We start from the raw sequence: 72089 nt of genomic DNA, 5'->3' as shown, positions 1-72089 counted from the left end.
TTCTCCACACTACATTCTGCCCCTTAAACACTGTGGGGCCTATTCACTAAAGGTTTGCGTCGCCTTTGAACCGCGCTAACCGGGAAAAATGGAGCAATCTGCGAGCGCCTAATTCACTAAACACGCGCAGATGGGGAAATCCGTCACTAAGTGCTCTGCCGAACAGATTGCGTCACGGTGCGCCGGTGTTATTTGCGCATATGTAAATTAGGTAATTTGCATACATTTGACGCAAAATATGCCCACCCCAATGCAAATGACTCAATGATATGCAACGTCTAATTCACTAACGCCAGCGCAAATAGCCACACCTCGTTTGCGTGACGCAAATAACGTTTTTGGAAAGCATGTATTAACTGCTGCAATCTCGATCATGACAGCATTGCGTGCCATTTGCAGCACAACGTCCACGGCAGATCACGAAGAGAAGGGAGAGAGAGAGAGAGAGAGAGAGAGAGAGAGAGAGTGAGGGGGAAATATTTCCATGTTAGTTTAGGACACATAACGTAACCCGGGCTGATCGGCAATGGTGGAGAGGCATTTTACGATCATTTTTACGTGCCAGATACATACTGTACACCCACGCCAACCTCTGAAAATATATTTTTAAAATACGATCGCACCAATAATTTGTACTTTATGAATGAATGACGTCGTCGTCGTCCTCTCTGCTCTGTACAGCTTAATGGCGCTCTAAACGCTGACTCTCGATCCAACCTCGCTTTCTGATAATGTCATCTTTCTCGCAACTGTAACTATAACAACCATGTTCTTGGCACAAATCCGTTGCCATGTGTGGTAAATCAGGTGCAAATTTGCTCCAAGCTGTCAGTTTTGTGGGCGTGTTTGCGCCGGTATATGATTAGAGCAATATCCTTAGTGAATAGGTTGGTAACTGGGCGCAGACTGCGGGTGCAGTGGTGGTGCAATATTTCGCGCTATTACCTAACGCAGCGCATTCTTAGTGAATATGCCCCTGTGTGTTTTAGCTCCAGTGCATTTCTATTGGGTAGTTTTGACGTGGACGTTTCTACTGCGTGTTGACTGAAATTCCCTTTGTAGAGGCTTTCCAAATAAGGAGCCGTCGTTAATCGAGCATTAAAAAAATTTGTGCCGTTAAAGGCACTTTAAAGCCTGGTTCACACGGCAGGAGAATTGGCCCGATTTTAGCCCCGAATTTCCCCTCCCGACAATCGTAAGGACGCGCCGAGACGCAAGCGATAATCTTCACAGATAATCCTCCCGTGTGTATTGTCACCACACACGGCGCCTCCCGATATCGGCGATCGGAAGGAGCCCCGACTTGAAATCGGGCATGTTGGATTTTTTGGCCCGATTTCGCTCCGCGCAGCAGATTGACAGTGACGTGCAGCCAATCAGAAAGCGAGCCAGCGAGGAAGCCGGTGGGGAATCTAAAATCAAAACAGTCGTGACGCATGAATGTCCGTTCCGTGCTCGCGCTATTACACTCTTTTTTAGTTTTTTAATTATTTGTATTATTATTATTTATTTTTTTTATACACGTACACACATTCTCCACAAATAAACGTGGTCTCCGGGTGGGACGCCAGCCCGCGTCGCCAGCACCGAGCCGAGGGCAAGCGATGTCTCGCAAGTGCCCATTTACACTCCTTTAAACAAGACCTTTTCTTTTTATGCCGCTTTTTCGGCTGAAAACCAGGATCCACTCATGGTGACGACTCGGAAGCCACGTTTAATATCGAGAGGTTTTGCAAGACTTCCCATCACATTCTTGAATGAACTCGGCTCGTGTGGAGTGTGTTGATTGTGCAGTGTGGCCGCACACCACACACGGTATGTTCAAAACTGGAACTCCCGTGATTTTTTCTCTTCACGTGTGGTGTCTGTCAAAGATTGGAAATCGGCCGACAATTTTAAAATCTTGCCCTGTGAACTAGGCTTTAGTTAACGAGATAATAACGCGATCATTTTGACACCATTAATATATAATCACATTTTAGCATTTGAATATTAATTATGATTCCGATTCCAGTCAGTGGGTTAGTGAGATCATAACTGGTCTCAACAAATTACACCATGTAATCAATACAGCTTTGCATCTGTCTTGTTTGATGACTATTTGAGTCATCAATATTTAAAAGTCCTCTTCATTTTTTATTTTTTATTTTTACATTGTTTTGTTTCAGTTTGTTGGGGTTGGGATTTTGTTTAATTTTTGGGTGTTTGTTATCTTTTGTCCGGTTTGTCTCCCCTAGTCTCGTTATCGTTAGCCTTGTCCACCTGCGTGTCTTCCCTTCCCAGTATGTGTGGCCTAATTAGTGCCCTCTGCCTGCTGTGTGTCCCAGGTGTGTCTTGTATGTGGTTCGTTAGTGTTGGTATAAGGGAGTGGTGTTTGTTTCACGCGTTTGTGGGAGCATTGTTGTACTTTTGTCTTGTCCTGGTGTGAGATGCTGAGCTTTGTTAGCAACGTTTGCTATCGGGTCAAGTTTCTCCCTCATGTCTAGTCGTTTTTCTGCATTCAGTCAAGTTTTTCTACGCTTAGTCAAGTTTATACACGTTTAGTCAAGTTTATCCACATCAGCTCAAGTTCTCCACATCAACTCCTCTCCATATCTTCTTAAGTCTCTCACACCATGCCACGTCAAGTGTTCCCCTCTCACATCATGCCTCTCGTCTGCTCACGTCCCATCCAGTTATTTAGTTATTGGAAATAAAGCGCCATATCTTGTCCTGCCCGTTTGTCTTCCTGTCACGTTTCTCCGCCTTTGGGTCCCATCACACCCCCATCGTAACCAGTGTTATATATTACATAATGAGGTAATAACGAGTTACTCAATATATTTTTGTAATATTACAGTTACTGACCCTCGTAACGCGTTACAAGATCGTGACCAGAAGGGGGGACATCACCATAAATTTAAACCCAATCTATTACAATATCTACATTTTACAACACAAGCTGCTAATTAAAGCAGCCAAACTTGTATAGCTGCCAATGGCAGTGAATGAGACAACTCATTCACTGCCATTGGCAGCTATACAAGTTAAAATGTATTTTAACTGGCCTGGCAGATGTCTATAACATGTAATGTTTTATTTTGCGGAGACAATCAATAATGCCATTGATTGATTACACAAATTAAGACAATACAGTCGATAACCGATTTTGCTAAATGCAAAATATCGTCCCATCTCGATCCAGCCCATCAGATCGGTGTAAGTCTACATTATTCACGTTTGGCGATTCAAATTCAAATATGAAATATTCTAATTCAATTTCTGGTTGGTACAAATTTCAGCCCATAAGACTCAAGAGGAGAGAGGAGAAATATGCTGAACACCAGACTAAATAAATCACTCAATTAGCAAATGCAACTTTGGATAATATGAGGCATTTGTTGGGGTGTGCATAAATGGGGATTTGGAGAATGCTCACACGTTGTGCAAGCCATCTATAATCTGTTCAGCACGCTTGCCATGAAACGAGTGATGTGAGACTTGCAATGTGCTGGACAGGCGAAGCCTAATGGATAACATGAGCATGCCCGTCCCTTCCCCATATAGTCATCATTCCCTTTCAGAGGCAAATCAATCCCTCCGAGCGGTAAACAACATAACGATTTGGTTCATCACGGATGATCATCTCATATACAGTAAAATATTTTTGGCAAGCTGTTCTCTTTATTTCATTTTAGACTCCAATGACCTTCGTTAATTCATTGTGACGAGAGTCAGTTGTTTGTGGCTTTTGTTCTCATCGTCTGTTTAACTAAAACAGTGTGTCATTTGGCAAGCGTATGTGTGTGTCTATACATGACCTTGATGATACTAGGGCAAAGCTGAAAACAATCATCTGTATTCTCCTGGGTTGAACGAAAGAAATCAGTTTTGATTGTGGTGACTATATAATTTCTATATATATATATATTTATTTATTTTTTGTCCCAAGAGCTGCCCGCCTTTTCTCTTGCGCTATTGTTCTTTTGATCTGGCTTTGGTTGAAATCTCATTCCATCTGGATGAGCTCACTCTCGCCCCACAAATAAAGGCATTTTTCAACTAAAATATACACAGTGTTGTACACATGTGTTGAACCCAATCGTTTCATTGCAAGCATACTAACTGTAAAAGTGTGAAAGTGCATTTATATGCCTACACATTTGTAACTGAGAACAACAATACATATAAGTTGGTTATTGTATTTATTTATTTGGGTTCCTATTTATGTGGTTCACTTGCCGGACTTCCGGAAAGCCAGTGTGGGTTTAGTTCCAACTTAGTGACTGTAAGTGTGCATATGACTCAACAGGAATGCATTTCAGCTCACAAAGACCCTGAACAGACTAAGCGCTATAGAAAATGATAGTAGCACATTAGCTTCTAGCGTTGTGGTTTTTTGGGGTCCACATTTTAATCTGATTCCATGTCGGTCGCATCATCGAAGGAAGGTTCCATTGATTTTAGCGTTGTCGGATTAGGGTTAGGGTTAGGGCTGTATGTTTGACAACATACAGCCCAGACTGTGATCAAAACCTTCCCACACAAGTGTCTTGTGGCTTTTGGGGTTCTGCAATACATCATGAAGGCCGCCCCGCTCATTTTGTCTGAATCAAGTCACGTCTGGATGGTTTCTGTCCCATGTTCCTCGCTGTTGAAAATACTGACACGGTGATAAGTGTTTCCCTAACTGGGAACGCTCTAATTTGGGACTATGCTTCTGCCACTTGCTCCAATTAGAAACCATTAAATTCATGTCCACATCCAAGTTGACGTGATGATCAGGATATTAAAATACCAAGAAAAGGCCATTTACAGGACAGGCCAAAAGTTTGGACACACCTTCCCATGCAATGCATTTTCTCACTGAAATATATATATATATATATATACATATATATTAGAGGTGGGAATCTTGGGGCACCTCACGATTCGATTGCGATTACGATTCAGAGGCTACGATTCGATTATAAAACGATTATTGATTTCCCCCCCATGCAGCAGAAAAAAACCAATGTATTTTGGTGCTTTTAATGTTTCGTACATTAGTTACAAAAATAGTACAAAAGTCCTCTCAGGCCTACATAAACTACTATTTCAGTATCAAGTTAACAGTTCAAAACAGTAAATAAAATACTCAAGTCCTCATTCTGTAACAACAGCTTTTAAGTATATTCAGTCTTCAACAGAATAAAACATAGCATTGAGCAAAAATATATTATTTTTATCCACTCAAAAGTGCATTGAGGTATAAATGAAAGACAATGTGAACTACTACTTCAATACAAATGCCTAAAAAAAAAAAGTGCTTTCCTGCTTTTTAAGTTGTGTAAAGATGAACATGTAAACATTAAAGTTTCTCAGAGGTACAAAAAAAAAACTCAAGTGCTTTTCTGCTTTTTAACTTGTGTAAACATGAACGTGTAAACATTAATGGGATCGTTCGGCTTTTTTAACATGAATCTCGATTTGATCCTCACCTCCCGTGTGTGCGATCAGCACTGACTTCTTTCTGACAGCGTTCGGTGACACCAGTTCTGGTTCGACGTTGGACGAGAAGAAAATAAAAAAGAAAATAGTCCAGCAAGCTGGCTGGGGTCTCGGAAATAAAGCGTTTTTCTTCTAAAAACTTTTTGTTTTCAAAAGCGTGATACATTTCCACCACAATACTCTTTTCTGAATAAAGTCAGACGCCATTACCGCCAGCCACTACTTTTCTGTTCGTTCGTTCGTATCACTGCGCGGCGCCCTGTAGAACGCTAACCGACGCACTGCAGCCAGCTAGCTGATACTTCCGCCTCAAGTTGTTTGCCTTTTCGGAGCAGGTCTGATGTCATGAAGAGGTGGGTTGGTCAGCTCAGCCATGCTTGTTGTTGTTTTGAATCTCGAGGCATGAGTTGTGGATGTGTACTCTCGGTCCGTCCCAAAAAGCGTCCCGAAGACCGCGCGCGCTACTGCGTTTCAGTTCCGCGTACTTTTCGCTCGTTTCGCTTCCCTTGGCATATTTATATAATCGGAATTTGGACGTTTGTGAATCGTTCTCGATTGTTCCACGGCCGAATCGTGAATAATCTAAGAATCGGAAATTTTGCACACCTCTAATATATATATATATATAAGTACTGCTGAAATTTAAACCGTCAAGTATACATTGATACTATACAAAACTATGAATGAAGGACTTCCGGGAATATGGCGGTGAGGGGAGATGTGTAGTTGGTAGTTGGTAGCTCTCCAAGTCAGCAATATAAAACTCGAATTAAAGAACAAAACTCGTACTGAAAATGACATAAAATTTGCAATGAATAAAGCTGGCGCGCGGAAAAGCCGAAAGAAAGGCGTGAAGGGGGCGGAACAGCGAAAGTGAACTTGAAGAAGACATGAGCGACGTGGGAGAGGGCCACTTCCCGGAGACAATGGTGGAAGGGCTAGCTGGCCTGACTACCTCCATTGAACTACTTCGTGGTGACCTGGCAAAGTTCAAGTGCGAGCTGAAACAAGAAATAACCTCACTGCGAATGGACATGGACAAATATTCAACGATAACAAAAAGACGATGAGTGAGCACGGGGTGAATTTGGCGGAAGCTCAAACCCGGATAGCGGAGCGAGAAGATAGCAACGCGGAGGCTAACGCCACCATGGAAAAGTTACTGGACCGGACCCGGGCGATGCAGGACAAGCTAACAGACCTCGAAGGAACGAGAAGGAACAAAGGGCGAATCTTTGGCATCCCCGAAGACAGTGAAGGAGGTTCGGTGATTGAGTGCTTGAACCGTTTTTTGCAGGACGAGCTTGGACTGCCTGAAGGGGCTAATTTACAAATGCAATGGGCACATCGTACACCACCGTTCAAACTACAAGGAGATCGTCCCCGGGCGATAGTAGTTAACTTTCTTCAAGTTCGAAACAAAAGAAATATTACCGAAGAAGGCATGGGCAAAAAAGATCACCGTAAAGGAGAAAGTAATTCAGTTTGATCACGACTACCCCACTGAAATTGTGCAGAAACGACATTTGTATCTACACATCAAGAAAGCTCTCAAGGAACAGGGAATCCGTTTTCAAACACCATTCACCAGAATGCGGATACATTGGAGTGATGGCATCAAAAGCTACGACAGCGCTGCAGAGGCTTTTTTTTTCCCCTCTGGTCTCTTGAGATCTCCTTAATTTGTTGGAATTTAGAGGTTTCTGGGATTGGCGTAAGACTCTGGTTCTGTAACCACGCAGGAGGTGTTTTGTTGGTGCTGGATTCCAATTTGATGGACTGGATGTACTGGTTTCTGCGGATCTCACTGCCTCATCTAACCTTCCCTCCTTCCTCTCTTTAGTTTTTCCTCTGGTCTCTTGAGATCTCTTTATTTTGTTGAAATTTAGAGGCTTCTGGTGTTGGCGTAAGACTTTGATTTTGTAACCTTGGGGAAGACAGGAAGTGTTTGGTTGGTGCTGGATTTTACTTTGATTTATCTTTCTTTTCTTTTTATCTTTTCTGACCTTTTCTCTGGTCTCCTGACCGTTTGAACCTCACAACTCTGGCGAGATTCTAAGTATCTGGTTAAGGTGAAGGGTAATGGGATTTTTATTAGGTTTTAGGTGAATTAATGAGTATAAATTTACACATATTTACGCGAAATGAGTATGAAGAAATATCGCCAAAACGCATTGCATAAAGAAAAAGTGAAAGAAATTGTCATGTTTAGGTTTTGTGGGGTTGGGATTTTGTTTTCTTTTGGTTATTTGTCATGTATTCCTTGTCTCGTCCCTTGTCCCGTTATGTCTAACCACGTCCACCTGAGTGTGTCTTCCCTTCCCAGTGTGTTGACCAATCAGTTCCCCAAGCCTCTTGTATCTTGCCCAGGTGTCTGTTGTTTTCTCGTTACCATGTGTATTTAGTTACCCTGCTTTCTTTCAGTTCTTGTTGAGTCATTGTTGCTGTTACTGTCTAGTCATCCCATGTTGCCTTCCATGCCATGTCTTGTTTCCCTCCTGTTTTTGTTGCTTTAGTCTATTTTTTGGCTCTTGTTAATTTTATTTTCACAGAGTACCTCGTTTGCCTTTTTGTTAATTAAACCCCTTTTTTACTTGCATCCCTGGCTTGCCCTGTTTTTCTTTCCCCCTGTATTTGGGTCCTGCCTCCAACACCCTCCAAACGTGACAGAAATGAGTATAAGGAAATATCGCCAAAACGCATTGCATAAAGAAAAAGTGAAAGAAATGAGTATAAAGAAATATCGCCAAAACACATTGCACAGACAAAATGTCAAACTCAGAAGTACACACAAATACCATAATAATCCTGATCACAAGAAAAATATAAAAGCAGCCAACAAATTGCGGATACAAAAAATTAAAGACAAGTTAGCACAGTTTGATTTCGTTATGGAGAATTTTCTTGATAAAGTATACGGGCCAGAATTTGTGTGTAGTGTCTGCCATAGATTGATGTTTAAACGGCAAGTTTCACACTGTAAAAGGGCTCATTATAAAAAGATGAGTAGAGCAATAGAGTTAATAGTAGAGAAATGTATAACCGAAGAATATTTACATAAATGTAGTGAGGATTGTGTAGTACCATGCAAAGTGTTAGATTCAGCTAGAGGGCAGCTATGGATTTGCTTCACGTGCTATAGCAAGAATGAGGGCGAAATACGTCCTGAATGAGTAATTAACAATTTGACAGTTCAGTCAATTCCACCCGAATTGTCATGTTTGAATAGCTTGGAACAACATTTGATTGCTTTACATATACAGTAAAACTTCCGCTGACGAACGCTTAAGCTCACGAACTTTTCGCCTCAAGAACATTAAATTCGCGAGCATATAGTCTCTGCTGACGAATTAGTTTTCGGCGGACGAACCAAACCACACGGTCTAACAGCACCACGGTGGCGGCCACGAGAAGCTGACGCACGCTCACGGCGTCTCAGTTCGTCACCCCCTTTCTTTGAGTGCGGACGTGGTTTGTGTTTGATAGACATTTTGGACCATATTGAGTGTACTTTTGCTATTATGGGACCGAAAAAGACCCCACCACAGGCTAGTGTTAAGCCTAATGCTACGTTCTCACCAAAAGCGGGGGACGGCGATTCGGCGGCGCGTTTGCATTGTAGTCAATGGAGTTCGCGCCACTAAAAAAAGCGAAAGTGCTATCACGTACCTCAAAAAAGGAGAAAATTGACACGACGAGGTAAGGTAGGACTCAGACGCAGGCGTAAGGTAAGCCACCAAGGCAGCAGGTTTATTTCCGGCCAACAGGTGTCTCCTCTCAAGCTGAGAGGAGAACAGGGAAGCAAAAAAGTGGAGAACAAAAAACTAGTGATGTGCTTCTCGGGTCGAATCCCTGAAGCGTGTGCCGAGTAATGTAGATGAGTGGTTCATGAACGGCGATTCAATGCGTGTGTCGATGACGTACGTGATGACGTTTGAAGCCCCGCGAAGCGGGTGTACCACGTGACTGATTCAGGAAATGATTCGCTAGGTTTGAGTGTAGTTCGAAATAAAAGCGGCAAAGAAACGCTATGGATTCCCCTTCACTTTTTGTGTTTTCGGGTCCCTTACTGCGGTACTTCTTTGCATTTTGCATTCGATTTGACCGACGACGACGAGCTTCTTTTTTTGCGATGGAGTTCAAGGAACCAGCAAGAAAGAGAAGAAAATATCCCCAGAGTTGAAAATCCCCTTCAGTACTGGGAATCACAGAAATATGCGCTTCCAAGTTTATACAAACTTGCTGTCTCATATCTATGCACCCCTGCTTCATCAGTACCATGTGAAAGAGTTTTTTCAAAAGCAGGTGAAATTCTATGCACAAAAAGAAACCGCCTGAGTCCAAAAACTTTGGAAAAAATATTGTTTTTAAATAAAAATGAATAAGCACTTTATTTTACCTCATTTTTTCACATTTTCACTTGTTGCATAAGCACAAACATAGACAAAGTAACACAGAACAATTCATGTTAAAACACTCTTCAAATATATATTCTTTTGTATTTAGAGCATGATTTAGACAACACCATTTTATTGCATGCACCAAGCATGTTATACATTTTTCTGTCCACATGATGGCGTAGTCGAGGAAATGAATCATCTTGAAGCCCCTACGTGTGTGTGACGCATTTCACTGCAGGGCTTCATTGCTTTACGGGGCTTCATTTTGCCATCACTACAAAAAACGCTCCACTAGGGAGGAAAAAACAGGCAAAAGGTACTGGGGACAACGAAAAGCGCTCCGCTAGGGAGGAAAAAGGGCACAAGGCAAAAGGGGTAACAAAAGGCGCTCCACTGGGGAGGAAAAAGCACAAAAACAAGGCAAAACCACTTGGCAACATGAACGAGGACATAAGGACTGTGGGACGCTTCCATGCACTGACTGTGACACTTCGGCACTGAGGGGAGAATGCAGGTGGCTTTTATTGCTGTAGGTGATTGGTGGCAGGTGGTGATAATCAAGGGCGGGGACCGGTAATTATGGAGCGGCAGGAAGGGCAAGTGACCTGGGGTGAGATAAGAGTTAGATTTTCAAGGTAAGACAGGAAACAGGGATACAACAATAAAAGCATGAACCGCCACGCCGGTGGCGGCGTGACAAAAATAGTGCCACGGCTGTTTAGTCCCAGGAAAAAAGTGAAAGTAGTTGGCGGTGCTCACTTTTTGTTGACTCGCTAAAGTGCTCCACTTCCTTGTTCACCAAGGGACACGCCTCCTCCGCTCCGGTGCGCACGAAAGCGCGAATGAGCGGCAACCGTTCCATAAACACTCTACGCGGTGAAACGCTCGCGAATGAAGCGTTCCAGTTCGCCTTTTCGGATTTGGTGAGAACGTAGCATAAGAAAACATTAAAGAAAATTACGATCGAGCAGAAGAGGGAGATCATTGAAAAACACGAACGAGGTGTGCGTTTGTGTGACTTAGTGTCCCAGTACCAGTACGCTAAGTCTACCATTGCTACCATCCTTAAGGACTACCATCACAAAGGTAAATAAAACGACTTTATTATACAGTACAGTTTATTTATTTAATTACAATACAATAGCACATTTATTATACATAAAATAAGGTATATTTTTGTGTAGTTTTAAGGCTTATTTAGTAGAAAATTATGTTTGATAGGGACCTGGGAACGGATTATTCTCATTTTAATGGTTTCTTATGGGAAATAAATGTTCGGAAGACGAACTTTTCGCCTTACACACACTTTCTGGGAACCAATTATGTTCGTGAGCTGAGGTATCACTGTACCATTTATGAAAATGCTAGCTTTACCTAAAGATGGGCAAAATGGAGTACATGGACCAGTGACATGTGTTCCAGCAAATATTGTGCAAACAAACAACTTACTGCCTCGTTCTAATATGGAAGGGTCTGTAAAACTGAAGCATAAGATAACATATAAAGGTCATTATGAATATCAATTTGTTGACACGATGCGCATACGACAGGCGTTAAGGTATTTAAAACAAACAAATGTGCATTATAAAGATATACATTTTAATGAAGCCTGGATAAATTAGTTTTGTAGGAAACAGGATGAGGTTGTCGAAAATGTCAATAATACTCGCGTGCAAGTGGCGAAAAATCTGCTGATGTTGAAGATGAGCTTTTGCATGATCGACAGCAACATTGTATGTTCCAAGACACCTATCTAATGCCTGTTGATATTGACCAGGAAGCGCTCGATCAGTACTTTGACAATGTATTGAATTTGGCAACAGCAGAAGGAAATAATCCTGTTAAACTGCTTTCTGACCATACAAATGAAGCCAAATGCTTCCCAGTGCTATTTTTTTTTTATAACATTGTTTATTAATTTTTCAGTGAATACAATAACAACGGAAACATTTTAAAGGTGTACAAGGTTCACCTTTTCTTAAAAAAGAAAGAACCCCCCCAAAAAAACTATAAAGTAGCCATCACAGTAATATAACAGATAAATAAATTTAAAAAAAAAAAAAAAAACACGCACAAAGGGAAAAACAAAACAAAAACAACAATCAAACATTAACACCAACAGGCAGATCAGTTAAGTCTGATTGTTTTTGTGCTGAAGCGCTTGAAACAAGCATTAGCAAATATATAGTAACATAGCATTAGCACAAGCGCTAATGCTAAAGTGACATGAGGTTTTCTCTTTTCTTTGTTTTCTTAATTTTATTATGTTGTACGGTGACTGAGTGACTTGAAAGGCGTTTAAAAATTAAACAAATTATTATTGTGCCTTGGCTCAATATCAGTTGGTATCAGGGTTATTATAGTTCTGGAATTTTTCATTTTAGTTAGTATTGTTTTAGAGTATTTTTTTTTTTTTTTTATTTAGTTAGTTTTAATTAGTTTTCAGGGTGATTCTGTTAGTTTTTAATAGTTTTAATTATTTAATAAACGCTTCGTTTTAGATTAGTTTGAGTTTTTTTGTTTTTGTTTTTTTAAGGTTTTTTTATGTGTATTACTTGTGCGCAATATTTAAAAAAACGCCATGGGATCGACGTCATCTGAAGGTGCTTTTCTAATGTCTGCTGCTAGATGATGTCACCTCTTTGTGACACATGTTCAAAAGTCCTTTTTCCAGTTAATATCAAAATAAATCTACTTAAAATCACATTTAATATCATCCCGAAAGGCTCATGCATTAAATTAAATTACCAAAGACTAAAACAAAGGACATTTTTACTATAATATAGTAAACAAAAATTTGTAAACATAAAATGTAGTTTCAATTACTTTTTTTTTTTTTCATTAATTAAATTGTTTGGTTTGAGTTGTTTCGTTAGTTTTAGTTACTAAAATAACCTTTGTTGGTATACGAACTGCATAACATATCTAATCGGTTTTGGCATGTTAAACAAATGATGAAAAATGTAAACATGATTTTTCTTTGATTTACCAGCACCACCTGTGATTCTTGAAGGGAAAACTAGAGGCATCTGTTTGAGGTTTTATGTTTTTGTTGTTCAAGTGGATGACACAGCCAGTGTTTTTTTTTTCTACATCTTTTATAGTGGAGGCCATTATGTGGGGATGTGTGGGACAAATTGAGATCATATTGCAGTGGCAGACTTTTGGCATTGCCGTGAAAAACATTCAACTCATTAAAGAGGCAAGCATGAATTTACCACAAACTATCAAGCAGTAAAATAAAACATTTTTGCTGGATGTGGATCAGTCATACTTATTATACAAAAAGGGAAGGAAAAGCCTGGCAGAGGACTTGTTGACAAGTGCAGAAGAGGTCCTCGTGACCTGGGAAGCCGTTCAAACATTTATTAGGGTGAATTGTCTTACTCACGAGAACGAAGACAACTATTTGGAAAGTCCATTCCTGACACTATAGTGCAGGAATGCTCAAGCAGCTTTCCAGCTTTATTCAATATCCCTGATATGCAGCTTGAGGTCCAAGTACTAGTAATTGTCCTCACTAGGACAACTATAGGCTACATGTTACTTGTGAGGTCAAATTTAGTTGAAATCTGCATGTTACTAGTGGAAAGAATTCTAGTAGATAGCATCTAGGTGTGAACTAACTGTGACAGTTTTGCCTCACAAGTATAACATGTAGTGTGCAGAAATGTCATACGCACAAAAACACAATTGTTCTCCAAGTATGCCAAATTGTCTGTTACATTGCACTATAAGTGTGGTAAATTGTCTCCTTCTAGTGGTACATGTAAGAATCACTGAATTAAATGTTCAAACTTTGCTAACTTTGCTATACAATAGCATTTGTGAGGACAAAAAAAATGCACTATAGCGCTTCAAACATCTTTCCATATGCGATATTGCTGCAATCACATAATTCTACACACTAGCATGTTTGGGTATTACTTGTACTGGTCACCTGAGAGCAAATATGAGAGTGCGTTAGCTTTGTTGTGTTACTCAAAGCAAAGCTTGTGTGCGTATGTACGAATATTTTGTCCCTGGTGTGGCTTTCTCCCGTGAGACGTGTGGCCCCGTGAAGTCGAAAGAGCCCCACGTAAGAACCTCGAGCTTCCGGCTGTTGGTGGCGGGGGTAGACACCTGCACGCTGGAGACGGCGCAGCTGCGCGGCCTCTCGTCCTGCGGCTTCAACGCCACTAATCCCATCACCATCATCACTCACGGGTGGTCGGTAAGGTCACGCCGCCGGCCGGCTCGCTGTGAAGCGTGACGGGGAACGACTCACTGCCGCTACACCTGCGAAGTTTAATGAGGCTCGTTCAAAAAAGATCACAATGCTAGCATTTAACGGCTAGCTTTGTTGTCGTACTTGTAGTTCTGAGAGTCTGTGTGACTGTCATTTAATGAGAAGTTCGGCAAATAGATGGTTGGCAAATAGATGGTTGGCTTTAGAAACAAGGCGAAGTTCAGTTCTGCACGACTGTAAATAACAATCAACAGGCACATAGGAGGAAGGTGCTCAAGCCAAAAAAAAAAAAAAAAAAGGGCACACGATTATTATTAAAGAATGAGTTTTTAGGCTGAACAATTAATACGGCAAGCTTTTTGTAATATATTTTTTTCCCATGAAATATCGGCATGTGCTGGTGTAGGATATGTGCAATGGTAAACCAGTTGAGAGAGGACGCGCGCACTGCGTCGCATCTTCCTCCGTTGCTCTGTCATAACATTGTTTTTTCTTAATTGGTGCCGCCACCTCAAACAGAAATTTGAGGAGGCTGCGGACGCGCTGAGCCCGTTCATCTTTGCTGCTGTTGACAGATTCTCCTTATGTGCGTTGGAGCAGATGAATTTAATTCCCTCCAGCTGAGCGCGAGTGGCCCGCCGATTCAAGCTGTTTTGGTGCCTCTCGATTAAAAAAAAAAAATCCATGAAATGACAGCGAGGATCACATTAAAGCATCTGTCAAGCTCAGCATTTAATTAGCAACATGTGCCTTTCCTTCCTGCGCTCGGACCGGCCGTCAGAAGCGACCTGCCTCCAGGCAACGCAGTCACGTGACGACTTGAAAGCGGACGTGACAACGTGAACGTGTGACAGGTGTCAGCCTTGCACAACAGTTATGTTCAACTACTTGCATCTTAACGTTGTTATGAAAGCCATTCATAGCTTATCAGTGCCCAAGCCAGCTGCGATCACTACTTTCAGATGTGCGCTGCTTTGAGTTATGAATTTATAATTCGTTCCATCACTCATGCACAATTCAAAACAAGTCAACTTTTCTTTCTCAGTTAAAATAAATGACCAATTTATTCCTTCAAGCCTGTCCCACTTTAAAAAAAAAAAAAAAAAAAAAGTCAGGCTACTGTTTTATAACGTATAGCCTATACATTTCCCCCATCTATCAATGAGACAGAGATTATCAGGAAGTCTTTATGAACAAATTAAATCAATAAAAAATAAAGGTCTGTTTCTTTTTAATATTGTAAAAACATCTACTCGTAACTGAGTCAAGACAGAAGAAATAGAAAGCTTGTAACTTTAAAAAAAAAAAAAAAAAAGGGTCGCTCCAGTCTGTATTCTATTCTAAATCAAAATTGTCTTACTCATTTACACCATTGGAGTACTGTAGTCAGCCAAAATGTCTATTTTGGAAAAACTAAGAATAGCACATAAAATTGTGTCCTTGTTAAAAAAAAAAAAAAAAAAAAAAACTAAAATAAAAACGTACAAGTATTGAATTGATAATAAAAACGATTTGACTTTGAATCCAGTGCAGAACAAGGAATATAACGTTGCCATTTTCATGTGATATAGTTGTCCTTAATTGGCAACGATATAGAGACAAAATACATAATTGTATGTCAAGAGTAGTATATACGATATATGATGTGCATGCGCTTTTGCAAACAATATACTCCCGTTTGAAAATCTGCACTATGTTTCTTCATCAAATGAGATGCTGTTACACCTTCCTGATTACCACTGAAAAACATTTGGGGGTACTGGTGTTGCTAAAGTTCCACTGGGAGGACTCAACTCAGGATTTTTTAATAATCAGAAATCAGGATAGGCCTATAACTCAAATGCACTATATCACAGGGGAACTTAAAATAAGCTCTAAAGTTAAATTCTAACGCATGTCTCACAATTCTATAGTATTTTTTATTGACGGTGCAGACTAGAGGTAACTAATATGACAACAATTCGTAACAATAATTCATTGTGGGATTTCAGCGCCACCTAGTGGATTATCTGGCCTCATCTGTTTTAAACATTTCTACTATCATGCCTGTGTGATGCTGAGCCTTTTTGTGGCATGACAAATGACGGACACTGGACAGCATGTGGAAATGTCACAAGTAGTGTTTGTGCACTGACAAGAGCCAGTACAGCAGCACAATGAGACACCTCAACCTGCTCGACGGACTTCTCTTTTGGCTCGCGACATATTAGGATGAGGCCCTGCAGTTCAAAGATCGGGAAGGTCTTTTCCAGGGATTCTATCTACATGCATGAAATAAATGTCAAAGGCCAACAATAACGTGAATCAAACCAAAGACGTATCTTTTCATTTTAGTACACGTATTCCATTTGTATTTTTATTTTATTTTTGGGTGGGAGGGATGTAGTCACGTAGCTAAAATAGTGCTCACTTATACACTTCATCTATCATGAGGTCCATCTCCCCCACTACATTAACATTTTGTTTACATCAGTATGGCACATTTGCAACATGCAGCTATCTAGCTATGCTACCCAGCAAATGTGTCATCCCTACCATTAGTCCGCTGGTAAGGTGGTTTAGAGTGCCTTGTCTTTGGCCTTGAGTGTGGAAACTTGAAGGGGGAAAAAAAGTGTTTGTGCACTTAACAGCCTTTTTACTTCAGTTTTGCTAATAACTTTGTTTGATAAAACACTTGGGCTTATTACTCAACAGTATTTTCACTTTGGTCACGAAGTATTGAGGTGGGACTTGGTTTAAGTTTTGAGAACCGCTGCAGCAAGCCCTTAATGTTATGTTTAGGCTATCTTGTTGAGTTTGTTTTCTGTTGAAGTTGCCATGGTGCCAGAGGGGCGGTGTCTACCACGGCGCACCTGCTGCTGTCACTTTGTAATCAGCAGGGGTTTAAAAGCCGGGTGTCGGTAGACAGGAGACGTCGGGCTATTCTGCATTGCTCCCTTGCTTGCTGCCAACGCGACCACTCGTTCCTCGCCTTGCTACGTTTTGTTTTATGACGTATTCTCCGGTCCGCAGCGGTTTTGTCCACGCGCGCGTCCTTAGTTGCTCTTCGGCTCTTTTAGTTACTTTTAGACGCCTAGTAGTTTTCCTCCTTTATCTTGCTCGCGGCGGTTTAGTCCTTCTGCGCACTCTCCGTTGTTTGGTACTCATGCTGTATAGTTTTATTATTTTGCTACTTTGTACGTTGTTGCTTCCTTGGAACTTTTTCCATGCGCCCTTTGTTAAATTAAAGTATCGTTATTTGTCTCGGATTATCTGCTCTGGGATCCTTATTCGCACGCACACATATATCTTTAACACTTAAAAACTTACATAAAATCATGAAATTGCTCCCTTGTCAAAAACTTTTTTTTTTTTAACTATATCTTTCATGTTAGGTATAGAATGAGACCCCATTCCATCCAGTAAATGTTTATTTTAAAGCAGTTTTCATGGGTTACAATTACATTTTTAAACGCCACCCTCAAAAGGGTTAATGCATTTCAAGTAGTTCAAAGGAAAAACAAAACATTGCGCATCGCATTGAGTTTACAGTACAAAAAACATCAGGCAGGTAGTGCAGCAATTGTCACCACTTTGGATTGTTTTTCGCTCAGACAAACTCCAGTGTAGAAACACATTAACAAAATGCTTGAAATATTTTCACATACAATTGGCTTAAGCATGGTACCTATAAAAATCCAGCATCATAAAATGTCAATTTTCCCCACACGCATCGAGTCTGTATCCATTTGATGGAAAAAATAAAAAGGCACTTTTTCTGCATAGTAACAATCCACACACAAACTGCAGTGCACTGACAACAATTGCTAACTGGCACTTGCACTTCCTCCATCCAGCATGATAGATTAAACAAACTTAAATGTCTCATGTGTGGTCTCTCATAGGCACATTTTTGCACAACTGGGGTAACCAGAACAAAGATGAGTGATAAATGGAAGCAGTCACATTCTTAAGGCTTCATAAATTTGCACTCGGGTGCGTTTGCAATCTTTGCATGTGGAGAAGTAAAAAAACAAAAGGTTTCGATTTGGAATTGCTTGCCAATATTGCGACGCAAGATGAATGATTTGGAGAGTGTTTTAAGTCAGGCATGACAAATGTAGGTTTGTACACAAGTCTAAAAGCATTGGAGAGTACTGGTGCAATTTTCTTCATTTTTGCTGTGGACTAAAAATACCAAACATCTCAGATTTTATTTCTGGGTATGGGATACATAACGTTACAGTAGTGTGGCATGAGTACCACTAATGGTGCGCAGGGCTCCAATAGATCACAGCTCAGTTGTATTTAACTTTATAGTACTTGTACATTTGAATTGCATCTATAAAAATTGCTTTACAATATTATTGAACTTGTGTGTAATACATTTAAAATGTAGCCGCGAGGGGGCACAAGCCAGTGTCTTCTTGTGCTGGTCCCAAGCCCGGATAAATACAGAGGGTTGTGTCAGGAAGGGCATCCGACGTAAAACTTTGGCCAAACCAAACATGCAAATCAAATGACTTCCATACCGGATCGGTCGTGGCCCGGGTTAACAACGACCGCCATCGGTGCTGTTGACCTACAGGGTGCTGGTGGAAATTGGACGACTGTTGGTCGAAGGAGAGGAGGAAGGTGTGTTCGTAGGAAGAAAGAGAAGAGGAACACCACGAGTCTAGGACTTAGTTAGAGTAGGGACTTTGAATGTTGGAAGTATGACAGGAAAGGGGAGGGAGCTGGTTGACATGATGCAGAGGAGGAAGGTGGACATACTGTGTGTTCAGGAGACCAGGTGGAAAGGGAGCAAAGCTAGAAGTTTAGGAGCTGGTTTCAAATTCCTTATATGTGAGATGCTAATATTCAAAGTGTTAGTAACTTACAATATTACTTTTTTCTTTTCTTTTTTTTTTTTAACCTGAAAGGTGGGCGGGCTAGGGCAGTCCTGTACAAAGTGGTTATACAATAGTTTAATTGCACATCCACCACAGTACGTGGCAGTGGCGCACTCCTTTATTTTTTTTCAGGCAAATTGATGCACTTTTTTTTCTTCTCTGTGACAGAAGAAAAAAAATGTTTTTTGTGCTTAGTTGATCAATATTTATTTTTTGTTTTCTTTAATGTTAATAAGGACACAATGTAACTCAATTTTATAGACGAATGATACTATTTATAGTCACCGCAGTGTGTTGGGTGGCATAAAATGTGTTCTTCCTAAGAGGGGCGCAACAGAAAATAGAGGACTGCACTTGGGGTAGAGCCTTTAGAGGAGTTCTAAAACGCTAAAACAAAAACTCACTTGTTTAAGAGTGTGTTCTAGTTCTATAGTGTTGACATTATTTCTCCTGATGTATTTTTATGTTCTGTTCTGTTTTTAACACCGTGAATCACTTTGTATCTGAAGTGCTACAAAAATAAAGCTTAATTACTATAAAGTCAATCACAAGGAAGGGGAACTATTAATATAGCAAAACATTTCTTTGCTTTCCTCTTTGGCCCTTAATTCAATACATAGTGATGGGATTTTTTTTTTCAGCTTTCCTGACCAAAAAGCTGCAAAAATTAATAGTTTGAATCTATTTCACTGATGCATTATGGGTAAGGTCACTTTTTTTGGCTACAAAACTGTATTCAAAATTAGCGGAAAGCAATGAAGGACGCTGTGAAAAACTTAATAAACAATTCCAAATCTATTAGAACCCTGGTCATATGTAAATATCTGGAGATTAGACGTGAAATCTCACTTTCAGTGTCAAACCAAAATATTTCAGTCGACAGCAAAAATAGAAATAGAGAAAAAAAGTTGGCCTCATTGTTCCAATACTGGACAGGAGGGGCGTATAGAAAAATGTGTACAATCCATGGGAAGAATATAAAAATGAGACGTTTGAATAGTGTGATTGGCAGCAACGACGTCTCAGGGTTGATTGGCAGAAAAATGCTGCGTTTTACTTGCAGTCCGACTGCGGTCTCATCGTGGGAAGAAAAAAAAAGTACAGTTGGAAGGATAGTTGAAGAGAGGCCAATGAAAGTCAAGCTTCCTATTTCTCTCTGGTTAAAAACAGTCACATTAAGTGCACATAGGATATGAAGGTCTTTTCCATAGGAATTCTATGGTAAGCTGGCTATCACAGCACACAGGGCTCCAGTGAACTTGTTTGGCGTTGCATCACGCCAAACGCTTGTATTTGGTTGCACCTCTTCTTAAGGCTTACAGGAAAGGTAGGAACTCATTGGGAGTGAAGTGCTTCCTGTGTAAGCACTAGAAAAAAAATCTCAGGGCCTCAGCTGACCCATTTGGTAGTCCTCTTGTCTGCCATGGCGATAATGCTGCGGCGCGTACCTTTGTTCGCGGGCCCGCTGCTGCCTTCTCCTCAAGGTACCTACAAGGTAACAATGGCACAGTTCAGTTACACTTGCTTTATCAGTGGCTAAACGGTTTCCAGCAAATCCACTTATATTTATACAGAACCACATAAAGTAAAACTAGTAAGCTTCTTTCACACGTTAAAATTGATTACTGTTACTGTTAAAGTCTGACTAGCCACAGGGAAGATTAAGATGAGATTTGCGCGTTTCTTGGCCACCAGGGGGCAGTATAATACATATAATGCACATACAGCATAAAGACTAATTTTATTTGATGGTTAGTTACCCATTTTTGTAATGTAAAATAGGTACCTTGGCGCAATTCATGTTTTTTTTTTCATCTGATTTGATATGTATTCTCCTAAATAAAAGCTGAAGTTATTAAATGAGTCGTATATGATGATGCAGATAGTGTTTGTACAGGTATGAATGTGCAATATAGCAATTTAAGCGAGCTGTAATTTCTCCATTGCAAGATCTCTATCAGACATAGGTTGGCATTAGATTCTTAAGGTATGATAAACATGAGGGGAAAAAAGCGTGACATTATAGCATTAAAATTACTCCTGTAAAATGACCCTTTTCCAAATATTTGTTAAAAAAAAATAAAATCAATTGACCACAATCTATTTAATATAGAATATTTGGTGCATTAGAAACATGTATCATGTAAACTAAAATTTTAACCTTCTGTTTTTTTCTTTTTAGGACAATGCACATTAATCAGAGCAAAAAGGAATCTGCAATGTCGCTTATGTCTGGCTCACTCCCACTTCGTCCATGAAACTGGTCTCTGCTCAATGAAAAGGGGGGAAAAAAATAATTGGAGACAATTACCTTCAAAGAGGCGGCGGCTTACTCAGTGACAACCAGTATTAGCGGTTATTAAAAACTTGACTTTATAAAACCATGGTCAATCGTCAAACTGGTAATCAGCCAATTCACCAGAGATCTTGCATTGGAGAGATACAGACTCGGTACGCTAGTCTCGCTGTCAATTCTAGCACATGAAACATACCTTGTGCTGGTTGCCAGTTTAAGTTCCTAGTGAGTGTATCGGATGTTCGCACATCCAATAAACAAGCAATGAAATCCATGAAATGGTACGAAAATAGCACCAAAGAAAGATAGTCGTAAGCTGACTGGCATGGTTGTGCTGGCTAGCATTAGCGCTACTTGGCAACCATTAGCGCTACCGTTTACAGTTTTCAAAAGCCGTTATACGCCAGGTGTGAGCGGCGAGATGCACAGAGAGGGGACGAATCAGCCCGACGGACTCCCGATGAGGTATGTCAACAAATGCGCAATAACCTTTTATGGAGTCTTGGGGGGAACTATTGTGTCAATATTAATCATCCAACAATAAGTCAATAGATAATACCTGGCAGTGGCTTTGGAGGAGGCAGTTTGGGGTTGCTGCTGGGGGTGTGGACGCTGCAGACCTTGATGAAGCCGGCCATTAACAAAATCAGAGCGATCCCCATCAAAAGCACGGCCCACCAGTGATCCTGCAAGACAGCCACAATATGGAAGGAACACTAAAACATAGAGTATGATACATTTAGAGATGTGTCATGATCATCATATCCTAGACACTCACCACGATCCACTCCGCAATGGACTCATAGATTTCTGCATTGAATATGGCTTTCTTGAGCCTGGACAGAGGCCCGTCGGCATCCACCAGACGACACTTCCTGAACACGTCGCAGTAGCCCTTGAAGTCATTGCACGGTGAGCCGGGCTGCAGATTGGTGATCTTTCTGTTGAAGAATTTGGCCCATTTCTCCGAGCCCGAGCTTCTACAGGTGCTTGGGTTCACTGAGGGCAGAAAGAGGATTTGTTTCCTGAATATCCACATCTTTAAAGCTTTCACATCTAAAGACCGTTTTGCTATCGACTCACTTTTCTCCATGCAGCACACATGACACAGTTCATTCGCCTCATCCTTTTGGTCCTCGATAACACACGTGCATTCTTCGAGATCGTATTTCTCACAAATGGAACCCGAACACACCTGCTCCAAATAAGTGGTGAGAAGAAGGCTAACTTAAATCAATGAAGTCAATTATGAAGTGAAATTGAAGGTCACATACCCCACTGATGCACACTTGTGTGTCCTCATGGCAAGCAGTGTAGTTGTCCTTTGGTTGGGAAGCGGGACACTGAGCAGAGGTTCCGCTGCACATGCCATGAAGAGCACACTCGGACTCCATCCTGCACTTTGCAATTGTGTTCTTATAAGAGCATTCCTCAGTGCAGCATGGGCCTTGGCTTGGACTGCAGGGAAATATTTTTAGACAGACACGGATTTGCATTTGTTCTCGTAGCCAAAGTACAATTTAGGTACGCAAACCCTTATCCACTACCAGCTGTGTAGACGAGTTGATAGCTTTAGCTCCTTTAGTAGTCTTCCGGGTCATATTTTGGATTTTTCATTAGTTAGTTTTTACTTGATTTTTTTTTTTTTTTAATTCAGTTGAGCTCTAAATTAGTTTTGAGAACAAGTTTGTGATTTTTGTATTAGTTTTTATTTTTTCATAAATGCTTCATTTTAGTTTAGTTTTTGTTAGTTTTATTTTTGTGCATGGAAAGTACAATTCTCAAAGAAAAATTTTTATATATATATATAACTGTACTCTGAAAGCTCATTTGTACGGAAGCGTATTGCATTCACTTGAAAAATAAATCTCCTGTTTTTCTGAATATTTTTTTTCTGTCATAAAAAAATTATTCCAAAAGACATGAAAAAAATTATTACGAAAAACAGGAAAAAAATATTACTCCGAAAAAATGAGGGGAAAAAAATAATTCAGAAAAACAGAAAAAAAAATTATTCCAAAAAACAAAAACAAAAATAATTCAGAAAAACAGAGCACCGCCTACTGTTTTCGGAGTAATTTTTTTTGGGATCTCTGAACTCCAAGTGATTTGTTTCAGACCACTGACCTGTATTTATGACTGGATAGCCGAAAGCCCATACACGCCAGTGCAAGCCTTTAAAGTCACAGGGCGGCCATCTTAGTGACCACCCCGGCACAAACCCCCCACCCCGCCTCTGGCCTTTTACTAACTGCCAACGAGCTGCATATGTCTGATCTGTACGTACAGTCTTCCCTCGCTATAACGCGGTTACCTTTCGCGGTCTCGCTGTATCTCGTTTTTTTTTTAAGTGCAATTTTGCATATTTTTTTACAGTAATATACCCATTTTAGAATATTTATGAAGGTTTGAACATTGTCAATGTTTGAACAAGAGAAAAATGTGAGAACATGTAAATGTCTCAATGAGAAAAGTGTATAAATTGTGCGGTCGGGGATTTTAGAGCCTTAAAACATTTATAAGAGTTGTAAAACATAAAGCTAACTACTTCGCGGATTTCATTTATTGCGGGTATTTTTTGGAACCTAACCCCAGCGGAAAACGAGGGAACACTGTATTCCGTATAGTTTATACAGCAGTCTGCTTGCGACGTGGGAGTAACAAGATGGCCGACCTATGACTTCAACGGCTTGCACTGGCGTGTATGGGCTATCGGCTATCCAGTCATATATACAGGTCTGCACCAAGTCATTTGGAGTTCAGAGGACCCAAAAAAAAGTTACTCTGAAAAACAGAAGTTGGTGCTGTTTTTTTTTTAAATTTTTGTTTTTGTTTTTTTTAATAATCACTTGGCGCACTTGGTGGTAACCGTGCGTGATCACAACTGACCTGCAGATCTTTCCAGGTTGGAGTTTACACTTTTTGCCCTCATCTTCATTGGCGTTATAGCAGCACGGGTCTGTACACTGATCACTGTAGCCACAGTCACACTCTTCTCCCTCTTCCACAATTCCGTTGCCACAGATCGGTTCTCCGGACACTGCACATCCAGACACAACAAAATGAAAAGCAAATCCCAACAAATGGTTGACAAAAATTATTTACCACAGCGGGCCAATTAACTCATTCACTGCCATGGACATCAATAGTCCTAAATTCGGTTCAATGGCATGAATGTGAAATGCTTTTCCAATGGGTAGGCGTGGAAGAGTTCAGGTTTGTAAACGTCTGACCACTTTTGAGTAGATTAGAGGGTGATGACCTGCTTCCATCGACGAGAAACTCAAACATGTTGGAAGTCGGACCTCACACTCAAATAAGAGTATGTACATGCATTGTATAAACAGTACATGTCACCGCATGAATGACGAACACCATTTAAAAAGGTGAATCAACTTTGCTCACGCGTATTTCACAGTTGACATCAGAAGCCATTCTACAGTTGTTTTATGAGATGGCTTTTCACAAAAAGCTTGTTTTTCCACTTATAAGTCAATGACAAACAAGTGTTGGTGAAACCAGCCTACAGTGCGTTGCAAACACATTACAAACACTAATAAAAAAAATAAAATAAAATAAACTGAATTTTATTAGATCAAAACAGTCCAAGTTGAAAGTAAAATGAGAAATGGATAGAAAAGTATTTGTGCTAGATTTTTTCTATTTCACTTGATTGAATTTGATGGTGCTCCTGAAGGACTTAGCAACCTTGTCCCTGACTTGTTTAAAGAGTTTCTTGGTCTTCATGGTAGTGTTGGGTTATTGGTGTCAATTGCTTGTAGTTGTTGCAGTCTCCGAGGTCTTTCAGGTGCATATATACCCAACGCTCATGTGATTTACTGCATACAGGTGGACTTCATTTCAATAATACTTCCATTTCAAAAATCTACCTTCGAAAGTAATTGCTTGCACCAGTGCCTATTAGAGGCTTCATAACAATGGTGGTAAACACATCCAGCCATTCATTTTCTTGACCGCTTATTCCGCACAAGGGTAGCGGGGGGTGCTGGAGCCGATCTCAGCTGGCTCTGGGACACCCTGGACTGGTTGCCAGACAATCGCAGGGTCAATACAAATACACAAGTATTTTTATTTTTTTTCAATGAAAAGGAGTTCTGTCCCCTTTTTACAGGAGATATTTACATTTCACATTTAAATTTCCCTTTTAGTGTATATTCAAATAAATCTAACAGGAGAAGAGTGACAAAATCTTACATTTTCTACCCCTTTTTACAGAAAATATTTACATTTCACATTTCCTTTTGAGCAACTCTATTTGAATAAACCATTCACTTAAAAGTTGATTCATCTGCTTTTGCAATGCACTCTCTTTGGGTAGTTTGGGCCCTTACATCATAATATTCTGTTGGTCTTGGAAGAGGAGTCAAAATGTTCTAAAACGGTATGTTCTGAAGACGGCTGGTAGTGAATGAGTTACGAGGTCAGAGTGTAGCTCAGCAAACACAAAACAAGGAATGGCGTAAATATGTCTACAATGCAATTGATGAGCAGCATTAGTACTGGATTTACCAACAAAACAGTCATCCTTTTTCGTTCTCAAAACGGCACTCATATTTCCAATGCTGCACGACGAAAACTTGTTATTGTTGATCTTGTCTCCTGAGGTGGCTCGTGCATACATTATATAATTGCCCATCTCCTTTAGGGCTTGATTGGAAGACGCTCCGGGGGTGCACTGGAGCCCAGAGTCATGCTGCCAATATACACATATCATGTTGTTGGTTACAAATGCCAAAAGATTAATGTCACAAGTGCCAGCGGCTTGAGTGTTTGGTGTGTTTGCGCTTACAGGAGAGCCAAAGCTGTGTCCGACCTCATGGGCGAAGGTGACGTGCGACACCTTGGGAGGCACGTGCGAGGCGTAGTTCTGCACGGTGACAATGCCAGTGTTCAGGGACTTCAACTTCCCATCAGCGTACAGTCTGTTTTTCTCACAGATGCCTCCTGAGCTTCCTGTGTTCAGAGCAACAAGGACTGATTATGTTACTGCACACAGAGGCCAGTTTCCAGTGATGGTTAGCATTAGCACATCAAATTCTCCAGCAGCAGGTCAAAAAAACATTCTAGATGAGAATATGAAACAGATTTTTAACAAGCATAAACCCATAGTGGTAGCTAGATATGAGGTAACTTCCTATCATCCAGACTGCCTGTATGTGACCAACCTGAGGGTGCGGCGACCCAAGCCAAGCCGAGGACGCCGTCGTCAAAGTCCCTGTCAGTGAAGACGTAGGCCAGGCAGTAGTCATCGTGGTTCTGTTCAGAGTTGATCTCCAAAAACTTCTCCACTCCGATGTTATCAAAACGAAAAGGATTGTCTCTCTGGTCATTTGTGGTGTTTATCTGAGAGGTCAGGTCGTCAATCAGGACAGAAATGATTCTTATGCAAAGACAAACTTGGTCTACATGAACAATCATCACAAATCGTGTTGCACAGGGTACATTTTCAGTATCGGAGTACTTTATACAGGTATAGAAGTCAACACAAAATTACTATTAGTCCCGAGACTCACCCTGATCCTTTTAACCATGAAGCCGATATTTCGGATGCCATTGAAGTCTGTGATTTGGTAAATGGAGTTTATTGCCTGAACATGGCTGGAGATCTGTGAGGTTTAGATTAATTGTCAAAAAAAAAAAATAGGGCATTATAAAGACAACACAATTATTACCCTCTTGTCTATGTGATAATACCTGTGCAATGACAGCTTCTCGAGAGCCATAGTAGTTGTAGAAAAGGTGGTCGGTCTGAATAAAGAGCTGGCAGGTGTTTTTATCTTCCGCTGTTGCTCTCTTTCTTCTTAAAACTACAGGGCCGTAATCTCTGTTGTCTACCACATCACTATTTGCACTCTTAACAAATGAACATCGGAGACAAAAATAATGAATACACGAGTGGTCGTGTGAGGCTGCTTGGATAAGATTAATTTAATCATGTGTGAGATGAGGGCCCTTACTTTGACAGGTGGGCCTACTGCAGATGCCTGGTACTTCCTCATCCTTTCAAACACGGAGTGATCAGCACAGCCTCCTTCAGAGCCATATTTATGAGGATATGCTGGCAAATCGGCAGAAAACATGGTCATGAATGGTGCACTGTGTGTGAAGTCCATCAGCACAAATCTGAAATCTTAAAGCTTTTAACCACGTGTTTTTCTGCTCATCTAAGATATAGCTTAGTCACTGTGGATGTGGTATACTGTGCCTCTGTACAAATACAGGACAGTACTCGTAATGTGGTCTAATACATCAACATTTCCTGGGTAGGAGCCACGTTTGCTGCCAATGTGTTTTTGAACACAATTTCATTAAAATAAAAATAAATTAAAAAAGATATAATTGCAATTATCAAGTATTAATACTCCTTATCTGCAAGTACTGAAATGACAGCGCGCCCGATCTATAAGTTTATTTTTTGATTGCTTGTATACAAATTGTTGTCTTTCAAGTGCCCAAAACAAAATAAAGATATAGCTAGATGGCTACTTACAAAAATGTCTGCAAGCAAGCTTGAGTTCAGAATTTGCCCGATTCTAACAGTGCGGCTAATTTATATAATACAGACTCAAAACTCAGTTCCATTAAGCTAAGAAAAATAAATAAATAGGCTTTCAGAACTGGAGCATGGGCGCATCCTTGCTGTGCGTGGATGTTGTCACTAAGCCATGACACATTTCCAGGAATCCAAAATAGTTATTTGGCCTGACTGCGATTTGGAAGTCCAATAGTGCCTTGATTTACGTTTAAGTTGTATCATGATCACGCCCATAATGCAAAACACTCGTATTTCAAATCATATATCCCCAATGAAATGAATGGAAATGGCATTAATCTGTTCGAGCACTCTATAAAACGGCGTCAAAAATGTATTTGATTTCTAAAAGAAAACATACAGTACTAACATAACTAAACAGGAAAGAAACAGTTTTTCATCATGACTTCATGTATTCACATTATAATACATGCAAATATATATACAAAAAATTGCTCAGTAAACTGCTGTAATATTGTCCGTTTCTCTTACAGTATAAAGAATATATGCTTCCAATTGTTATATTATGTTTACATGTGTTGTTGCACCGTCTAAGCTAATTTTGTGAGCCTATCTATGGTGTTTTGCAGTTTGTGTTAGCCTTAAGCTAAATTCAGACAGTTACGTAGCTTTTGGTTAACTAACGTGAAATGCTTGTTATTTTATATTTAGTTTGCACAAGCAGGGAAAGCTCAAATCTTTTGCTTAGCATGAAAAAAAAAGGGGGGGGTGGCTCACATCTTTATCATACGTCAGCCAGGTGACTCGTCGCTCAAGGTATTACTGTACATTCACAGTCTGTGTACATTCCTGCGTTTACGCCTGTACATGGCAGATTATTCATCGGTTAGCTATCAGGCTGCCCTGAGGCAGGGTGGGGCCCGTCACTCTTTGCACTCTCTGCTCACTGCAGTCCATTGGGTCTTTTGTAGCTATTAGAATGATTTTCATTCGAGTGAGTATTTCGTCATATTCACTTATTTCTTGTTTGACCTCTACTTTATTTTTCTTTGTATAGCTTGTAACATGGTTTGATTATTTATTTATGTGTATATAGGGAATCCTAAAAATAATCTCCTAGGGTTGCTTTTAGCATCAACAGTCAACACAGGGGCATATATAGTACTTACTTATGTCATCCTCATGATAAATGATTGAGTGAAATTTTGCATTCTTCCCCTTCAAGTATCTTTCTGAGGGTTCAACGTAATATATTCCCTGCTGGGTTTTAATAAAGCCTTCGAATCGTCCGTTGATCACTGATCCATGGCTCAGTGTTCCATTTTCACCTGAAACACGAGGGATAACAAATGAAAAAGAGTTCAAATAATGTGGGTGACATGTTCACAAATTTTCTTATTTGCCCTGTGGTTTATTATTTAGCAAATGACAGCAGCAGATAGGATCACTTCATGCTGCCTCAATCTCAATGTTACTAAACCACAAAATTGTCTCTACATTCTTCACAAAATGTAAACTGATCCTCACCCTAAAAGGCAACGATTTTGAAATATAAACCTCACGTCTTGTTTTTTTAATGGCGCTGTTGTCGTTTTAATTTCAAGAGGAGGGATTCAGGAATTTATGCCTTACTGCATGCTGTCTCAAGCACGCGCATTTTTTGGGTTGTTTTAACCTGTCAATTGTCAAGTTTTTTTTGTTTTTTTTTGCAGTGTGCTTCGCATTTAGGCAAAAGGCAACGATTAATATTATATCGATCATCTCAGATAACATGAAGATAAATATTGTAAGGGAAGACCCTGAACAAGGAGAGAATGTATCTGTCTCATTCTGTTCCGTCCTGTCTCAGACAAAAAAAAACCTGATAAACAGGATATTGTGTTCATTTGAACGTAGCAGAAGACACACAGCAGGGGGGCACTCAAAATGGGAAGCCATCGAGAACAAAAAGAAGTATGTGCTTGCATGTTTTGTTGTGGAAAAAAAATGAAAATAGACCTACCCAACAGTTTGCCGCTGTAGATATGCGACATGTCAATTGGTCCCTCCTCTCCTGACACATCCACGACAACATCCGGAGAAAACATTGAGGTGTCCCTCGTCATGTGCAGGTTGAAATGCCTAAAAGTGGAATACAAGTAGTATGTGTCATTAGAACAAATAACAATATTATATAGACAGTAAACATCCACCATTTTCAATAGGGACCAAGCCCTGCCATGAGTAGCCAAAATCCACCAACTACATATGCCCCTCTAAAATGGGTTTAAACATGTCGAATGGCACAAGATGGCGGCAAAGCACTTCTAAGTGGAGAGGATCATAAAACACCTACACCATCTACCATGTATGCAATAACATGAACTTGTGTTACATAAACAACTATATTTCGTAGTGTAATTATCCAACACGAACAAGCCAACTTTAAATGACGCTCATCGATAGTATTGACAATTCCAAGCTTAAGTCTAAATGAAAATGGCGGTCAACTCACAGTAAAAGAAAGCTAACAAACTGCCTCGTTTTTATGTTAGTCACAGGCAAACGCAGTACAATACTCCATTTGTTAACATCATGTAAATGAAGCATTGTGTTTGCATTGTGAAATATAAGAAATGCCCGCATGTTCAGAATTGTCAATTAGCTAGCTTATTAGCACCAACTGACTTCACATCACACATGGGCAAAGAAAGCGCTTTACACAAATTGTATTAATAGCATTAAAACTGTAAGAGACAATTCTTTGAACATTATCAACATGATGACAATTTTCTGGTTTTGGTCTAAACTGAAACAAAATTACATATGCTTTTAAAACAAACCTAGCATTACCTTATTAAAGTCTGCTTAGCTTGATTCTAACAATGCAAAAACGCCATTGACAGGCTCGCAATTAAAATCGATAGTTGCGTTTTTTCAAACATGTTTGAACCAAAATATAACAACAGTCACATATTCTTTATCCTCTACAGAAAAATGACTAAGAATACATAATCTAATTGACTCACTAAAGGAAGAAATACTACTTTGTCGTTTGTGTCTGCACGACTGCTCGATGTGTGTGTGTGTGGAGTATCTCGTGAGAATAACCACATGCACATAGTCAGAGTTCAGTTTTCATAATCCTCTCTTTCAAATCACATCCCACCAGATCACATGAAGTTGCACATGAGCTACGGACTTGCTCAAACCTGAGGCACTGCAAATGACTGCTCACTATACTTCCTTACTAAACACTAACATAGCAAATAACGTTGATATCAATACTATGATTTCAATTAGTACATCTGTGTCTACTAATGGTATATATACCGCAGCTTTCGAGGTTTGTGTCACTAGAAAGAGAAGTGAGAAAGCAGTAGAAACTAAACCTAAAACTGCAAGTACAGAATGACTAACAAAGCACTCCTTCTGAAATTCATTTCATATAATAGGTATTAGCATGAGGGATTTCACATCCTGTTACTAAATTAAATTTTGATGGCATGCTGCCCAATCCTGGAAGGTTCACATGCTTAAGAACTGAACAAGGGAATTTGAACAAAGACATGTTAAGAATTTAGAGCGTGAGAGAAACTTTCTTCATATTAGAGTGAGATCTACGTCATTGAAAAACTTCACATTCTGATCAAGTCCTCAGACTGATCAACTCACAGACTCTTTTAATACTAAGATGAAAAGTGTGTTTGAACTTATATTGTAAAAATGTGCATGCGCACTAGCAGCTGACTGATCAAATTATTCAGACATAGCACACAAGCCGAAACCACATCATCACCTGACAGTCAGACTGCTCAGAAAGCAGAGCGATCCAGAAAGCCTCTGAACATGTTTCCACATAAATGAGAGTGTTAAACCTGCCCTCAGATCTGAAATTATTGGATCAGCGAGGGCCATTCTTTCATTTGTGGATATATCAAAAGACTTAAACGCTTAATAGAACACTACAAGCAGTCAAACATACAAACACAAAGAACTCTCAAGGAGAAGACACAGTGACTAGAACTGGACTCAGAGCTTCTGATGTCACTCACCAGCCCACTAATGACAGATAACATTACGATTTAACAAATTAATAATGTGGTACAGCCCCCCCCCCCCCCCCAATATTCATGTGAGTGGGCATCACAAGGTTTTTCTGTTTTGTTACAAACAACCCCCTGTGGTGGTATGAACATACAATCTCAGACTGCTTTTGTTTCTGCCTACTTCAAAAATGACATAATCGGAAGAAGCTACACAGAACGATCCTGAGATTATCTCATACAAGCAGCGTCAGCTATGCGCACCAACATTTGTTTGCACCAACTGTGACAGGAAGGAGAAGAAGTGAACAGGAAATTCATCTGTTTTGGGGAAGTAGATAACCTCCTATGGACTGGGTGAAGGGGAAAGTAGAGGGTATTTGCTCAATGCTGCAAAGGGCAAAGTATCCAGAGAATTACCTTTATATACCTCACTATGCATGAAGAGTGGTCATAAAAAGTCTACACACCCCTGTTCAAATGCCAGGTTTTGTTGATATATCACAACTTTTAACAACTGTTCTGCCAACCTGTGAAGTTCAGGCACATCAGCACAGACCTCCACCACTGCATAATGACAATGATTCTCCCATTCCATAAAAATAGATGTGAATTATTATATTAATTGATTAATAGATCATTAATGTTCCCCATAGATGACCAAGGACATTTTGTAGAATGGCCATCCATAGTGTCTATTGTTTTTATCTTGTGAAAAAAATAAACAAGGCAAGCCAGTTTGACCACATCTTTGTGTTATCTTACGGCAACGTAAATTACCAGTAACAAATAACTTAACTGGCTTCTTTATTATATAATTACCTGGTCAGCATCAGCAATTGAGGCTATTTAACATAAATCTGATATATCAAAATATTTGTAATTAGGGGTGTTAAAAAAAATCAATTCGGCAATATATCACGATACTACAGCCCGCAATTCTCGAATCGATTCAATAGGCAGCCGAATCGATTTTTAAACATCCATTTTTGATGGAAAAATATTCAACAAAACATCTTACTTAGGGTTAGGATTCACACCTTAAGCATGGAAGAATGTTATATTAATGGAGCATTAAGCCTTAATATTTTATTTCAATGCTGTTCAAACAGGAAACAGATTACAACCTGTTTGTTAAATACAGTGGCTCACAGTTATAAGACTGAAGTTTCAGATAAATAATACCTTTTCATACAAATCTTACAGTGTACATGCACAAGTTTACTGAATAGTAGGGGTGTGAATTGACCAGTACCTGACGATTCGATCCGTATCCCGATTCATAGGTCACGATTCGATTCGATACCGATTAATCCCGATACGAATTTACAAGTCGATTGTTGCGATATTTTTACTCAAATTTAGAAAATACCATTCAGTAAACTTTAACATGTACACTGTAAGATTTGTATGGAAATGTATTATTATCTTATAACTGTGAGCCACTGTATGTAACAAACAGGTTTAACAACATTTTTCATGTTTGAACAGCATTGAAATAAAATATTAAGGCTAAATGTTCCATTAATATAACATTCTTCCATGCTTAAGGTGTGAAAGTTAGACGTTTTGTTGAATATTTTTCCATCAAAAATGGATGTTAAAAAATCGATTCGGCTGCCTATTGAATCGATTCGAGAATTGCGTGCTGTAGTATCGCGATATATTGCCGAATCGATTTTTTTTAACACCCCTACTGAATAGTATTTTCTAAATTTGAATAAAAAAATCGCAACAATCGATTTTACAAATTTGTATTGGGATTAATCGGTATCGAATCGAATCGTGACCTATGAATTGTGATACGAATCGAATCGTCAGGCACTAGGGAATTCACACCCCTATTTGTAATAGTCCAACACAAAAATACCAAGACTGAGTAATCCTAATTTGGATCAACACCAACACTTTTGTCTTGCTGTATTTAATTTGGACACTAGCTAAGTAGATAGATAAATAAATACTATTCAGAAAGCCACACAATGTGTGTGGGCCTGAGAGAAAATTCGATGGATGTGTGCATGTTCTCCAACTGACCTGCCGTGGGAATGGAAGTTCAGGTGCAGGATTTCGTCTTGAGGTAGGAGCGCCCTCTTGGCTCTCTGGTGCCTATTGTGTAGGGCCTCGGTGTCGTAGGATAAACCCTCATAATGGCCAATGAATTTGTTCAAGGGTATTCGCAACAGAGCTGCAACAAAACGCAAAAGGTGATGTAGACACACTGAAAGAACACAAAAAATAAACAAATCCATTCTGTGCTCCCTTACAGGAGCATCATCCGTGATCGCATGATTCTGTTAAATTCAGTACGCTAATAATTATTCCATGTTTATGTAAAATATATTATTACGGAGTACTATTTTCTTCATTAAAGTATCCATTATTTTCCTTATTGGTTTATTTAGGGAGGTTTCAGCAGTTTAATGGCATTTCAATAAATGATTTAAGATATGAGTACTCTTGAGTTACAAGAATGGTCACAGATCGAATTAAACTCATATCTCAAGGCACCACTGTATTTCAGAAACTACTGGTATAAATTAAACAACCATCTCTAGGAGAGACAGGAATAGGTGTTAAAAATTCAAGGATCTAGCGGACAACAACGCTGGACAAAAATACAGTCACACGATACATCAACAAGTAAGGCATACATCAACAGTGAAATGACCTGTGATTTTACCGGACAGAAATTTAGAAAATATATATATATATATATATTAAAAAAAAGAAAAAGAAAATCCCTCATCTGAGGCACTCAAACACTACTTGTCTGAACACCTTCTGTGTTACTTGACAAAATCATCACCACCCAAAGTATATCACATTTTGTTAACAACTGATAACTAACATGACAACATGTATGATTAAAAGACAAAAATAACTATAGTACTACTCCAAGAAGAAGCCACTGTGCTTATGTCTGTTGGAGGATAACATAGTATTAGTTGCCAGCTAGTACAATCACTCAGTGGTCATGCATGCTTAACAGGCTTGTTGAGTTTACACACATGCCCCCAGACTTAATCCTATTGGCATTCATATTGACTAGTTCATTGTTCTTTGTTCTGTCTTCTAGCACAACATAGTGGTCTATTTAAACCTCAAACAAGGATCACATGATATACAGCACATCAAAGTTTAAGGATTTTGGTTACGATTGTCAACAGCTGGTTATTGTCATCGTTAAGGCTTCAGCGATTCAATATTTGTTTTTATTCCGATTTGTCTACCAATTATTATCCAAACAATATTTTGCATATTAGACAACAAAATGAGTGAGTGGGGTGCAGGTATTAATATTGCCCATTTGGGTTAACCATCTTCACATTTCACAGCATATAATAATATGGATGCACCTTTTGAGAAGTTTCTCTTGAGAAATGAAACAGGAGTAACCATATCAACATTAATCCTAAAGGCCAAGAGACTCCACCTTGCCATGTTGGTTGACTGAAAGGCTTCCATGTATGTAGCCAGGCCCTGACAGGCAGAGGCTGTTACAGGCTCGAAGCAACTTGTCAAAAAAAAAAAAAAAAAGACTTTCATACAACCGATTCCTCTGCCTTTCCTGAAGTAGATAGAATAAGAAGCTGTAGGCGATGGGTTTACTGTTCATAACTACTACATATCTGTGACGGGATTAATAAAATGGGATTTCAAACAAAACTGTGGGACTCCAATAAACACTGTACTGATCTTGAGCAATGACTCATCTTGCTTGCTCATTTTACTGAGAAAGCAGCACTTCAACTTTTGCATTTAAAAGGCTTAGGGTTAGGTCACAGGGAATAAATATATTAAATGTAATGGTAATACTTCCAGGGAACACAACATTCAAGTTGAAGAATCACAGCAGTAGAAGTTTGAAGTTAAAGGTGCTTCGTGGAGTTTGTACCTTTTATTTACGCATGACTGCCACTCTCTGGCCTAAGGTGTAACTGCAACCACTGTGTCAAGCTCGTGCATGGTGCACGTGCGAATATGTGCGCTCAAATAAACTTAATTTTTTCAGTTTTCCTAGGTTTCCCCAAGAGACCGTGGAGCCCACTGAAGGCGCAGTCACAGTTAAAAAGTCAGTTCTTTGTACTCATCTGGGCATTGATGAAGCACGCATGATGAAAAACTTTTTTTGTTGTTTTTTTTTAAATCATTTTAATAATTAAACACTTATTTCACAACACATTTTTGACGAGCCAAAAATATGTCGTTAACACCTATACATACTTTTTAAGGAGGAAAATCCTTGTAATACTGTCATAAAGAAACACAGTGTCAGTAAAAATCTGAGCATTACGTCCATCCATCCATTTTCTTGACCGCTTATTTCTCACAAGGGTCGCAGGGGGTGCTCGCGCCTATCTCAGCTGGCTCTGGGCAGTGGGCGGGGGACACCCTGGACCGGTTGCCAGCCAATCGCAGGACACACAGAGACAAACAACCATCCACACTCACGAGCACACCTAGGAACAATTCGGAGCACCCAGTTAACCTGCCATGCATGTCTTTGGAATGTGGGAGGAGACCGGGGTACCCGGAGAAGACCCACGCGAGCACGGGGAGAACATGCAAACTCCACCCAGGAAGGCCGGAGCCTGGAGTCGAACCGGAGACCTCAGAACTGGGAGGCGGACATGCTAACCACTCCTCCACCGTGCCGCCCTGAGCATTACGTACTGTTTTTTTTAATTATTTGTTTTAACGTTTGCATTGACTCGTATGCACAGTTAAACCTAGTGAACGAAGTACAGTACCTATTTAGAGGAGTATGCTGACATTAGGCCACATTTACAGTAAGCACATGTCAAAAGCGTTTCTAGCTGTGATTACCGCCACAACAATATTTGTTTGAGTGATTTATTTGCATGAGAAACAGTCGCTATGAGGCGGGTTTTCATACATTCGTAATTAGCCTCCTAGTATGACAAACCATATGGGCATTTAATCCATATCTTATTCAATTTAAGGTCCATGTACTAGTACGCTGTTGGTGTTCACTAGTGAGACAATTCAACATAATAGATCGATTAGCTGGTATTAAAACTGTCTTTTCTAGTAATGTTTTTCCACTACAAAGTGATACTTTTGCTGTAAATGAACTATAAAATGTCATTTGAGCATTAAGTTGATATCCTTCATCCATTTTCTGAAGGGCTTAGCCTCACTTAGGGTCACGGGTGTGCTGTAGCCTATCCCAGCTATCATTGGGGAAGAGGTGGGGTATACCCTGAATTGATCACAAGCCAATTGGGGGAAAATGCGCAAACGACAAACAAACTGTTGGAGCTTTGATATTAATGCTAGTACACTTTTTGTTCTCACTAGTATGACAGCTACATGTGTCTAGTGAAGCAAAACTGTACACAAATTGACATGTGCTCTAATAGAACTACTACATGTGATACTGTAACTAAGACACATTTATACTAGTACACAGAATTGTCGTACTTATGAGGACAAACCACGTACTGGTACAGGTACATGTACTAAGATGGATAACACATTGAATAAATGTTTTCCATAATTCTATTGCCTTTTTGTGTGTTTGGGGAGGGTTGTAGGATATCAACAAAGCGTAGTTACAAATAAATGCTTATATATTTTCCCATAGTCTATTAAAAGACAAGAAAGACAGTTCTGAACAACCCGAGAATTTGTTGCAAAACTTACCTGCGGTGTGGTGAATTAAGCAAAACGTGAGAAGCAATTTCATCGATATCATACTGAACATCCCTTTAGGTAAAAACAAAAACAAACCAAAATAAGGTAGACAATTTTAAATAAAAAAAACTTTTAGGCGAGGTTGGTAGGAGTTTGGCTGATTTTTTAGTTGTGTCGAAATAGTGGCGCTTCCTCGTTCTGCGGCTCCTCCTCAGCCTGGTTAACACCTCTGCGTTCCTCCGGCAGGCGACGTCACGCGTGCGACTGCCGTCTCCCTTCCCTCAGTTCTAATCTACCACACATCGATCGTCAAATTAAAGCACGCCGTACGTACAGGAAAGAAAGACGCCGAAACATTGAGCGACATGCGATGAAACACGTCACAACGTTTAACGCCCAAAACGGTTTTTGTTTGAGGCGTGACATAACAAACACGCACCGAAGCTGTGTACATACGTATATCGGGGTTTGTTTACATGAATGTGTACGTGTACTTCCGCAAATCCTGATTTCCGGGATTGACAACTTTGGAAGGTGGAGGTGGACGGCCTAAGGCGAATAAATTCAAATTGCAATTAATTATTGATTTATTGGTTGTATTTATTACTACTACTATTACAATTATCAAATTGATATTCATTTAAAGTTATAATTACATAGTGACCTTCAAGAAAGTGCTGGGGTAGGAAGTTTATTTTTTCCTTCTCGATTTTGCTCCGGTATAATGCACAAAACTTAAACGTGCAATTTTCCAATATTTTTTTCTGTTAAAAAACCCCAAAAGAAAACAAAACAACTTTGATCTAATAACGTCCGAACAGTGAGATAAAGCTAACCAATGTTGCTGTACACTCAGATTAGTACATAAAAATAATGCAGGAAATACTGACTCCCAGCGTCTCTAAGCATTTACTGCATCGAAATCAGGACGTTGATTTAAAATTCACGTTTTTTCGCTGTTCTACTTGTGTGCCAAATTGTAGTAGGTACAGTTCAGAGCACTAAAAGAACAACAACTTTGTTGTTTTTTGTTTTTTATAATGACCTGCAAAAGTAACTTTTTGAATAAACTGTACTTGTCAAGGTAGTTTTATTGTAACTTTTTTTTTTTTTAAACTTATTTTTGTTTAATTTAAACATGCATAAATTATGCATACTTCTCAGCTAGGCTACATTCTGCTACCTTGTTGTTGTTTTGTTTTTGTTTTTTTTAATCTGCAGAAATGTATTACCGCCTCCATGTGTAATCTATTTTGGTTGTCAAAGACTTGTGTCACATGAGTCTTTAACAACCAACTGCATTTGACCAAATGATGCCAGCGAGTCATATATGACCGCACAGTCTCCATGCTCCGATACCACAAGAATTAAGATTTCAAAGTAACTCGATCCTTGAAATGAAGCGTGGCAGAAATCTAACTCCAGCTCATCCTTGACATGAGTGGGAATTTGCTTTATGAATATGGAGAGATGGACTATGAAAAAGAACAGCTACTGTATGTCATACCCTGTCAGTGTGTTTGTCTAAATATGTCCACATTTCAACCTACAAGAACTCCACATTAACTTGAGAAAACACATTGAGTTTTCTATGTATTTGCCTAGTGAGCCTATTGTGTACAAATGTAAACAAACTTATAATTTAAGTTAATTTAGGACCATTTCTTGTAGCTGCATTTGTCTTAATTTTTCATTTTATAAAGATTTAATTTATTGTTTTAGTAAAAGTGATATAATTATTATATATTGATATTTTTTGCCAATATCTTAAAAGGGATCGTTCGGATTTTTTAACATGAATGTCAATTTCATCCTCACCTCCCGTGTGTGCGATCAGCACTGACTTACCCCAGACAGCGTTCTGTGACACGCGTTCTGGTTCGGCGTTGGACGAGAGGAAAATAGTCCAGCAAGCTGGCTGGGGTCTCGGAAATAAAGCGTTTTTCTTCTAAAAACTATTTGTTTTCAAAAGCGTGATACATTTCCATCACAATACTCTTTCCTGAATAAAGTCAGACGCCATTACCGCCAGCCACTACTTTTCTGTTCGTTCGTATCACTGCGCGGCGCCCTGTAGAGCGCTAACCGACGCACTGCAGCCAGCTAGCTGATACTTCCGCCGAAAAGGCAAACAACTTCAGGCAGAAGGATCAGCTGGCAGCAGTGCGTCAATTCGCTGTTTACAGGGCGCCGCGCAGTGATACGAACGAACAGAAAAGTAGTGGCTGGCGGTAATGGCGTCTGACTTTTTTCAGGAAAGGAGTATTGTGATGGAAATGTATCACACTTTTGAAAACAAATAGTTTTTAGAAGAAAAACGCTTTATTTCCGACACCCCAGCCAGCTTGCTGGACTATTTTCCTCTCGTCTAACGCCGGACCAGAACTGGTGTCACCGAACGCTGTCAGGGGTAAGTCAGTGCTGATCGCACACACGGGAGGTGAGGATGAAATTGAGATTCATGTTAAAAAAGCCGAACGATCCCTTTAAGTTGCATTTTGAATTAGTCCCGCCGGCCCAACTTTTGTCTAACATGTAGTTCTGCCACTGATGTTTATTGATGATTGTTTTAGGTAGCTATCTGTATTTGAAATGGATTAACAGACTGGTCCCTCTAAATTTTGGGCCAGTCTCTTTGGGTAAAATGTAGGAAAGTTATAATTAAAAAGCACTGCATCGGCCGGCCCAACGGGCATCTGCCCTATATGCCAGATGGCCAGTCCAGCTCTGATTGCAACATAAGGAAAATAAAGAACACATACAAATTAATTTAATAATAAAGAGACAAGGAAAGTAACAACATAAGGCACAATAAATATTCAATTAAAGTCAACTAAAAGATGACTCAGCGGCACGGTGGATGACTGGTTAGCACGTCCGCCTCCCAGTTCTGAGGACTCCCGTTCGAGTCCAGGCTCCGGCCTTCCTGGGCGGAGTTTGCATGTTCTCCCCGTTCCCGCGTGGGTCTTCTCCGGGTACTCCGGTCTCCTCCCACATTACAAAGACATGCATGGCAGTTTAATTGGGCGCTCCGAATTGTCCCTAGGTGTGCTTGTGCGTGTGGATGGTTGTTCGTCTCTGTGTGCCCTGCGATTGGCTGGCAACCAGTCCAGGGTGTCCCCCGCCTACTGCCCAGAGCCAGCTGAGATAGGCGCCAGCACCCCCCGCGACCCTTGTGAGGAATAAGCGGTCAAGAAAATGGATGGATGGATGGTTAAGAGATGACTCAAGGGCTTTCATCCTTCCATCCATCCATCCATCCATCTTCTTAACTGCTTATTGCTCACAACGGTCGTGGGGGTGCTGGAGTCTATCCCAGCTGGCTTTGGGCTGTAAGAAAAATATGAAAATTGGAAGGATTTTGGAAATTCTTATTTTGTGTAAATAAAATTTGCCAAATAATAGCATAAGACTGATCTCAAAGGATAAAGCCTTGTCATCAAGTACAAAATTTGCAATTAGATATTTTATATAAATTGCAATTTGTCCAGTTTTCTCACATAAGCGCTATATAAAGATGACTTGACATATTTTTCCCAAATCCTTCCAAAATTTTGATGACACAGGGCAATTACCAAATAAGTATAGAATTGTTTCTGATTCATTCCCAAAGTGCATTTATCATCTATGTCAGTAAACTTGGGAAGTTAATTATTGCAAGGATAAATGTGTAGTACTTTAGAAACTGCACACTCCCTTCTCACGTAGACAATGCACACATGACGTCACATCCGCAAACAGGGTGGGAAATTCAAACCCGAATCCAGTCTGAAAACTATGGGGTATATGCCACGGAAGAGGCGGGACGTGATTTTGCACATCAGTTTGTTTCTGGTTAGGTTTGCGACGTGTGGGCTGCGTCAAAAACACTTGTGCTTCCGACTTTGTGCCCCTCGGTTGCGCGTTCGCAACCCGGACCAGAAACAAACTGATGTGCAAAATCATGTCCCGCCTCTTCCGTGACATATACCCCATAGGCAAGAGGCTTGCAGGATTGTGAACAGGTGTTAATCTGCTCATTACGGAGTAAAGGAAGGGGAAAAAAACAAAACGCTGATATTGCTGCTCCTAATAATTAACAATAACAATTTCAGCATTTTTCCATCGTACATACTGGGCTGCTGGATCCTGCCCCGGCAGCATCTTAGATATCTCAAATGTGTTGTGGATAGAAAAAGGCCAAAGTAAATTAGACATCGAAAGGAACACAATTATCAGAAATCTTCAATCAGATGGCTTCACATACGAATGTCCGAGGGTCCTCAAACGCATCACCACCTGACTGCTGAATCACGAGCGCCCTCTAGTAGGCCTGACAAATTCTCATTCTGATGACGTCACTGGTAGAGTTGTCATGGCGTCTTTTGGACCGAATCTGCTACTGCAATTTAGCTAGAATCGGTCGACAGTCGCCAAATCGAAATGGAGAAAAATGCAGACGTGCATCGAGACACCGTCGGGAGCGACACCATCAGGGCGGACACCGGCGACGCTCCTGCCGCGGGAGGCGGGAAAGGAGCGGCGGAGAAATGCACAAATAGTGAGGCTCGTCTCAGTACTTTGCTGGATAAGGATAGCTGTAATAACAGCACTGCCGAGGAGCCGAGCACCCTTCACGCCAGCCCCGGTGCGGGCAGGTGCGATTTAGCGGAGGTCCTGGAAGTCCTAGCCGGACAGGAGGCGAGGAAAAACGCCGAGTCGAGTGGCTCGCGGTCCGAGGAGCAGCAGTTCAGTAACGGGATGGAGTCGGATCCAGATAAGGAGGGTGGTGCCTCAAAGTTAGTAAACAACCAAACCGACGGGCCGTCCTCAGGTGTGGACGAGAAGCAAAGCGAGCCCACTAAGCTTGCCAAACCCACCCAACTGTGCCCGGGCAGGACGATCCCAGAGGACCTGAGCGCCCCGCACGCCTTATCCGAGGGGCTGGCGAGCGGCAGCGACCCGGACCCGGACGCCAGCCTCGGCGGGTGCGAGTCCCGGAGCCTGGACTCCTTAGACGAGTCCTTCTCCAAGCTCAACTCGTGCCCCAGCTCGGACTTAAACAGCGAGGGCCTGGAGGAACGAGGGCTGGCCCTGGCCCTGCAGGGCGAGTTCGGCCTGGATGGCACCAAGGCGACGTGCGCCAAGGACCGAGCGGCCGGCCAGTCCATCTACCACATCAAGTGGATCAAGTGGAGGGAGGAGAACACGCCGATCATCACCCAGAACGAGAACGGCCCCTGTCCGCTGCTGGCCATCATGAACGTGCTTCTGCTTGCCTGGAAGGTAAAACATGCACCTACCTCGTGGTCTTAATTCCGAAAAAGAATAGTACGTCTTAAACGCCATTTTTTAATTAAATATACTAAGTTAAATACAACTGAACTCTACTTAGGCAGTTGTTTCTTTTCCCAACCATCAGTTTTCTATTCCGCATATCTAGGTCAGGGTCGCGGTGAGTTGGAGAAAGGCAGACAACTCCCTGCATTGGTCAAATGTCAATCACGGGGCCAACATTCATACTAACGTTCCCAACGTCATTGAAACCATGCTGGCTGCACGGAAGTCAGGCGAATGTAGCACCACTACACTATCAGTGCACTGCACTTAAATAGAGGAAAATAAAGCACTGCACATAAAACTAAAATACAAAATGTACATAGACATTTCTAAACACAAATGTGGTCTTTTCACAAGTTAAATACAACTCCACTTTACTACTGTAAGTTCTAAAAGTACACACTTCTGAAATGTTGATTCAATTAAAATGTATGGCACATTTAAGTAAACATTAAAAAAATATATATACCTAGACAAACATTTCTAAATGTGAATGTATTGTATTTGAAATGTAAATAGAACTGAACTGTTCTTAAAAAATATACTATAAGGATGGATGGATTTAAAAAAAAAAAAAGTTGAAACAACTATTATGCACAGTTTGAACCAGACACCCACTGTTTACAAAACAGTCAATTTTACATTACATTCTTGCAGCACACCACCAAACAAAAATGTTACCAAAAATAGGTAAAAGGAAAAATTACTGTGCCATCTCATGTAAAAGCATTTAATTGTTCAGCCTGTCATTTTACATCGCAAACAAAGACTGTACATTGTTTGTAAATGAATACTTTTCATAGCTCAGCCGCAATTTTAGTAATGAGGACAAAAATGAATGGATGAATATGTTAAACCTTACCTCTGCTGTCATGGTTACGCTTTATGACTGTCTCCGTCACAGGTTAAGATGCCTCCGATGATGGAGATTATTACAGCCGAGCAACTGATGGAGTATCTTGGTGAGTGTTTGTGTTTCGGCACATAAACATTTTAATCGGGCATTGTCATTTATGTCGAACATGGCCTGGGTTTTTCTGATTTTTGACTTCTGGTAGAACACATCAGAATCACAATCATCTTTATTAGCCACAAGTTGGCATCACTCTAGTAAAATTTGTGCGCTAGCATTGGATAGTGAACAACCAAGGCCCGTTTTGATATCAGGCTTTGCATGTACTCTGCTCTAGATTCAGAGCAAAGGCTGATTGAAGACTTTGGCAATAGGTGTGAATGAGAAGTCACACTCACATTCACACTAGTGGGAAATCCAGTGCTGTTTATTTATTTGTGCACAAAGACTGACATGGCGACCAGTTTTCTCATGCAGTAACAGTTATCGTACTTCAAATCCTATCTAAAATAAAAATATGTAGCATTTCTTTGAAGGTTTACAATACTGTGACATTGATACTGATTTTTGTTAGCCCGTGTAATCGCATTTCATATTATGTTAGAATTAATTTAAGTTAGTAAGCGTTTGCTAGATAATAGGGGTGTTAAAGAAAATCGATTCGGCAATATATGGCGATACTACAGCATGCAATTCTCGAATCGATTCAATAGGCAGCCGAATCGATTTTTTAACATCCATTTTTGATGGAAAAATATTCAACAAAATGTCTAACTTTCATACCTTAAGCATGGAAGAATGTTATATAATTGGAACATTAAGCCTTAATATTTTATTTCAATGCTGTTTTAACATGAAAAAGGTTACAACCTGTTTGTTAAATACAATGGCTCACAGTTATAAAATGGAAGTTTCAGATCAATAAATAATACATTGTCATACAAATCTTACAGTGTACATGTACAAGTTTACTGAATTGTATTTTCTAAAATTGAGTAAAAAAAATTTTGCAACAATCGACTTAAATTAATATCGGGATTAATCAGTATCGAATCGAATCGTGACCTATGAATCGTGATACGGATCGAATCGTCAGGTACGAGGCAATTCACACCCCTACTAGATAAAATTATATGGTTTGGTTGAACATTTTTGTGTAGGAGCCTACTATATGGTGCCGCAATATACTAGACAGCACTGACGTCCACTAGCTTTAAGCTAGCGGGCTATTATTAGAATGATGCTAATTTTCAAGTTTTGCGTTATAATATTAGCATTAAGATGATAGGCATGGTCATGATGACATGATTGGTCAAATTTTGGTGTTCAAACATACACTTTTCTTGTAATTCTCAAAATGCTTTTGTTATATATAAATTATATATATATATATATATATATATATATATATATATATATATATATATATATATATATATATATATATATATATATATATATATATATATATTATAAAACCATATATCGATACATGGTTTTATGTATCGATATTGGGATATGAAAAGGCGTATCGATACGATATCGATATTTTGAACCCAGCCCTATAGTTCACTGTATACTGTACTACATTACTAATTTAATGTTAATGTTTTGTGACACGGGAGATGTTCTGCCACTCTGTTTGTATGACAATAATGTGATGCTTCCAATCTCAGCACAATCTGTCGTCCTAGTGCGTTGACACAAGGGTGACAGATGATTCAGAGGGTGGTGGGCGTCACTTAGCAGCTCGTGGTGCATTGTGCTGTCAGCTGGGAGACCAAAGCTCACTGGTGCACTGAGCACCAAGGAGCTTTTGCCTCATGTTGAGTTGAAAGGAAGTATATTTTGATGATATGTCTGTGGAGATTCTCAGTCAGTCAGGTCATGATAATCCGTAAAGGTTCAATTGAGGTGAATGGACTTTTCTTATTTGTGGAAAATGTTTGACCTTTATTTCTTCAAGTTGCCTCGATTCAACCTTTGTGGGTTACTTTTAGATGATTGTCTTTCTCCTGGTACGGCGCACTTGACGACTCTCACTTCTCAATTATCATCTTATGTTTTTTAAACAAATAAGAAATAAATCAAAACAACTAATGTAGTTCTGTCAGAATGCCTGCCTGACAAAAAGTGGTTTTAACTCCTTTGGAAAAAAAATAATAATAATACACTGAAAAGTAGCTCTCCGCACAAAAGGAAGCACATTCCACAATTTAGGGGTAATTGATAGCAAGGCTCTATCGCCTTTAGTTTTTAATTTCGTGTGAGGGAGGGACATTATGTAAACAGCAGACAGCAGAAAAAATAAAATAAAAATAATAATAATAATAAATAAAAAATCAAACTACTTTCCAAATGAATCCTTTAGATGCTCACTAAACAGGTCTGCTTGCAGTATGACAGTCACGATGGCGGGCTTCAGTTAATAACCAAATTGTTTAAAAAAGAAAATGTTTGTTAAATTCCCAAATTTCTCACTCTGTTCCACTTTTTTAAAGACGCTTGTTACATCACAGCATATCACTGCAATAATCCCCAGTTACCAGGCAAGTATGCATGCTTGTGACTTTGATCAGCATTGGGAATGAACACCAAGGCAAATTAATTCAATGTTTATTTTCCCTAAAAAAAAAAAGTCCTAATTGTTTTTCTATCCTTATTTTCTCTCTTGATCTTTAAACATTTCAGAACCAACGCGCGTCTGGGCGAAGAAAAATAATAGCTCTCTCATCCCAAATGAGCCGCATTTTATGTTGGAGTCCGGTGAGAAATGTTGGCGCTTTCCCATTCTGTTCAAAAAGTCTCAAGAGTGTGAGCGCTTAACAACTAGCTGACTACAATAGCACATTCATCGCCATGGTGCGAATATTTTACTTCCATCAAATTTATGAATCATTAAGTGGAAATACAGTAACTGCATCTTTTTGCGGGGGAAGAAGCCGAGCTTGAGAGAGAGACGGCTGTCTGCTGCTACACAGTTAGGTCAATAGAACTCAAACAGCAACAGAATGGACGGTGGGGACTCGATGATGACCTTGCTTATACTGTACTTTGGAAATGACTGACAGGGGCTCATTTACTATCATATTTCTTGGGAACTCTTGCTTGGTTTTCGAAATCAGCCTTGTGAACCTTAACTTGGCGTCTGCAAGATTTGCAATATATATCATATAATTTTTTGAAAAGAAAAAAAATAAATTGTATTGCCGGAGTAGCAATAAAACATACTAAACCAATTAGTTCTCCCTACCTTAGCTTTAAGCCAATTAAAAGTTCTCATATGACATCCCTAGTTTTTCCTCACAAAAATCCAATTTTATTGCTCCTATGCCCCAACCCCTTACATATAAAAAATGACAATGAAATTACCTGACAGGTGTTAGCTCTGTGTTATTTTCCCTTTTGGGATTTACTTTAGTTCTCCTAACAAGATTTCAAATCAGCAAGTTATTCTCCTCCCTGCATTAACTTCCACAAGAATAATACAAAAACAATATTTTCTTCACAGATAATGTGAAAATAAGTGTTTCCCCTGGGGCGGGGGGGAGTTCCTTTTGTCAAAATATGTACATAAATGTGAATGAAGAACAGACCGGAGTGCCCGGAGAAGACCCACGCAGACGCGGGGAGAACATGCAAACTCCACCCTGGAAGGCCGGAGCCTGGACTCGAATCCGAGTCCTCAGAGCTGGGAGGCGGACATGCTAACCACTCGTTCACCGTGTCGCCCTCAGGTTTAATGTAGCATTTTACATTTAGGTAATTCCAAGTTACTATATAACCTTGAATTATTATTATTATTATTATTATTATTATTATTATTATTATTATTATCATTATTATTATTATTATTATTATTAATGTAAATCAGACAATTAAGAGGCTAATTAGAAAAATGGATAGAAAAGTCTTTCAAAGAGATCTTTTCAAATAGGTAATTTCATTGCGAAACCAGACAAGTCCAAGATAATTATTTTTCTTCAAAATCAAGTAAAAAATGTTCACATTAAGTGTAAAATATTACTGAAATGGTAAGTTAACTCATTCAATGCCATTGACGGCTATAAATGTCAAAGATCTGATTTAACTGGCCTGGCAGTGGTTTAGTTGTTAGTACAGTAAAACCTCCGCTGACGAACGCTTAAGCTCACGAACTTTTCGCCTCAAGAACATTAAATTCGCGAGCATATAGTCTCTGCTGACGAACTAGTTTTCGGCGGACGAACCAAACCACACGGTCGAACAGCGCCACTGTGGCGGCCACGAGAAGCTGACGCACGCTCACGGCGTCCCAGTTCGTCACCCCATTTCTTTGAGTGCGGACGTGGTTTGTGTTTGATAGACATTTTGGACCATATTGAGTGTACTTTTGCTATTATGGGACCCCACCACAGGCTAGTGTTAAGCCTAATGCTGCGTTCTCACCAAAAGCGAGGGACGGCGATTTGGCGGGGCGTTTGCATTGTAGTGAATGGAGTTCGCGCCACTAAAAAAAGCGAAAGTGCTATCACGTACCTCAAAAAAGGAGAAAATAGTGCCACGGCTGTTTAGTCCCAGGAAAGAAGTGAAAGTAGTTGGCGGTGCTCACTTTTTGTTGACTCGCTAAAGTGCTCCACTTCCTTGTTCACCAAGGGACACACCTCCTCCGCTCCGGTGAGCACGAAAGCGCGAATGAGCGGCAACCGTTCCATAAACACTCTACTCGGTGAAACGCTCGCGAATGAAGTAAGTCTACCATTGCTACCATCCTTAAGAACTACCATCACAAAGGTAAATAAAACGACTTTATTATACAGTACAGTTTATTTCTTTAATTACAATACAATAGCACATTTATTATACATAAAATAAGATATATTTTTGTGTAGTTTTAAGGCTTATTTAGTAGAAAATTATATTTTATAGGGACCTGGGAACGGATTATTCTCATTTTAATGGTTTCTTATGGAAAATAAATGTTCGGAAGATGAACTTTTCGCCTTACACACACTTTCTGGGAACCAATTATGTTCGTGAGCTGAGGTATCATTGTATAAATAATTCTGAATAAAAATGAGTAACAGTTGAGTATACTAAACTACTGTCTCTTGACCATAGCCTTTAACCTTAACTTAAAATTTTAGTTTTAATCCTAACCCTTCAAAATGGGAAAGTCACATTGATAGCACAGTCTATTCTCTTCTTTGTTGCCGCTATCCTCAAGATCTTGTCAGCCGATTTGATTGCGACCAACATTGGCGAAAGCTCCCTTGTAGAATCCGTGGACCTGACCACTAACACCAATCTCACTGATGAATTTCAAGACATCTTTCAGACTGTTTCATACAATAAACAACAGTATATTAGCAGCAAGATAAGAAGAAGTCATGGGAGATGATGTGTTTGAGGACGTATGTGACAAGTATGTGATAACGTACATACGTAAGTAAAATGCGTATGGCATTTAACAGTTTCTGAAATAGAACCTTCGGATGAGTTTTATATACAAGTTGTTTGGTTTTGCAGGGTTAGGAAATGCAACACCAAACGATGCCGTGCAGGCAGTCTGCGAGTAGGCGCTATGATTGTCTTGGCAATACTGAGCAGGCTTTATGTGCCCCTGCAGGAGACTACATCCTGGAAACCAAACCTAAAGAGATCTCTGAGGCCCAGCGGCTAAATTATGAACAGGTAAGTCCTAACTACAATATCTTCCAGATCAGCATTACGAATAATTGTGCTTTTACTCACTGGCAATCCTTGTCATGTCAGCTTCACAGTACTGACTACTGAGGGTTTGAGTTTCCCACATTCCAAAAAAGGTGTTTGGGTCATTGAAGACATAGGTGTAAATGTGAATGGTTGTTTGTCTATGAACTCTGCGATTGGCTGGCGACCAGTTCATGGTGTATCCTGCCTTGAATTTAGCAACAGCTTTATCAATATGGTTGTAGTTTGCAGTGGCTCAGCACTACAGCATACTGACAGCTAGCTAACTAGCTAGCTAGCTAACAAAAGCAAAACGTTGTGCTGTAATGTCATCAAAAAATGTAAGAGGATGTTTTTTACTGCAAACATTGACGCAAAGTTGAATGCAAATCTCATAAAAGTGAAGCATAGCACTCACTCCACCACTCTCCGTATTACATAATATGCATCTTGTGAACAACGGAGGTCCGGGTTGTGTGATGTCGTTCAGCAATGGCGGCGAATGCTTAGAGACGCACGGCCGGGTTTGGCCTCAGGCTATTACTGCGGTTCGCTTTGTGTGTTTTTGCGTGTGGTTCACCATGCGAGTCACTCGGATTGGAGATGGAGCTGCACTTCCTCTGCTTCCTCCCATCTCCTGTGGCCTGCCTACGTTGCGGCCTGTCCTTGCTCCAGCAGCACATCTGTGGATGATTTGAAGCCACGTTTGAAAGGAGAGGAGAAATTTTTGGCAGCGCGCTTGCTCGCTGATGCTCAGTTGCTCAGTGGCACCGGCTTTCTAAATTTAAGCGGGGCTGAAACGCAACTTCTTAAATAAATCAGCGACGTCTTCAGGGAGGGGCTGGAGTTTTGCGTTGCATGGTAATTATGGCAGTCTAATCCTAGACTCTGGCCTGGGAGCTCTAATGCATGTGGGTGTCCGTGCGCCACTTGTTTTGCTGCAGACAACAGTGGGTGGTACTGGAAGCTCAGGTCAAGAGTGTGAAGAATCGTTTGTTCTTTCCATTTTCATTTGGCAGACAAAAATTAAATGTATCGTGGTTCGTTATGCACCTCTGCTTTTAACAGTATACAGTGGACCTCACGAGGGATTGAGACTCAGAATATGGAAAATCTATGAATTTCTGTTAACCCATTTATGGTGTTTCCCGTTATATGTTAGCATTAAGCTACACTGTAACAATTATGTCCTATTTGACTTCACAGAAACTAAATTGAGTGACTTCGTATGACCTATATTAGGGGTGTGAATTGCCTAGTACCTGACGATTCAATCCGTATCACGATTCATAGGTCAGGATTCGATTCGATACCGATTAATCCCAATATGAATTTACAAGTCGATTGTTACGATTGTTTTTTTTTTTACTCAATTTAGAAAATACCATTCTTGTATATGTACACTGTAAGATTTGTATGAAAATGTATTATTTATTGATCTCAAACTTCAGTGTTATAATTGTGAGCCACTGTATTTAACAAACAGGTTGTAACCTTTTTCATGTTAGAACAGCATTGAAATAAAGATATTAAGGCTTAATGTTCCATTAATATAACATTCTTCCATGCTTAAGGTGTGAAAATTAGACGTTTTGTTGAATATATTTTCATCAAAAATGGATGTTAAAAAATTGATTCGGCTGCCTATTGAATCGATTAGAGAATTGCGTGCTGTAGTATCGCGATATATTGCCGAATCGATTTTTTTTAACACCCCTAACCTATATTATTTCATGTTGATGTAAACAACAATTCTTTACTTGAACCAACCTTAAAGGGATTACACGACCACGGTATTTTAAGACCATCCAAAAGTTAACTGTCGGCATATAATGATTAAATCTCACCATTGACACCATGGCAATGTCATTTTTTATTAAATATTAGGTGTTTTGCTGGTTATCTTTGTAATGCGGAAGTAAAACGCCCAGTTCAGTATAACCCCGCATCTCTCCTTGTGATTGCCGCGCCCCCAGCGAGCCGACTGCAGTCTGCTGTTGGAGGTCAGCCCTCTAAATGGCCATGCAACTTGACGCAAACCAATTCTTCAATAAACATTTGAAACAAAACTACTCTGTTCCGTAAGAAATCGTGGAGTAGGAGCGGAGAAGAGGAAAGAAGGGATAGGAAAGAAGAAGGACGGGGGGAAAAAAAACCTGAGTTGGTCTCGAACCGGGGACTTGCTGTTTACAGAGCGCACACTAACCACTATACTATTTGTTCAGTTAGGTTCAACATTGCAAAAGTTTTACTTGCAGTTTACACAAGTGTCAAGCTAGAACCTTTCTAGGATTTTAAGACAACAAATGTCATTTCACTTTGGCATTGCAAATGTGAAGGATAATTGATTGCTTTGAATTCATTTGGACAGAATGTTTACTGATAAAGGCTTGTCACTATCCCATGGAGGCCTCAGAGAAAGTGGCCGTGCGTTTAGTCCGCAGAGGCAGACGGGGGTGTGTCCGCACCTTATGACGTCAATTTTCTCAGGTTGGGAGGGGCTGGTACTTGGAGAGCTGAATGACCTAGAATTTCTCAGAGAGGGGTGAATGGAGGAAAAAATCACTTAGGTTATGTTTTTGGTAAGGAATTAGCATTTTAACACGACTAAAAGCTCCAAAAAGTTGATTTTTTTTATGTTGCTGTCCCTTTAAGCTAGTGGATGTTGTGACTATAGTTTTTTTTGTTTGTTTGTTTTGTTTTTGTTTGGGTTTTTTTGCATTTTGTTTTGTGTGTCAGTTTTACAGTAAACTTTAGCAGGGAGTGTAACTTAATAGCAAGGAATACTAATTTCTGTTAGCCCATTTATGGTGTTTCCCATTATACCTGTATGTTAGCATTAAGCGCTAACTCCCATCACTTTAATCACCTCTATATTTATAGAGCTCTTTCAAACAACCACCGCTGTTGTTGTTTTTTTTAAAGATGGAACCCAGGGGCAACAGATACAAAGAAAACAGCGGAACCCCCAGAATTGAACCCTGTGGAACACCATACGTTCCGTTACACATGCAAATTCATATTGCACATATTTGTCCGACCACTTTTGTTTTTTGCTCGGCATAGTTAGAATGAAGATGAAGGGATTGAAATAATAAAGAAATCACACGACATACCATCACACCAGCCACAAGTTGACTACTGAGCGCACCAAATTCCCTGCAGCACAGATGTAATGTCGTGTTGTATGTAATGTCTGTTGCCAATGATGCTCCAGGTCACCTGACCATTTAGATATTAAAATCAAAATCAGTCAAGTGGCCCATTTTTTCATTTTATGTTTTTTGATCTAAGCCTAAAATTGAGTTTGGCAATGACTAAATGAATTGTGAACGTGTACCCTGCTCACTGCATTCTAAAAGGATTTTTGTTTTCATTGCCTGTTGGATTGACCCGTTTACACCAGGAGTTCACAACAGTTCTATTTTTACATTCACGTTCATACATCATTTGTCACACGAGTGTATGAGGATTAAAATAGCAGTCGCTGCTCTTTAGCGGTTGTTTAATATTTACTCAGAGGAGCAAGCTGTGTAAGTGAAGAGTCCGGTGTTGCAATGTGTATTTGTCTCCGTTGAGCTGAGCTGCACCGTTGCAAGGCAAATGTCCCATCGTAAACCTCATTTTAACGATGCCTCCTTTGTTTTAATAGCTTACCCAGAAGTACTTGTTCAAACCACAGCACAGTAGAAATTCATGAACATGAAGGGCCGCAATTTATCCCAAAGGGATTCTTCCAGTTGTACCATTAAAGTTGTTCAACCAAACAACTAGTTTCCAGTAGTAGAGTCAGCTCAGACACAGTCGTTCTATGAAATTAATGTGCCCTTTGTCATTCTACTAGTGCGCTAAACTGTCTTACTAGGACAAAGACTAAGGATGAACGATTTAGAAAAATTAATCTAATTGCTTTTTTTGTTGTTGTTGTTTTCAAGATTGCAATTTGATATGTGAATATTTTTTTTTAACAAACACAAACAATAAAGTCATCTGGATTACAATAAACCTAATTAAAGTTTTGGTCTGAGGTTAAGCCTTCACTAAAATGAAGGCAAACGATCAATTAATATGAAAGATAGTTTATTTACTTCAATTAGCGTTGTTACTAAATACTTTGACTTGCAGTCTTCTAAGCGTTTACGATAACTTCACAAAATTCTACCAAAGAATTGTAATGTAAACAAAAGTCAGTTAGTTGTAAATCAGATTACAACAATAATGCAAATATTTAATAATTTTATGGGATATGATACAATTCAAGAACGGTGGATTTTCAAGGATTTCGATTTGATTTGATGTAGCTTTTGTCATGCCAAACAATCCAAGCGAATTAAATTCAAAGAAACAACAAATCATCAGCAACATTAACCCAATTTATACCTGGTGTGCATCTCTCATAAAAGACGATTCAAGACATAGCTCGATACATGGGGTGCAATATCATTCAAGCATTTTAAAATGGAACAATTCAAATCATTTTGGGTAAATCAGAATCGTTTTTCTGATTAAAATCTGTTTTTGTTAATCGCCTAAAGTAAAGCCTACCATCGCGCCCAAATTTCTAATCTTGAAGCCTTTGCGATTTCAAAATCTACTATGGACCTTGTGCTGGATATGAAGAATATGGGGAAAAAAACAAAATCCTCAAATGGCTTTCCATACATCTTGTGCAGCAACATTGTACTATACAGTAATACTGTATATTTACATGTCAGCCATTCATGTATTTGACCAATTCAGTGTGAAACATTAGCCCAGTCCTTTCAGTTCAAGCCTGTTGTGTTTCTAATGACCTGATGTAGCCGGGATCCATCACCAGCCCAGATGAGTGCGAGTGATGCGGCCCTAATCATATCATCTGATGGTGCTCATCTGCTGCTGGATGGACCAGATGTGGTCCATTACAAAGCTTGGCTAATCCCGACGTCTGTGAAGATCGGCAGAGTCCTAATCCGCACACTCTCAAATGTGTCGAACCGGGGATTTGCCCCTCAACGCTGCACATCAAGCGTCAAAAGCATGAAGACGCTCTCGGGCCGTGGCGCTCGTCTCCACTGTAAACTGTAAACAATGTTGCACTAGAACTGACATAAAATAAAATAAAATCTGATTTGATTTCCAACGGTAATCGATTTTTTGCCCCTTCGCGTAAAGCTAATGTCAATAATATTACTAAAACAAGTTTTGCTGTATTTCTCCAAAGCCCCCCCACCACCACCCCAACCCCCCATATTAAGAAAATTATACATTGGTTTTTGTTATGTAATATTCAGTTTATCTTATTTAGCTACGAGTAGTGTTAATTTTGTCAGCCATTTTTAAATTCTCAGTTTCAGTCCAGTTTCAATCACGCTTGTTAGTTTTTATCAGGGTAAGTCAACCTCATCCCGTTTTTTTTATTTAGTCTATATTTAGTCCACTATACAGTAAATCTAGCATTTTAGTCTTTATTTTAGTCCAAGAAAACAATTTTATTTGTCTAGTTTTAGTCAACCAAAACTGTCAACGTTTTAGTCTAGTATTAGTCAGGACAATCATTTTTACCCCTGCATATTTTTTTTGACGGCAGATGATTTTGAACATTTCAGATTTAAAACTATTTCACATGAAATTTGCTCTCATATTTTTGATGAAAAAACTTCATACACAATTACAGTATCTCAACAAGTGGCTACCTATTAGGGGTGTTAAAAAAAAATCGATTCGCCGATATATCGCGATACTACATCGCGCGATTCTCGAATCGATTCAATAAAAAAAAAATCGATTTTTTTTTTTTTTTTTTTTTTTTTTTTTAGAGCTCAGAATTGTTCATTCGGTAGTCTTACCGATTCAACGTCTTATCATCATTACCTTTTTTTTTTTGTGTGTGTGTGTGTGTGAATCGATTTTTAAATTTCCAGTTTTAATGGAAAAATATTCAACAAAACGTCTGACTTCGGGTTAGGATTCACACCTTGAGCATGGAAGAATGTTATATGAACGGAACATTAAGCCTTAATATTTTATTTTAATGCTGTTCAAACATGAAACAGATTACAACCTCTATAAGACTGAAATTTCAGATAAATAAATAATACATTTTCATATAAATCTTGCACTCTACAAGCTTACTGATTAGTATTTTCTAAATTTGAATGAAAAAAAATCGCAACAATCGACTTATAAATTCGTATCGGGATTAATCGGTATCGAATCGAATCGTGACCTGTGAATCGTGATACGAATCGAATCGTCAGGTACTAGGCAATTCACACCCCTACTACCTATGGATCCATGCTGTGAGCTAGTAAGTTAGCTAGCATTAGTTGGCGGTTGGATTAATATTATTGTTGGAACGTTATGGCCGTTGGGTTAATGTTACAAACTATAATTTGCATTTTTTTTTTTTTACATTTTACTGTGAATCCACCTCCTGTCTGTCCCGTGTTTTGTTCATGAACTAAAATGTCCATTCATACACAATTACAGTATCTCAACAAGTGGCTACCTATGGATCCATGCTGTGAGCTAGTAAGTTAGCTAGCATTAGTTGGCGGTTGGATTAACATTATTGTTGGAACGTTATGGCCGTTGGGTTAATGTTATAAACTATAATTTACTAAAAAAAACAACAACAAAAAACAACCTTTTACCGTGAATCCTCTTCCTATCTGTCCCGTGTTTTGTTCATGAACTAAAATGTCCATTGATTTTAGTTCAGTTTCTATTAAGTGAAGTACATTTTTGTCTCGTCTTCAATAGTCGACGAAAAATGCATACAGATTTAGTCCCAGTTATTGTTTATTAATGAGGGTTTTAGTCTAATCTAGTCTAGTTTTAGTCCGGTGAAAAATGTGTGTTGACGAAATTATTTTTGTTTAGTTTTTATTGACGAAATTATCACTACCTACGAGAGGGGCAAAATACAAGAAACAGCACCTTATAATTACAGTAAAACACTCCAACGGTAAACACTTTGTTACCTCTCTTACACTAAACAATTGATTCTCTTTTTAAAGACAGAATTTTTTATTTCACTCTTAAAGTATATCTGATTCAGTACAGTGTATCTGCTTACCTTGTTTCCTCCCAGTAGCGTAATGAAAACGCTGAAGCGCTCAGATGTCATTGTCATAAGCGGGCTCAGCTGCAGGGCTTATCTTGAGTCCAGACTTTTTAATGGCAGCTTGGCTTGCAGCCAGCTGGGAGACGCTTTAGGGCTGAACGCAAGAATGGGTCCGACTCGGATTCATCAGGTTCTCAGGTGTGTGGGCGCCTGGCGCTCGTTGCACATAACTCCTACATAGCGAGGCATGAGTGTGAGTAACAAGGCAATGAAAAGTTGACGCTTAATGCTCACCTATTCAAAATCGTGGGTGTTTTTCAAAGAGGTGCGTTTTTACTCCTGCCAAGTACAACATCGCGTGCTTTCTCTTTAAAGCCATCCATTGACAAGACTTTTTGCGAGTAGTTTATCTTAGCAGTTCAATGTCAGCTATTTTATTGTGCAATGAGTTTCCGCAAGACATTTTAATACACAAGTTATAAGCATCATAAAGTGCTTTGTTTTTGTATGATTTTCTATTTTACACAGACGGAACATGTAGACATTACACCAAGATAAGCCAGTAATCAAATCATTTGATCTTATTAGCATGTCTCTTTTCTTCTTCTGGGTTCAATTTTCTCCACTGATCATCCTGTTGATTGTGTGGCTCAATGGCCCAGCAGCCTTCATTAGACAGCTGCTGGACTGCATTATCATGTCAGATGTATGTCATCAAAGAGAGCTTACGCATGGTCAAACTGGACAGACCCGAAGAAGGGAGGCGGTGCTTTGGATAAAAGCTGTAACAGTCAAGCAGCTAATGGTTTCTTGTAAAGGTAGAAAAATCAATGGGCTGCTATGCTGACAGTGTGCAGGCTAGAATCTACAGTATACCAGTCGCACTGGATGCTATTTAAGGCTGTGTCAAAAAATTGTTTGTTTTCATCACATTGTTTATTAAAAGGATTACAGTAATCCTCTAGCTCTTCGTAGATTAGCTTTTTTGTGCTTTTTTTTAACCTTTTAATCTTCTCAAGGTGTCAAAATTTATAAATTAATCAACAACTAATTGATTATTAGAGTAATAAAAGTTGGGCCTGAGTTGCTATCTGTAGGCAAATGACCTCTAAGGGTAATGTTGTAAAATGAGTTTGACATGATTTGAATTTTTTTTTAGGGTGACAGTTTGTATATTTACTGTGTAAAATATTAATGTAGGAAATTATTTAGTATTTTTAGGGGGTGATGATCACATTTTTTTCACTATTTGCTATAGGGCTCAGTCCCTTTTTCTGTACACAACAATATTTCACAGATATCCACATTTGTGCCCAACTTTGTGTCAGCAAACTGTACACTGTCATTTGCTGACACCCACGTCACTCACCAGATCAGGCCTCGGTTTTGAAAGTCATACACACTCAAAGTCACAGATACTACAGTAGAACGTGAGGATGACAACCCCATGTGGACAGAAATAATACCTACACCTCACATGCACAGTATTATCTAGTGCCCAGCTGATATGTATTTATTTATTTATTTTATTTTTTTAGGCCGATGCCTAGTCTATTATTTGGCCTAATAAAATTCCAATAACAGATTAAGCAGCTGATTAATTAACAAAATATATGATTATTATTATTTTTTTGTTACCGCTTTCAACAATAACATATGAATTACAGGCACAACATTTGACTGTTTTACAATACTTTCCCTTTACTATTTTGTTTAACTTCACAACAGACAAATAATCAAAAATGTACCTTTTTTGTTTGAAAGTCATATTTGTCTTATGTTGTAATGTTAAAAAAAAATAATAAAAAAAATCAGAAAACATTTAAAAGAGCTCTTCTGATTAAATCGGCCGGACAATTAATTGATTGGTCAATGATATTGTTTAGTAATGGAAAAAATAATAATAATTACAAATATTCGATTACTTAGTCAGTCGATGGGATTATCGGTAGAACACTCAATTCATCAAATATGCAATGAATGGATGGTTGAACCCATGTTAACATGGCTTTATCCCCCTACCCGTTCCCTTTTTTTCTTTTTCTCCTAGAACATGAGCGACGCCATGGCAGTGTTGCACAAGCTCCAGACGGGCCTGGATGTGAATGTGAAGTTCACAGGCGTGCGAGTTTTTGAGTACACCCCAGAATGCATTGTGTTTGATCTGCTGGACATCCCCCTCTACCACGGCTGGCTGGTGGACCCCCAGGTATGGCTTGGCCATTCACATTTGTGAAAAGTGAGCTAGAACAATTGCGGTACTTTATCCTAGGCAGGTAGGGCGCTTGCTTCAACCCTGCATTTTTTTCTCATGACTAACGGGAGCTTTGTGCAGCCTGCATTATTTCTTGGCAAATGTTCTTTCCCCACAGCGCCTATCTTTATTTGCAGATGTGCGACATTGTCAAGGCAGTGGGCAACTGCAGCTACAACCAGCTGGTGGAGAAGATAATATCCTGTAAACAGTCAGACAACAGCGAGCTGGCAGGCGAAGGTCAGTGCGTCTCTGCCTGGGCTCTCTCCTTGCGCTGCGCCCGCACTTGTCTTACACCGAAACACGTTACAAGTTATTTTCCGCCCTTAGGTGTAGTCTACGAACTGGCTAAAACGAGTTAATCATAATAGCATGGTGCTTTGAGATACAAATGAAAATGTCACGGTGTTATAACCTTTTAAACAATGGCTATTTGGACTCAAACAGTGAAGCAAAATATGTAGCAATTAGGGGTGTCAAAATAAGTGTGTTAATTTTGAGTGAATTTAAAGTTCCTTTAATGCCATAAATTGTTTTAACGCGTGATTAACTCATTAGCTCCCAAAAACGTATAAATACGTCATATTTTAAATGTTTTAAGTGTCCCAAAGACGTATTTATACGTTTTTTGTTGTTTTTTATGCCAGAGCTTAGAGAAGGCTTTTATGCAGTCTCTCTACTGCAGAAAATGGTTGAGTGGCAGCAGAGTATAAGAGATCAACCAGGCCATGTTAAAACTCCCACAGTTTTCCCACAGTTCTAAGCAGAATTGTGAAAAATGATGAAACTTAGCCATGTTCTATTGCTAATTGCTGCACAGTGGAAACGGATAGGAATATACTTTTTTCCCTGATAATAGAAGAGACTGTAATCTCTCTTTTGGTATGTTCCATATTTTTATAGCTATAGAACATAATATTTCACGGGCTTGAAAAATCAGTCAAAATCCAGGAAAACACTTGAGTGAAAATGGTTGGGAGTGAATGAGTTAATGACCAGCCCTTACTTGGAAAGCCTGTACTGGAGGAATTCCAGTTGCAATGCAGTGGACACGTCCACGTCAAAATTTAACAGTAATAAATTTAATAATAATGCATATATTTGTGGAGATTGGGCTCAAGTTGTATTTTACAATTTTAAAAATGCAGAATTTTACAAGTTATTTCATGTTAAAGATTAGATAGCTCTTAATATGAAAAGAAAAATGCACTGAGGTGTCTCCACCATCCTACAAATTCAATTATGCCATCTAGTGGCAGAAAAATGACCTCAACACAAATCAGTATCACACTCATTTTTTGCAGTACAGTAATCTTTTTTAATTTTAACTCAATTTTATGAATTATTAGGAAATTAGTGCATCAAAAAAATATAGCCATATTTCTATTAGTTTGACCTTTTTTTCCCCCCAGTTTTATGTTAACAAGAGTCTAAAAACTTAGAAAAAGAATACTTTATTGTACATTTTATTGTACAAGAACAGATATAAAATTTGCGCTTAATCATGAGTTAACTATTGAAGTCATGCGATTAATTATGATTTTAAAAAATGTAAACACCTCTATTAGCAATATAACAATACAACTGTATATTCTTTAAAGTAATGCCTTACCACCATTTTGTGATATGTACAGATCTTTTGGAGGTATCATCAATTGCAAATGTTTGCTATTCGCAACTAGTGGGGTAACATTAGAATTCACTTATTGCTTCACAAATACTAAACAACGCTGAAGCAGACCTGATAAACAACATCAGTCCATTGAAAGGCACGTTACACTCCGGTGCATGCATACTGCTAATGGGCTCACCACTGCAAACCCACTCGACAAACTGCCAGCCAAGAGCAAATCAAAGCGAGACGTGCGTGCGGCGACACAACGGTGACCCACTTAACACAAGTCATGCTTTCCTTGACGGCACACTTCAACTTGGTCACTCAACATTTGCCCACTCAACACCAGCCTTCGTGAGCAGCTGTCTCACCTTTCTCATTGGGTACTCCTGTGCAATATTAACTTGTCAGATATTAGTTTAATTTAGTTCATTGAGGTATTAGTGAGATACAAGTTTAATTTAGTTCATTATTATGCTTGTAGAACAGCATAAAAATAGCACTCTATGTTGTTATCCTTGAAATAACTTTCTACTATAATTCAACGGACATTGTGTTGCTCGTTCTTGTGTGAAACTTGGCCACCTGGGGGGAGTAAAAAACAGACATCGGGTATACAACATGGAGTTTGTCTCAACTCTTCAGTAATATTAGTTGTCGAAAATCGATCCTAAATCGAATCGTAGACCCAAAAATCGTAATCGAATCGAATCGTGAGACAGTCAGAGTCCCAGCCCTAATATATATATACACTAGAGGTGGGAACCTCTGGCTACCTCACGATACGATATGATATGCGATACAAGGCTCAAAATAATTATTACCTCGCGATATGGCGATACCGCGATTATCGATATATTACTCAGGTAATAAATCCTCGATAATCTCCGATAAAACTAATCTACTACTACTACTTCTACTATTAATAATAATAATAATAATAATAATAATAATAATAATAATAATAATGAATAAAAATAAAATAATAATCAAATAAATATCAAATAAATAATAATTAATAATAATTATTATTATTATTGTTATTATTGTTATAAAAAATAATATAAATATGATATAAATACACATATAAAAATATAAATAAAATAATAATAATAATAATAATATAAATAAATAAAAATAAAATAATATTTATAAGAATAATTTTTAAAACTAAGCTCATCAGTCTTCTTCGCCTGAAGACTTCCGTCCATTTCCCTGCCACACTTTTGAGGTGCTCCCCCTAGTGGCCCACCAAGTAATTGCCTAATAAGTCATGAACAATGGAGCTGTTATTGTGGCTGTATATTAACTACAAATATCTCGATACTTGCGTAGACATATCGATAATCTATCGGGAGCATCACGATTTATTGTGATATCAATATATCGTCACACTCCCATATATACTAGGGGTGGCAATACTTCTCATGTTGTGAAGTGAGTTGAGTTCACTGTCACGATAGAGCGCTGGCATCTTGCAAGTCAAAAAAAAAAAAAGCTGAAGACAGTCGTTTTTAAAGCCTTTGGGTCAACCGTGAGCCCGCCTTCTAAAAAGTAAGTCCACTTTTTGCATAATCCTGCTAAAAAATTTACAAACATAAACGAAAAGCTAACCTTCTTAGCACAGCTAAAAATAAACGTTTTGAAAGGAATACCTCACTGACAGTGTCGATCAAAACTGAGCCTTCCAGAAGGTTTAATTACTGCAGGCGGTGCTGCAGGGGTTTTTTTCTGAGAAGATCTCCAGATCGTGTCTCGTGTTGATGAGTAAGGAGGGTGTTGTGATTGTAGAAGTACGATTAAAGGCATGCACTGACATTGTTCAACTTTGCCACCAATTGTAATCTTCCTTCTGCGTGTGTGGCAGGCATTGTGGCCGAGCAGTTCCTGAGCAGCACGGCCACTCAGCTGACATATCACGGCCTGTGTGAGCTCACGTCCACCGTGCAGGAGGGAGAACTCTGCGTCTTTTTCAGGAATAACCACTTCAGCACCATGATTAAATACAAGGTAAAAATTGCGAAATACGGACTAGCATTCATCATTGTTGTCGGGAAAGATTATTGTAAATATACCCTTCGCAGTTAGAGTATTCCCAGTGCTTCACTTTGTCAACATATTGTTATGTGAAGCCTTATTCCAAAATGGACTAGATTCTTTTTTTTTTCTCTCAAAATTCTACACACAACACCCCATTATGACAATGTGAAGAATATGTTACTATAAAGACAAATGTATTCTGCCCAAAAAAGAATTTAAAAAATCACATGGAATTACATTGAATATAAAAAGTCTACACATCCCTGTTCAAATGCCAGATTTTTGTGATTTAAAAAAAAATTCATCAAGACAAATCATTTCAGAATGTTTCCACCAGTAATGTGACCTTTAACCTGAGAACTGAGCCCTCAGTAATGGTGGAGGGAATCGCGCACTGTTCCAAATAGCTGTCAGTTTCAGCATAAAAACTCCAGGCTTCTGTTAGACAGCAAAAAAAAAAAAAAAAAGGCACGAAAAGCCTACTAAAACATCTGAACTTGATTTGGGGTTATTCAGAGGCATTTGAATTTTAGTTGATCACGTGAGTTTCAGTGTGATTGGTCAATTATGAAAACAGTCCAATGCTCAGTTATAAGAAGTGTGCACAGTTGTGCAATCACATCATTGGCCAGTTTTAGCTATTTTAAAATTGTTTTGTTTTTTCTTGCCTACAAAGATAATGGCCTTTAACTGCGCCAATAAAAATATCAAATAAAATGGCAAAAAAAATTCTTGCCAAATTTTCTCTCGTTGTAATGTTAAATACAAAAGGACAAAGTATTTGTAAAACAGTTAAGTTCTGCCTGTAATTCGCATCTGTATTGTTGTAGGTGTAAGAAGTTACTTTATTCATTACATTTTTTAATTTTTTTTATTTTTATTAAATGCCTGTTTATCAGAATTCTATCCTTCCAAATATCGGAATCGGACTAAAAAAAAAAAAAAATCGGTGAAAATGTATTCCTATGCTGAATGTGTGCAACTCTAAATGTTTTACATTAAAAAAAAAGTTCATATGTACTAAATGTAAATAAGATAAATGTAGGAAAGTAGTCTTTAAAAAAAATCTACGATATAGTCAAGTATAAATCACCATGTATTTAAAAAAAATATACCTTTGCCCTTAAAACCTTATGTTGGAAAATCTAAGGGAAAAAAATGCATTGCATTATGTGATATTTTTTTTATGATTAAACATGAGAAACGAGTCACATTGACCCTTGAAAATTGTTCTGAAAGAAACACTACAGGAGGGCTACAAATATATTTCTCAAGTAGTAGCACTGTCACTCACATTATCCTCTTGGTTGAAGCTCCGCAGTCTTCACAGCGTAGCTTTCACTCCTGTGAAAGTGATTTAATAAAAAATAAAAAATAAAAAAAGCTGTGTTTTTACATGCGCATTACATTTATAGCATTGTGATTCTGCAAAGCTGAGCTGCAAGCAGCTGCTTGGCTGTATTATCAGCGCAGCTGGACCAGACTTTTCCTGTTATCTGCAAGAGGGGAAGTGACTCCTTTGTACTGTTTCAACTCTTTACTATCACACACAGTTGGCATTGCCAATGAAGGCAAAGCTTTTGTGCGTCACTTTCATGACCCCATGTCCACAAAAAAAGAAAATGTGTAGCTTGTGCCTCAGCTCAATGAACAAGCGAGACATTTTCAGATGAAAGCTTCACTTTATTCTTAGAAAGAGAACTTAAGAGTTTCTAGCCCGATTCTGTGTGACATCGACTTGAAAATGAGTTGCTAATAAAGAGTCTTATCATTCACAAGAACTCTTTGAGTATCTCAAGTCACCTTTACCATTAGAACGAATGGGAAAGCCATTAATCTGTTCCAGCCTTCCTGTTATATTGTCTGTGTTGCTATTTAGCATTAGCGATTAGCATTAAGCTAGTGGACTGAAAGGCTAAGATAAGTGTTTTTGTTTTTTTTCTAAATACACAAGGTGTTTTCTCATTGTTTTGCATGAGAGCAAGCTTCAAATGGGAGAGAGCTTGAAACCTTTTTTTTTGTTTTGTTTTTTTTTGTTCCCAAGCCTCCAAAGAACTATTTATTGTGAAGTGAGTTGAGTTCGCTGCTACCATACAATGCTCGAATCTCAGCATGTCAAAAAAAAAAAAAAAAAAGACCAAACGATGGCTTGTATCTCGAAAAAGTCCTAAGCTGAGTCGCTCATGTCTCAAGGCACCACTGTATTTATTTACTGTGCGTGTGTGCGTTTATCTCCAGGGTCAACTATACCTACTGGTGACCGATCAAGGCTTCCTGACGGAAGAGAAGGTGGTGTGGGAGAGTCTTCACAACGTGGATGGAGATGGCAATTTCTGCGATTCCGAATTCCGGTTGAGGCCCCCGTCGGACCCGGAGACGGTGTATCGAGGACAGCAGGATCAGATAGACCAGGTCTGAGCACTGACGCAGGCAAGGCTAGCACGACCGCCATTTTGCTCCTCACGCAACCAGGATGTCCTTGTTACACCGTCAAAAACTAACACAAAAAAAGAACAAAGGTCGTCTATAAACACTTTTTTCCTTCTTTTATATACACTTAAAATACCTTAAACTATTATAGTTTTATGTTTTAAAATGGCTCATTTTACTAAATTCTCACAAAAAAAAAACTCTTTATTGTGAGGCAGACATGCTAACCGCTAGCATACAGTCCCGCTCCAAGCTTTGACAATATGGGGCTAAAAAAAAACAAATAGAAATGTACAGTAGCTGCCACTTCCCAAATTCAAGTGCACGCTTGTCAAAAATAGTCAATAATAGATGAGCCATAATTGACGCCCCCCCTCCATAGTCCTACCGCACCCCTAAAATTCTCTCCACAATGTACCAAAGCTTCTCCATGGCCCTTAATTATTCATCAGGCTTTTGTCTCCTCTGCAATTTTGCTGGTTTCACAGCCATCTGTTCAAAAGCAGAACTTGCTGACAAATTCTCCACTCAGACAATAGCTCGGGCAGACTTTATAGATGACTTGTTTACTCCGACAGGCCTGGTTTGAGGAAGGGAAATCAATTTTGGAAGGTATAATCAACACCTTTAGATTAGAGAAAGCACTAATGAGACCCATGGTGCAATCAGGTTGTTTGCACCAGGATGGAAGAGAATATATCGTATATCAAACGTCAAAGTATGGCTAGACAATCTAATGAGATTTACAAGAGATATAGCTGTATTGTGTGTATTGTTTGGGTTGGAGTTTGTGGGGAACTGCACTGCATCATAGTGAGAGCTGCTTTATTGAACCCTTAAGTCAGTGGTTCTCAAACAACTGGACAAAAAAGGACCACCTAAAAAACAAAATACTTGTCTCTTAGAAGAAGTAGATAGTAGCACACTAAGGCTGAATAAAAATATACCTAAATATGTTTAAAAACAATTTATTAAGATTAAATACTATTGCACCGAAATTGTAAATACAACAGAACTATCCCTAAAAAATGTACTGTCCAGCAGGGATTTCCGATATGAATTGAATTAATTCTGTGACCATCCTAGTTCATCAAAACAATTGCATCTCAAATCATCTTTCCTATTTGAAATGAATAGAAATGCTGTTAATTCATTAAAAAAAAATATTTTCTTATGTGACAAAGAAGAATAGATCTTTTCCCTATGGAAATACATGGGGACTATCAAACCCAAGCTGCAGTAATGTTAGTCGTTCTTTGCAGATGCTAAATCTGTGAGTGAGTATTGTTGTATTTTTTGTTTATATGTATTGCTCCATAAAAGTAAAATAAAAATTGTTGTAGTGAGCCTTAATAAATCTTTGAAAACAAAGTGTTCTAAAAGATAAGATTCAAGTGTTTTGTATTTAAAGGGGAAGTCAACCTTAAACATGTCTCAATAATATGTTATATGTGACTTCACTAGTCTAAAGATGACATTCCGATTAATATTAGTATATTACATTTGTGGAATATGACTTATGCAACAAAATCCAGCCTTTTTTATCCATCTTAGGGGCGGCCATTTTGCCACTTGCTGTCGACTGAAGATGTCATCACAGTTGCTCAGGCAACGACCAATTACAGTTCACCTGTTTTCTGAAGATGAGTTGTGATTGGTTGCTACCTAAAACCTGAGCAACTGTGATGTCATTTTTCATTCAATAGTAAGTGGCAAAATGGCCGTCTTCTGATATTGATAAAACAAAAATTCTGGATTTTGCTGCTAAACTCATATTCCACTAATGCAATATTAATCAGAATACCACATTTAGTAGGACTGCATATCAAGAATTTTTGAGGGATTGACCCCCTTTACAAGCTAAACACAGCAAAACTGTACTTAAAAACTGTACTGTAGTTAGGGATGCTTGATTATGAAGAAAATATTCATCGTGATTATTTTGGTAAAATAATGATTGGGCGATCATTAATTTTTTTGGTGCAAAGTAAGAAAATGTGTTAAACATAAAAAATGTTAATGGGACACTTGACTCATTGAACAATTTTCAGCAGTGAAAAGTTAATATTTTGTCCAGAATGAATTTAATAACTTCATAATTTTTCATGTACAATTAATACCTTTAAAAAGTATTTTTTCTACTTGCTGTCGACTGATGATGACATCACCTGTGCTGAGGAAGTAGGTAACGGCCAATCGTGGCTCATCTGTTTGTTGGGTTTGGTCAGTAAACTGAGCCATGATTAGTCGTAACCTACTTCCTCAGCACAGGTGATGTCATCATCAGTCGACAGCTACTAGAAAAATTACTTTTTAAAGGTATTCATTGTACATGAAAAATAATTAAGTGACTGTACCACATTAATTATAGACAAAATGTTAACTTTTTACTGCTGAAAATGGCTCAATGAGTCAAGTATCACTTTAAGACAAATAAAATTCTTTGAAGCAGTATAATTATGAAAGTTCCTTTTGGAGAAACAAAATGTATTAAATTAGTTATTGTAAAATTTAAAAAAAGGTGCAAACGTATTAATTTAAAATCTCAAACAACTTAAAAATTAGTAATCATCTTTTCTTTTGTTTTTTTTTTAATAATAATAATGTGGATTTTGTAATTGTGGAGTGTAATAATTGAAATTGTAGTTGCATTTCAATTAATTGCACAGCCCTAACTACTGGATTTAAAAAAAATAAAAAATAAAAATATTTAAGCCACTGAATCCCATTTGACCTGACTGGTGTCATCTTGGTGCGCATCAGGACTACCTGATGGCGCTGTCACTGCAGCAGGAGCAGCAGAGCCAGGACCTCCAGTGGGAGCAGCTCCCCGCCATCAGCGACCTGGAGCTCGCTAAAAAGCTGCAGGAGGAGGAGGACCGCCGAGCATCGCAGTACTACCAGGAACAGGAGCAAGAGCAAGCGGCGGCGGTACAAGCGGCACAGGCGCAGGTGTGTGTGTGTTGGTATGTGGGCGGGATAGGGGGCTCAAGGCAGATGGAAATGAGTTTAGAGGAAGGCGCTGAAGGGCTTGGAACAAATGGGAAGCATCCAATTCACCACGGGGGGCTATAAAGAGTGAAATCTGGGCCTGTTTAGTTGAATACGAAGTTCTTATTCTGTTCTAGGAATGGCAACTGTCGAAGCTGGTTTATTTTATCTGCTGACATCTAGTGGAAGAGCACGGACTCATCGTCAGCTCGTGTGGTTGTCTGTGTGTGTGCCGCAGGCTCAGCAGGAGGCCGCAGAGGGAGACGAAGCGGACAGAGGGGCAGCGGGAGCCGGCGCTCCGGCGGGTGGCGGCGGGACGGTCGCGGCGCCCACCGCCGGCCAGGCCACGGCGCCCAGCCCGGGAAAGCAGTCGTCGAGTGGCGAGCGCAAGGCCAAGAAGGAAGCCAAGGATAAAGACAAATGTGTTATTTTGTAACGTCAAGCAAGCGTATGGAAAGCCCTTTTGAGCAGTTAGTCCAGATGCTTCATAACGAACTTTACGTCCGTGCGCTAGTACACTAATTATCCTCGCTAGTGAGGCAATTCAGTGCACTTCAAGAACATCATGTTTTTGACATTACTAGTACCACTTTCGGCCTACTACTACTACACAATTAAACCTTACTAGTAAATTAATGGACAGCACTAGTAACACACGTGCCATGTTTTAGTCACCTTCTGGACACTAGTAGCACCAAAATGCCTGCTGATAGTTTTGCCAGACGCAGTCCTACTAGTGCACAGAAATATCACAGAGTAGTGGGAAAAAAAAATACTAGTCTACTCTTAGTCGTTAAAGAGATACTTCACTTATTTAGCCCATTGTAGCAATAAAAAGTTAATATTTTGTCTATAATTAATTTAATACTTTCATTATTTTTCATGTACAATTAGTACCTTTAAATACACATTTTGCTACTTGCTGTCGACTGAAAATGACATCACAAGGGCTCAGGTAACCAATCACAGCTCACCTGTTTTCTAGGTTTGGTCATGTGACATTCACAAGCTCAGCTGTGATTGGTTACCTGAGCCCTTGTGTCATTTTCAATTGACAGCAAATTGCAAAATGTGTTTTTAAAGGTACTAATTGTACATGAAAAATAATGAGAATATCACATTTTTTATTGGCAAAATATTGATGTTTGACTGCCAAAAAAAAAAGGCTAAATAAGTAGAGTATCCCTTTAAGATATGAAGGATAACGAGTATTTGATATCCATGATATTTTCAGAAAAGTACTTCACATTTGTGCACTACTAGTACTAGTAAAGCGCAAGATCGGGGTGTCCAAGTTCAGTCCTCGAGAGTCCCTATCCAGCCATGTTTCTCTCCACCAACACACCTGATTCATGTTCAGGATCGTTATCAGGCAAAGTTTGCTGATTTGCTGATTATGAGATTCAGCTGCGCTGAAGGAAGAAGACATGGAAAACAGGCTGGATAGGGGCTCTCGACAACAGAACTTGGCCACCCCTGCGCTAGATGCTAACGAGTAGAATTTTATAGTGTCACTCCTAGTACTAGTAGCATGTAGTTGTCAACTAGTGCAGAATTTTGCACCACTAGATACAAGTATTTGTCCTACTTTGGTAGGACAACTACTTGTAACTAGTAAAGTTGTCATACTCTTGAGTATAAATAGCGCACTAGTACATGGACCTTGACAGTTTTTTCGAAGCCGTTTTTTTCCAGCATATCCATGTACTGGTATGGCTATTTGGCTTCAAAGAGCATTGGTAGAACAATTAGGGCACACTAACTGTGTCATGCTAGTAACATTTTTCAACTACAAGTATCCTGGCCTACTAGTACGACTTAAGGATAGATATCAAACAGCTTTGATAGCCTGGATATAGTTTCCAGTCCATGTACTAGTAGGACACCTGTATGTTAGCAAAACTAGTGAAGCACTATTAAAATGTGATAATGTCTCCAGTTGTACTAGTAGCCAAACGGCTTGCCATAAGGCCATTTGAGCATCTTGCGAGTGAAGCCAAAAAGCGTACTAGTAACTGGACATGAAGGATACGGACTAAATGCTCAATGGCTTTACTGTACGTGCGTGTTTGAGTGCGTGCGTGTATTTTTTTTTTTGGGGGGGGGCGTCCAGAGAGGGGAAGGAGACGCTCACGAGAGGATTTGCTTCCCAAACCACTGGTGCCTGCTAGCCTCCATCCTCAGCGGACCACAACCCCAACAAAACGTGATCTTTTGACCGAGTCAGCCAAACTTTGTTACGAGTTGCACACTGCACTATATTGGTCACGTTGGCTCACTTTTTTTTTTTCTTTTTTTTTTTAGCCCAAGACATCATCATCATCATGTTCGGAAACTAAACGTCACTCTTGTTCTCCTTAACACGAACGTTTTGACCTATTTTTGGGATGTGTTACACAACAAAGTTCATCTGCTTTATGTAAGTAAGCTATGTTGCCACTTTGATTTGACACTAAAAGGTGTGGAACGCTGCTTATTCCATATCCTTGATGTCCAGTTTAAGGTCCATGTACTAGGGCTTAACGATTCAGAAAAACAATCTAATTGCGCCCCCAATCCCCCCCTCATTCAATGTTGATTTTGTTTTCTTTTTTCATTTCTATAGTCACTTTTTGGCCTACTTGTATGCAATTGAAAACACAACTACTAAACGATGCTGCACTAGTAACACTACTACAACTAATAGTATTATGCACCTACTAGTGAATTGCTAGATATTACGCAACATAATTTTACAATGTCACACATCAAGGACTGAGCATTTATTTAGTTATCCTTTTATATTCATCTTAAGGTGTCTGTACTAGTAAGTTTTTTTTTTTTTTTTAGTGCTGTCAAACGATTACAAATTTTAACCTGATTAATCACACTTTTTAATCACGATTAATCAGCTAAATTACTTGCGTATTCGCCTAATATAAAATAAATACAAAATACCGTAATATTTTGACATTAAATGCATGTACGCAATTGCATGCATGCGTGTATTGCTCAAAATGTAACAGCATCATATCAATTGGGTGCAATTCAGCAATTATTAATTAAACGCAAATTACTTTTGTTTCATCTAAAGTCCAGTCGGGGTGTTTTTAACGCGAAATTTACCACCGAGCACACCAACTGGAGTCACCCTGCTCGTTTTGGAACAACAGGTGATGGAAATGCCGTGCAATGACCTCATCACTGACCTGCGCAGCCTTCAATGTAACCATCCGCGGTTACATTCAAGTCTCAAGTACGGTTAAAAAAAAAAATAGTGCGATTAATCTGCGTTAATACGTGATTAATGCGACAATTTTTTGTGATTAATTAATCTATTAACGCTTTAACTTTGACAGCCCTAGTTTTTTTTGTCCTCACTAGTGAGACAATTTAAGATGGATATCAAGGATATTGAATAAATGCGCAAACGACTTTCCAATGGATTATTCTCTACTAAGGACTAAAGACGCGTAAAAGAATTTTAAAAAATGATAGAATTACAAAAAATAAAATGGCAAAGAATGGAGTCAAAAGATTAAAAAAAAAAAAAAAGATTAAATGCTAATTTATACAAATGAAGTTGTAATAGTATGAGAAGAACGTGAATCGTTTGCCCGAAGAGAATTGCAGAATAAAGTAGCAATGAAAAATATGAAATGAGAATTTGGTTGTAATGCGAATTTGTGATATACAGGTAGCAATTGCTGCTCGCACATTGTGTTTAAATGTGGGGGAAAAAATACAATTCTTATATTTCAACTTTATTCTTGTAACACGATTTTGACATTTTCTTATGGTGCAAATTTCATAAAATATTTACAGGATCATTATGACCTTTATTCTTGTAACATGACAATTTTAACCTCGTATTATTACAACTTCATATTTGCAACCATACAAAGTTATTCTCATAATTGGACTTTTTTTTTTTTTTTTTCTTGTACCATTACTTTATTTTTTGCGACATTACGTTTTTCACGCAATTTAACGATTTATTTTTTCCTGTGACGTATACAACTTTATGCTCGTAACACTTCCATTTTTATTTGCATGTTTTCATGACTTCATTCTTATAACATTATGACTATTTTTTTCACCTTGCGATTTTTCTCTTATAACATTACAAAGTCATCCTTGTACTATCACACCTTACTTTTGCAAAATGTTAATGTTACACTTGTAAGATTACGACTATTCTTATCAAAGTACAAATTTATTCTCGTAATTTTAATTCATAATTTTTTGTCTTGTTAAATTATTCACTTTATGCTTGGAACAATATGAAATCATTGGAACATTCTAATGCTTGGATTGTTCCATTTTCTCTTGAAATTATTATATTCTGGTAAAATTTTCATTTTAATCTTCTCACAATTTTACAAGTTAGTCAGTGTGGCCCAAG

At 39.1% G+C, this 72089-nt stretch overlaps 2 protein-coding genes across 2 annotated transcripts; one reads left to right on the top strand and one right to left on the bottom strand.

The window, feature by feature from the left end:
* Window positions 1-17489: 17489 nt before the first annotated feature.
* Window positions 17490-37925, bottom strand: adam10a (ADAM metallopeptidase domain 10a). Its single transcript, XM_077518536.1, has 16 exons — window positions 37474-37925; window positions 33841-33991; window positions 29781-29899; window positions 28948-29106; window positions 27243-27343; window positions 26980-27138; window positions 26799-26891; window positions 26451-26628; window positions 26075-26238; window positions 25795-25978; window positions 24154-24304; window positions 22539-22722; window positions 22348-22459; window positions 22043-22263; window positions 21824-21950; window positions 17490-20456 (listed from the first exon to the last, which is right to left on the bottom strand). The coding sequence occupies exons 1-16, from the start codon at window positions 37532-37534 to the stop codon at window positions 20350-20352; spliced, it is 2271 nt and encodes a 756-aa protein (XP_077374662.1). The 5' UTR covers window positions 37535-37925; the 3' UTR covers window positions 17490-20349.
* A 3470-nt stretch (window positions 37926-41395) lies between these two features.
* On the top strand, window positions 41396-68530 carry mindy2 (MINDY lysine 48 deubiquitinase 2). The gene is made up of 9 exons (XM_077518537.1): window positions 41396-42729; window positions 43688-43745; window positions 49245-49309; window positions 58426-58584; window positions 58767-58869; window positions 62112-62254; window positions 64523-64696; window positions 67478-67666; window positions 67944-68530. The coding sequence occupies exons 1-9, from the start codon at window positions 41887-41889 to the stop codon at window positions 68139-68141; spliced, it is 1932 nt and encodes a 643-aa protein (XP_077374663.1). The 5' UTR covers window positions 41396-41886; the 3' UTR covers window positions 68142-68530.
* The last annotated feature ends 3559 nt before the right edge of the window (window positions 68531-72089 follow it).

Source organism: Festucalex cinctus, chromosome 4 (genome assembly GCF_051991245.1).
Source record: "Festucalex cinctus isolate MCC-2025b chromosome 4, RoL_Fcin_1.0, whole genome shotgun sequence".
Taxonomy (NCBI): domain Eukaryota; kingdom Metazoa; phylum Chordata; class Actinopteri; order Syngnathiformes; family Syngnathidae; genus Festucalex; species Festucalex cinctus.
This window is presented reverse-complemented; position numbering and strand designations above follow the sequence as displayed.

What these genes read in the sequence shown, in the direction of transcription:
- adam10a (XM_077518536.1), bottom strand. Translation starts at nt 37,534, where the DNA reads ATGTTCAGTATGATATCGATGAAATTGCTTCTCACGTTTTGCTTAATT. An exon ending in TTGGGTCGCCGCACCCTCAG is followed by an intron (nt 26,239 to 26,450) that starts GTTGGTCACATA and finishes CTCTGAACACAG; the next exon opens with GAAGCTCAGGAGGCATCTGT. An exon ending in TCCTCCAAAGCCACTGCCAG is followed by an intron (nt 20,457 to 21,823) that starts GTATTATCTATT and finishes GTTACCTTGTAG; the next exon opens with GTACCTTGAGGAGAAGGCAG.
- mindy2 (XM_077518537.1), top strand. Translation starts at nt 41,887, where the DNA reads ATGGAGAAAAATGCAGACGTGCATCGAGACACCGTCGGGAGCGACACC. An exon ending in AGCGGCTAAATTATGAACAG is followed by an intron (nt 49,310 to 58,425) that starts GTAAGTCCTAAC and finishes TTTTTCTCCTAG; the next exon opens with AACATGAGCGACGCCATGGC. An exon ending in AGCAGGATCAGATAGACCAG is followed by an intron (nt 64,697 to 67,477) that starts GTCTGAGCACTG and finishes GGTGCGCATCAG; the next exon opens with GACTACCTGATGGCGCTGTC.